Source organism: Castanea sativa, chromosome 3 (assembly GCF_040712315.1).
Source record: "Castanea sativa cultivar Marrone di Chiusa Pesio chromosome 3, ASM4071231v1".
Lineage (NCBI taxonomy): Eukaryota > Viridiplantae > Streptophyta > Magnoliopsida > Fagales > Fagaceae > Castanea > Castanea sativa.
In genome coordinates this window covers 18,373,046-18,445,134 of record NC_134015.1, presented here as the reverse complement: position 1 = coordinate 18,445,134, position 72,089 = coordinate 18,373,046, and the positions used below count along the sequence as shown (strand labels likewise).

The window sequence follows — 72,089 nt, the reverse complement described above, 5'->3', positions numbered from 1 at the left end:
AGTTTCTTTGATGATGGGTTTGGGTTTTGTGTTTGAGAGAGGAAAAGAGGTTTGAGATCAAAGAAGAGTTAGAAATAGACAGAAGAGACATAGAAGAGAGAGTAAAAGGGAAAAATTTGCTGGATAGTACCTTTTTAGGAAAATTTTAGGTGAATAGCATGTGGCTGAAGTTATTTAGTTATGTAGACTGTTTCTGGAACTCGAGTTTGTTAAACTCGAGTGCCAACTCAAAATCGAGTTTATCAAACTCAAGGTCCAATGAGTATAGGTTTGACGTGGAATTTAAAAAAAAAAAAAAAAAACCATGTGGAACTTGAGTTTAGCAAACTTGAGTTCTAGGTCGACAAAAAAATTTACTCACCTGGAAATCGAGTTTACTAAACTCGAGTTCTTGGTTGGTAATTTAAAAAAAAAAATGGAACTCGAGTTCCAATTAATTACAAGACCTACCCCATCTGTCTTAGTTTTCATAACTATCACATAACTCACACACACAACTCACAGATCACATTTGCTCTCACCTGTCCCAACTCTCCCACGCCCAAACTTTCTTTGTTTACTTCACACCCAGCACTTTCATTGATCATTTTACAAAATTAAAAGCTTCCTTCTTCTTCAATTTGTAGGTAAATATCTAAACATTTTTCAAATGTTTTTTTAATTAGACCTGGTTAATATAAGTTTTCATTTGGTAGATATATATATACACATACCACTTTTATAGTGTTTATGAGTAATGTGTTATTTGTTCTTTGTAGTTTCTTTTTTTTTGGTATTTGTAATTGGTTGTTATTTGCTCTTTGTAATGGATTGTTATTTGCAATGTGTGTAGACACCGCATTTTGTACACCTTACAACTCGGGCCCCTGTTCCCCAATGATGCTCGAACTCTAAGGCCCAAGGCCAGTTCAGAGCCTAATCAGATATTAAATTGACGTGAGGAGTGTTAAAATAGAAAATATAACCTTTTAAAAAGGAAAAAAAAAACCTATTTTTGAAAATAAAATGACCAAAGTGGCCCTTGGCCTATGTACGTGGGTCGTGGCCTAAGTACGCAAGCCAACGCATGCGTACGCAGGCATATTCTCACGCATGCTGCTAGGGTTTCAGAAGTATAAGAAAGACAAGTTTTCTACAATAATAATTGAGGTTTGAAACGAATCCCACATCATCTAGGAGCCGTTCCAAACCCCATTTTTTCAACTATAAAAGCCTTACATGGTACATTTTCAAAACACAGAAATTCCACAGGAAAAAACCTAAGATTTACTAGAAAATAGTGAATCGAAATGAAGTTTTTCATAAAACATCCTCAAGTCAATTTTATTTGATTGAAACCTTTTCTGGCCCCAATCCTTTTAATTTAATGTTGGTAATTACTCTCTTATTAGTTTATGAATAGATTTGACCGAGGGGAACGGTCAAAATCAAGCTTGGAAAGCTTTTGTTTAAGGTATTGAGTCTAGCCCTTTTTTTTTCTTCTTCCTTTTCTACTTTTCTTTTGTGTTTTAATCCCTTTTTCTTGCTTAGTTTATGTTTGTACATGTTTGTTTAGTTTAGCCCTTTAGTTCTTTTCATATTTTGTGTACGATAGGTTGCTAGTTTGTTGTTTTAAAGTTATGCTATGTTTCTATGTTTTTAGGTTTTTTGGGTAAGGATCTACGTACGCATGATTTAGCCTACGCACATAGGCTTGATTCTGTGTACGAAAACTTGTTCTAGCATGTGTGATGCCATTACCCAAAAACCTTAATTTTTTGTTTGTTTTGTTTCCGCACTCACATGTTTGTTCTATAAGCCCCATGAGTTCCTGCTCACCTTTTAACATGTTTGTTTGTCTTTAACAAGCTTAGATTAGGGTTTCAAGAAGATAAGTAAGAGAGATATCTTTTAGGGCAAATCACAACTTGCTTACTTGTGGTTTAGCTAAAATTTAAGTTGCGATAAAAGTGTTCTGATGGATAGTTTTTGATCTTATTTAATCTTGTATTTTTATGTTTATTGTGTTTTTTGAGAAGAGAGAGACAAAAGTGGAGGAAAATTACATATTTAGCTATATTTTTAACAGAGGTGGGTTATTGAAATTGAACTGAGCTAACCTTAGGTGGGTAGAGTGTCAAATTTCAAACCACAGGTAGGCAACTTAAATTTCGACCAAACCACGTGTAGGTAAATTGTAATTTGCCATATTTTTTAAATATTTGGTTTAATTACCACTATTCTTCAATTTTCAAAATGCAAAATTACTAATTAAATTTTTGTATTTAGATTTTGCTAACATCTTTTTTTTTTAATTGATAATAGTTAATATCTACTCTTCTTGCTTTCTTTGATATACAAAATCACTAGTCATCTTGATTGATGATGATGACGATTTGACACGCTTAAGTTATAACTATTTTGGGAAGGGGGGGGGGGGGAGGAGGAGTGAAATAAGGGTTACAATTTGGTTTCAGTAGGTTAATGTTTAGTATGAATGAGTTTGTGACAAAACAGGTCATTTAGTTAATTCTGTGCTAATTTGCTTAACAAAAAATGACCCATATCATATAAGGAATTTAATTTTATCTAATATGAGTATGAATTCTAAATATAAAACTGAGTAATTTTAAAATAATTTTAATGTTTATATTGATAAACTTTTCATTGAAACTCTAAAATCCATAACCTTTGTATCTAAAACAAAGAGAGAGAAAAAAAAAAAACTTTATGTTCATTTTTCTTTTCATATATTGCGTATTTCTCAATTTGGGTGGAACTTTGTTGGGTTGAAATTATAATATATATTTTTATAGTATTAGTACTTTAATTGACGTTATTATGAAATATAATTTTTGTAGAATTTATTTGTTTGTAATTATTATAATTTATGTGGCTAACAATAACTAGTATATTGAGAATCCACAGTTGACCCAAAAATATTGTGATTAAGGCTTCTTGTTGTTATTATTGTTTTTATAATTATTATGTATTTTTTTGGTAGGCATAATTATTATAATTTTATGTACCTATAAATGATAAGGACTTGGTTTAGATCCAGTGCATTTAGTGCACTAGATCCAATCAGATGGTGACACGTATCTAAAAGTGGACAAATGTTATTATTTCAACGGTTCTAGTGCTAACATGAATTGCCAATTCCTTGGGGTTTTTTATCTTGGGGTTTTTATTTTGGAGGTGAGGGACAAAGGTAAACCAATCAATTAATACTTCTTTTAAAAAAAGTAAAATTATTGAAACCAATTATTATATTAAGATTTTGAAGCCTTTTTGTAATGGGGTCTTAGGCTCTGCCTTGTAGATGGTCTTGACCAGATAATAAAGTTAGGTTCTATAAACCATGGTTATACCAAGTAGTTATCTTCTAGAGGTTTTGAGTGTAACACAACATACCTTTGTGGTTAATGTGGTATGGTTTTTAATATAAATACAAAAATAATATAGACACATGTCATCACATTAGCAACTCACGTGCTCTTTTTCATGAATTAATCCCGCGTGAGGAACAATTGCCACCCCTCACATGACTTGCACATGTTTTTACTTAGTCACATTCGTGCATATTACTTCTTATGGTTTGAGACAACTATCCTAACTTAGTTTCCAATACGATGACACCACTTACCTTTCTCTTAGTGCTTTCATTTTGCTAATTGTTACTGCGCTAGTGACATAAAATATTAAAATAACTATTAAAATATAGCTAAATAAATAGTGGCTAATGAAGCACAATTTCACCTTGTCAGTATGATGGACAACCTGGAGCTCATCAGTATATATCTCGTCAGTACGATGGACGACCTAGAGTTTGTCAGTATGTACCTTATCAGTACGATGGACGACCTGGAGATTATGTACCAAAGAAAACACTAAGCAGATAATGACACCGGTTTGGGGCCTGCCAAGGACCCTCCAATGCTTAAGTTAGCTTAAACTCTATAGAAATCTGTAATTTGTAGAGTAATTTATGTGTGTGTACAACATACCTCACTTACTTGTCTCTCCTGACTTTATATAGCCTTTGTGTGAGTAAATGCTTAGTCTACTGGCCTTTCTAACATTGTACCACAGTTGGAAGATTTATGGCCTAATAATGACTATTTATCCTCAGTCCTTTAACGTCTGTAACGGCTATTAAATGCGCATAATTGGATGGTAGTAACGGCTCTATGCTCATTTATCATTTGGATATTAAAAGCTGTTTGGAACTAATGTGTTTACACTCGTCTATACTTTTACTTGTCATTAACATGGACGGTTTGCAATATGGACGAGCATTTTATCGATATCCATTAGTTATGGTTGAGCTGGAGGCTTAAATGCTCATTTAATAGCCATCCCCATTCAATGTTCTGTAACGGCTGTGTAATGGTCAGCTTAAGATGGTTGTAACAGCTGTGAGCTGGTGGCTAGAAAGGCTGTATGTCCGTTACACTTGTGCCATTTAAATGAGGAATTTATATCTGAACATTAATGTGTGCTTACGATCGTTCTTAGTAATGACGATCATCCTTAGTAATGACGATCATCGTTAGTAATGACGATTGTCGTTAGTAATGACGATTGTCTTTAGTAATGACGGTCACTTTATGGACAATCATTTTACACTACTCATCAGTTGCCCCCCTTATTCCTTTGTCGTCCTTTGTTTGGACGAGCATAGGAATATGAAAGGTTTTTGGCGGTTCAATCTCCCCTTTATGTCCCAAGATTCTCATCCCATCACATTTTATGCAAGGCGACTTTCTCGTCAAGTGATTGACACGTGCCTTCTCTTCATTGGTTGCGCGTGTGAAGTTTTCTTGAGCTTCCCGTGCGCCTTGATTTTTGTTTTCCTTTTTAGAAAAACTGCTCATCGGTTTTTGATCATGCGAATTTAATCATATGACTTACTCTCGCTTTGAGAATTTGATAGTCATTATGATCATGCTCATCGGTTTTTAACCATGCCAATTTAATCGTATAACCTACTCTCGCTTTGAGAATTTGATTGTCATTATGATCATGCTCGTCGGTTTTTAACCATGCGTATTTAATCATATGACTTACTCTCGCTTGGAGAATTTGATCGTCATTATGATCATGCTCGTCGGTTTTTAACCATGCCAATTTAATTTTATGACTTACTCTCCATTTGAGAATTTGATCGTCATTATGATTGTACTCGCCGGTTTTCAACCATGCAAATTTAATCATATGACTGACTCTCACTTTGAGAATTTGATCGTCACTATAATTGTGCTCATCGGTTTTTAACCATGCGTTAATCATATGACTTACTCTTGCTTTGAGAATTTAATCGTCATTATGATTGTGTCCATGCAAATTTAATCATATGACTTACTCTCGCTTTGAGAATTTGATCGTCATTATGATTGTGTTCGTTGGTTTTTAACCATGCAAAGTTAATCATATGACTTACTCTTGCTTTGAGAATTTGATTGTTATTATGATTGTACTCGTCAATTTTTAACCATACGAAGTTAATCATATGACTTACTTTCGCTTTGAGAATTTGATCATCATTATGATTGTACTCATCCAAATTGAACCTTATGTGATGATTTTACTCTTATCGAGATTTTTATCGTCTACTTGGTTTTACTCATTGGACTTTCAATGACGGGCTTTCTTTTCAATTTTTTTTTTCTTTTGTATGGTAAATAATACTTTCGGATCTTTCAAGAGAACGGCATTTATTCATGTGGGGAAAAAATCCCCCTTATTCATTCCTGCTTAGAAAACAGTTTGATGAAAGAAAATTGAAAACATCATCTAACTAGCGATAATACCTCTTAAAGTGCTCTACATTCCATGGATGAGGTAACTGTTTGTCGTTGAGTGATTAGAGGTAACAAGTTCCTCTTTTGGAGTATTTAACGATCTTGTATGAGCCTGCATATTTTCGTTGTCATTCTTTTGACTTGGAGAATGATCCTTCTTCTCCTTTTTTTTGTGTGTTGGAGCTCATCAATTTCTTCCATCTTTCGCTTGCCATCTATTCCATTTGCAGTTAATGCATCCTCTTCGTTCATGTACTTTTGGGCTTTAAATAGGAGGTCCGTCATTGTAGTTGGCAAAGTCTTCCCTAGAGAGAAGACGAGATCAGGATTGTTCAACCCTGCTTGGAAGGTCGTCATTATTACCTGATCATTTTCCTCATCAATTTCTAACACTGCATTGTTAAAGCGTTTTACATATTCTCTCAAGGTTTCCCCATCCTGTTGCTTCATAGTTAGTAGGTATGAGGTGGGCCTCTTATGGCGTTGGCCCCCAATAAAATGGCGGACAAAAGAGTCGCTCAGTTGCTCAAAGTTCGCGATAGATGCCGCAGGCAGCTTGCTAAACCACACCCTTGCTGCTCCTCTGAGGGATGCTGGGAATAGGGGTGGCAAAATTAGACACGACCCGCGAACCCGACACGACACGACACGAAATTAGCAGGTTATGGGTTGAGGTTTAATGGGTTCGTGTCATATTCGGGTTGACACGACGAACCCGTTTGATAAACGGGTTGGGTTAGGGTTCAACCTATAGAACCCGTTTGACCTGTTTGACCCGTTTAATTAAATGAAAATTTACCAATATATCATTCAAACTATAAGTATATAAACTTATTAGTTGTTGTAGTTTATTTTCTTTGATGTATTGTGATTGATTATTTATGATATTGAGATATGACTTAGTTTTGAATGATTATTTGTAATATAATTACTCATTAGTTCTGAATTTTATATTTAAAATATTTATTTGCTTGTTTTTTCATAAATGTTTTTCTTCATTTTGATAAAATTAGATAAACAGGTCGACACAACTGACCCGTTTAATAAATGGGTTGTGTTAGGGTTGAGGAATCTTGACCCGTTTAATAAACATGTCGGGTTTAGTGTTGACCATATAATCGGATACGTATGAGTTAACACGACACGAACCCGACATGCGAAAACAAATTGCCACCCCTAGCTGGGAATGATCTGCAAATTACCTCGTCTAGGGTCTGTTGGAGGTTTAATATTGTCATGAATGCTCCTATGTGATCTAGGGGATCCTTAGTGCCATCGTAAACCTCCAACTGTGGGAGACAAAATTTGGGAGGCAAGGGGCACTCCAAAATGCTGGCAGTGAAGGGTGAGTCTGTCCTTTTGATCATGCCATCAAGATTTATTGTTGTCTTTCCCTTCATGGCATTTTTGACTTCGTCTAGCTCTTTCCTCATGTTTTTCTTCTTCTGAACGTTGCCATGAGTCGACCGTGAAGTGTGCTTAGAAGTTTCTCTTCTGCTATTTCCTGGACTATGGGCTTCGTTGTCATTGTCATTGCGATTGCGCCGTGATTATGATATATTTGTGCCGTTTGAATACGCTCTCTGCTTCAAGTCTTCATTTTGTTTCTTAAATTCTTGCACATTGGTTGTTAGTGCTTGGATTTGTTGAGCCATCACTACTGGATTTGGCGGCGTAGTTGTGATCAAGGTTGTTAAAATCGGGATCCTACATAGGATCGTGAGAGGTAGGTAGGATCGTGGATCGTAGGATCGGATCGGATCGTGGATCGTAAGATCCTACCTATTTTCAGATTTTAAGCAAAAAACCTATTGATAGTGACTTTGTATGTTATATAATCACTTAAAATATGAATCCATCTATTAAAAAAAATTGCATCATAAAATGTAATTTGCACGCACTACATCGTTCTTATGTCATTCTAACGAAACAAAATATATTTAACTTTTGACATAATGTATCTAAAAAGTTCGGTACATGTTTAATTAGCAACTAAGTACCAAATATTATCTACACATATGGAAAATGTTTTCCAACTTCTAAGTTCAAAATCCAAAATAAGTTAGGCTAGTTAGCATATAAAAACTAGCAAACTACAAATTTACAATATGTAATCCAAAAGAGAATTCTCAATCTAAGGTAAACTAGCTAATTACAAATATGAAATCCAAAAGAGAATTCTCATTCTAAGATTCTTCTATTCTAATCACTGTCATTGTCATATCCCATTTCATCATCTATATCCTTCCTAGTATCAACATCCAAAATGTTAAACTTAAGTACTATAGGTTTTTTGGAGATTTTATGTTGACATAAGGGTAAATTTGGGACTTCAATTCATTATTGGGCTTCTAATAGCTTGTTGGGCTTGTGGGTTTAGGTGGATTATCTTAACCAAATGGATCCCACTTAAAAAAAAAAATCAAGCCAAATGGTAGGATCGGTAGGATCCCATACGATCCTACGATCCTATACGATCCTACCATTTTTGTGATCTCACTACGATTTTAAACTTTTTGGTGAGGTAGGATTGTAAAATCGTGCGATTTTACGCTCCGGATCGCGATTTTGACAACCATGGTTGTGGTAGAGTTTATCAGTTCTAAGGAACTTAATCAGTAGAGAATTCAATGGCTTATTGATTGATAGCTTGCCATTCCCACAGACGACACTAGATTGATGAAGCACAATTTCACCTTGTTAGTATGTTCCTTGTCAGTATGATGGACAACCTAGAGCTCATCAGTATGATGGCCGACTTGGTGTTCGTCATTATGTACCTCGTCAGTACGATGGACAATCGGGAGATCTTGTACCAAAGAAAGCACTAAGCAGATAATGACACCGATTTGGGGCCTGCCAAGGACTCTCCAATACTTAAGTTAGCTTAAACTCTTTAGAAATCTGTAATCTATAGAGTAATTTGTGTGTGTGTACAACATGCCTCACTTACTTGTCTCTCCTGGCTTTATATAGCCTTTGTGTGAGTAAATGCTCAGTCTGTTGGCCTCTCTAACATTCTACCGTAGTTGGAAGATTTATGGCCTAATAATGACTATTTATCCTTAGTCCTTTAACGTCTACAACGGCCATTAAATGCGCATAATTGAACGCCAGTAACGGCTCTGTGCTCATTTATCATTTGGACATTAAATGTTGTCTGGAACTAATGTGTTTACGGTCCTCCATACTTTTACTCGTCATTAACATGGACGGTTTGCAATATGGACGAGTGTTTTATCGATATCCATCAATTATAGTTGAGCTGGAGGCGTAAATGCTCATTTAATAGCCATCCTCATTCAATGTTTTGTAACAGTTGTGTAATGGTCAACTTGAGATGGTTGTAATAGCTGTGAGATGGTGGCTAGAAATGCTGTACGTCCGTTACACTTGTGCCATTTAAGTGAGGAATTTATATCTGAGCATTAATGTGTGCTTACGATCGTCCTTAGTAATGACAGTCATCCTTAGTAATGACGGTCATCCTTAGTAATGATGGTCATTTTATGGACGATCATTTTACACTACTCGTCAGTGGCTATGATATTTTTCACCTATAGTAACTATAATACTTATGTAAATTAAATATTTGGCCTAATAGGCAGGGTTGATTTTTGTTGAAGAAGCTATTGAGGCACTTCTCAGGTGTTATGCGTGAGGAAAGGGTTGGACTACTTGAAAGGAAATTCTTATTACATATTTCTATTACACACTTCGTACACACTCCCCTTTATTGTTATTTTGAAAAATGACAAATAATAGTTTCATGATATATTTGATATGGTAATAAAACTAGATAACATTTATTTCATTTCATTAAAAAAATTAAAACACATTAAACTTATCACATAAAAAATAAAATAAAATTTAGTCTTCTATTTTTGTTTTCCTTTCTTGAGAATCAATTTTTAGCTTTCTTTGATTTTTTTTTGGCTGAAAGTCTTCTATGAAATTTGATTTACCACATTATCAGTTCAACAAGTGTTTTATGCATTGGTAGTGGAATAGTTTAATCAGAAGTTGTCCTTCATCTTGAAAAAGAAAAAAGAAGGGTAAAAATAAAGTATTGGAGTAATGCCAAATAGGTCTAAGACTTTTCAAAATTAATAAACTTGGTCCCTAAGTACAATTTGGTTGCTAAATGGCGCTAGAGACGTTACTCATTCTCTGAATCTATCCTCTCTCAAATCACCACTATAACTACCGAAAATTAGTCGGCGAGACCCACAGCCACCACACCACAATCCATATATGCTATGATTCACGCCACAAGTTTGAACCCGAATCTCACTAAATAAAAAAATAAAAACCCACCACAACCCATATTGTTACGACCCAAATCCATGGAACATGAATTTAGATGTATGATTAACTTGCTGAACTTATATGACTCAATAAATATAATTAATGCAAAATAAATTAAAACTCCAAAGAAAGAATACTCTTAAAAAAAACCTCTTACAAAAATCTAAACTCCACAAATTGGAAATAATCTCCACTATATAAAACATGAATTGCAAAATAGAGGTAACTAAAATTCTATAAGTCTTCAAGTAATACTGAAGTCGCCTACAATTTCCATGCTCTACCTTGTATCTTACAAAGCGATCCAAAGGTTCTATATTCCCAACTACACTTTAATATGAAAAACAGTAATTGATGGGGTGAGCCACACATTTAGTAAGTAATTATACAAAATACACAACGGAATATAGTCAATCAAAGCATGAGTTTGATTTCACAATTTCACTCAAAATATCAAATATAGTTTTCCAAACATATAAAGAACCACTTAATACATATATAATCAAATCTTAAAGTCTTTTGAAAACACATACAGATAATTGATCAGAGCACAGTGTCACATATACATATCACATATTCTCACATATAATCCTGTGAGCAGATACCAACATCTAACCCTTGCTGGTGAGGGATCAACACATATTCTCACATACAATCCTGTGAGCGGATACCAACATCTAACCCCTGTTGGTGAGGGATCAACACATATTCTCACATATAATTCTGTGAGCGGATTTACACATATCTGATCAATTCTAAAAACACTTATTTTTATTCACATATCACAAAACAAAGTTTATACAAAGTAGAATAATTTTCTTAATATTACAGTTATTCCAACAATAAAGGCATATCGAATATCACAATGTCGAATTGAAACATAAATCAAAGGATGCTTGACTTTCTTAGAGAATGTGTAGGAACTGAGGAGTTTATACAAGTATTTTACAATTCTTGAGTAAATCTAAGAATTCAATTTGCTAAAAGAACATTTTAAATACCATTTGGAGAATAGGAATATGACTTTGAAATCACTTGGTTTTACACAAATTTAAAGAACAATAACCTTTTTAGAAAACTTACATTGAAGCTCAATTATTTTCTGAAAAGAGTTTAGTTTCTTTTAAATGAGATTCGAACATTCAAAACATTATTAAAAATTCAAAGTTTCTTTTTTAAAAAAAATTCAAAAGTTGAAGTTTCTATTTTAATGATGTAAAAATGCTTTCGATAAACTTTAGAAAACGTAAGCTTAAAAATATAACTTTTGAAAACCTTTGACATCTAAGAACCTAAATGACAAAACTTGTGCATATTATGCATAATTACTTATAGCACTTGGATCACTCTGAAAGTGCAATTGAAACACCCTCCAAGAGTCTCAATACACCCTTAAATAGGCCCTATAATCAACCATGAGAATTACTTAATATCTCCCACATAATATATGGCTTATTGAATTATACAAACTGACTCACTAAGATTATATTTGGCTGAACTAATACACTTTTAACACTAAAATAAAGTTTCTCTAACCAATAATGTTTCCTTGCATTTATCAAAACTTAGAGGCAGCAGCTAATACTTTAAGATTTAAGTTAATATGCATAACCCCAAAAGTTAAAGCCACCTAATATATATAACCACAATTGAAAAGGTGAAAACCTCAAGACTAAAGATTTGATCCATGACTTGTTCATGGATATACACGATGGCCAAATCTAAAATTTAGTCTATATGTAAACCAATGAAAACGTAAAGCTATATAAATGAATTGAGTTTCATGATCCATGGCTTTGTTCTAAAATACTCATAGTGGCTACCTACGATTTAATATACATATAACCAAAAGGAGAAGTAAAGCCATATACATAACCTTTTTCACTATACGGCTTGTATTAGAATGCACACAGTGGCTTTGTTCTTAAATGTAATCCGTGGCTTTATAATCCCAAAGTAAAAAAAAAATGTTAAGCCAACCTAATCTGTATAACCACCTGGAAACGTAAAAGCCATGTTTTCCTTGAATTAGGATTTGCAATCTAGGAATTAATATGTATATAACCCAATGAAGAATGTAAAATCATCTACACGAATTAAGATTTTTAGTGTAAACAATCCCCTTTTAAACAATTTACCCATCACTACCGATTCCATGATAAGGTTCTAACTTTTTAATTCTTTGATTCTAACAAATGAGAAATCATACCTGGAATTCTTTGGTTGCCTCTTTAATTAACTCCAAGGAAAAATACACCTAGCCTCCTTAGTGATGAATCCCTTTCTATGAAAAACCCTAATTTATCTTTTCCTCTACCTTATATTTTAACACATCAGAGATGTGGGCTTGGTGGGGTAGTGGGCCGGAGTTTAAAACCCACTTAAACTTATCTCTTTAGTCTCCAAGAGGCCCATAAAACATCTTCCTCTTTTACTTATTTATTTATTATTTTAACTACCGCACTAAATTGTATGCGCTAAAACTTTAATCTTCTCACCTATTTTGTAATACCCAAAATTGTCTACTCCCATCTTACTATGCACACATATATAGTACCTCAACTCTATATTAATAATGAAGATGATGGTGATGATCATAAAATTAAATCGGGGTATTACACATATAGACCCACTTGTAGAGACCCCAACCACCACTTCACCACTATCGTTACAATCCCTACCACCACCACAAACCAGCCATCGCAGACCCACCCAAATAAAAAAACCCATGGTTAAACAACAAGAATACACAAAGTTCACAAACCCACACCCCACCTCAAAAATTTCAACCATCCCCACCTCTTCTAAAATCCAAACCTATCATCAATGAGATCTACAGAGAAAACCACCACCATTTCAAAAAAAAAAAAGAAAAAGAAAAAAGAAACCAACCCTTTCAGAAATACCAAATCTAATCTAGCAACCAAACCCAACAAATACCCCAAACCAAATTCAATAACAGTAGTGGAGAAACCAATATTCACCGCTGATCACGGTGGTTGTGAGAGTTTCTTTGATGATGGGTTTGGGTTTTGTGTTTGAGAGAGGAAAAGAGGTTTGAGATCAAAGAAGAGTAAAAAATAGACAGAAGAGACATAGAAGAGAGAGTAAAAGGGAAAAATTTGCTGGATAGTACCTTTTTAAGAAAATTTTAGGTGAATAGCATGCAGCTGAAATTATTTAGTTATGTAGACTGTTTTTGGAACTCGAGTTTGTTAAACTCGAGTGCCAACTCAAAATCGAGTTTATCAAACTCAAGGTCCAATGAGAATAGGTCTGACGTGGAATTTAAAAAAAAAAAAAAACCATGTGGAACTCGAGTTTAGCAAACTTGAGTTCTAGGTCGACAAAAAAATTTACCCACCTAGAAATCGAGTTTACTAAACTCGAGTTCTTGGTTGGTAATTTTTTTTTTTTTTAAAATGGAACTCGAGTTCCAATTAATTACAAGACCTACCCCATCTGTCTTAGTTTTCATAACTATCACATAACTCACACACACAACTCACAGATCACATTTGCTCTCACCTGTCCCAACTCTCCCACGCCCAAACTTTCTTTGTTTACTTCACACCCAGCATCTTTCATTGATCATTTTACAAAATTAAAAGCTTCCTTCTTCTTCAATTTGTTGGTAAATATCTAAACATTTTTCAAATGTTTTTTTTATTGGACCTGGTTAATATAAGTTTACATTTGGTAGATATATATATATATACACATACCACTTTTATAGTGTTTATGAGTAATGTGTTATTTGTTCTTTGTAGTTTCTTTTTTTTTTTGGTATTTGTAATTGGTTGTTATTTGTTCTTTGTAATGGATTGTTATTTGCAATGTGTGTAGACACCGCATTTTGTACACCTTACAACTCGGGCCCCCGTTCCCCAATGATGCTCGAACTCTAAGGCCCAATGCCAGTTTAGAGCCTAATCAGATATTAAATTGACGTGAGGAGTGTTAAAATAGAAAATATAACCTTTTAAAAAGGGAAAAAAAAATCTATTTTTGAAAATAAAATGACCAAAGTGGCCCTTGGCCTGTGTACGTGGGTTGTGGCCTAAGTACGCAAGCCAATGCATGCGTACGCAGGCATATTCTCACGCATGCTGCTAGGGTTTCATAAATATAAGAAAGACAAGTTTTCTACAATAATGATTGAGGTTTGAAACGAATCCCACATCATCTGGGAGCCGTTCCAAACCCCATTTTTTCAACTATAAAAAGTCTTACATGGTACATTTTCAAAACACAAAAATGCCACAAGAAAAAACCTAAGATTTACTAGAAAATAGTGAATCGAAATAAAGTTTTTCATAAAACATCCTCAAGTCAATTTTATTTGATTGGGACATTTTCTAGCCCCAATCCTTTTAATTTAACATTGCTAATCACTCTCTTATTAGTTTATGAATAGATTTGACCAAGGGAATATTCAAAATCAAGCTTGGAAAGCTTTTGTTTAAGGTATTGAGACTAGCCCTTTTTTTTTCCTTCCTTTTCTATTTTTCTTTTGTGTTTTAATCCCGTTTTCTTGCTTAGTTTATGTTTGTACATGTTTGTTTAGTTTAACCCTTTAGTTCTTTTCATATTTTGTGTACAATAGGTTGCTAGTTTGTTGTTTTAAAGTTATGCTATGTTTCTATGTTTTTAGGTTTTTCGGGTAAGGATTTGCGTACGCATGATTTAGCCTAGCACATAGGCTTGATTCTGTGCACGAAAACTTATTCTAGCATGTGTGATGTCATTACCCAAAAACCCTAATTTTTTGTTTGTTTTGTTTCTGCACTCACATGTTTGTTCTATAAGCCCCATGAGTTCTTGCTCACCTTTTAACATGTTTGTTTGTCTTTAACAAGCTTAGATTAGGGTTTTATGTTTGTTTCTTGCTTTGATGTCATGAACATGCATTTACATGCCCATTTATGATGCCATAGGTGTTGGGATGTTGTAAGGTAAGTAAGTTAAGTCATGCATTCACACAAACATGCATTTTGTTTGTTTAAATCCTCCTTTGACATATGTGTGTCGTCTTGTCTATAATATGATTTCCTTGCTATGATGATATGTTTGTTGCCGTACTTAGGTGACTGCTTTGTTTTATACATGATAGGGTTTCATATGCTAGGGTTTCTTTTGTGTTTGGCTCTCTTGCTTTAGGTTGATAAGTATATTGTTTTGGGATAAAGATGCCATGTTGTATGTTTAGATGTATGCTAGTGTGTGTGTGAGTATAGATGCAAGTGTTGAACATGCTTTTAATAAAGGTTAAGACATAAGACATAAAGGTGGGAGGCCAACCTTAGGATTGGGCAATATTGGGTGCCTAACACCTTCCTAAGAACGTATCTAAACTCCAAACTCATACTTTGGCAGTAAGATCAATGGTTTTTCCTCGAAAGGACGTTATATTCATGGTTCCTAAACCATATAACTATGTGGCGACTCCAAAGACCCCTTGTGTCCACAATGTGTAATGGGTTGTTATTTGTAATGTGCATGAGTAACATGTTGTTATTATTTGCAATGTTTTGTTATTTGTAATGGGTTGTTATTTGTAAGGTGTAACGAGTTTTAATTTTTAAAGGTTAGTGACCATATAAAATTTTCTTGAGTATAAAAATTCGTATATTTATATTTGCTTGAAGATAGTATTTTATATTTGCTTGGTTAGTCATACAATGTTAACTTTAATAAAAATTTGCTTGGAAATTTCAAAAATATTATCTCTAATGTTATATTTTGTGGACCATGCAATGTTATTTTTACTTGGCGGACCATACAATTTTATATTTTATATTTTCTTGGAGATAATAAAATTTCAATTGTTTATAATTGTTTGGTGTATTATACAATGTTAACTTTATATTTGCTTAGAGACAATATTTTATAGTTCATATAAGATAAAAGTGATATATTTGTCACTAACTTTTAGCAAACTTATTTGACTTTGAATAGGCTTGTAATGAGTTCAATTGATTTATATCTATATTATGGTAGGGAGCCTCATAGCGATATGACTCATGGTGCAACGACCCAAGGAAAAGCGCTAGCCACATCTACGCTATACCTCAAATGGACTAGTCATAATTGAGGCTCCTTACAGTTGTTAATAAAGCACAGTTTAACCCAGTAAATATCTGATGTGGGACTCATTACACATCCACACACATCACACAATCAATCAAATTGGGGCATCACAATCTCCCCCACTTAAATCCCTAACGTCCTCGTCAGAGCCCACTTTGTGGGATAGTGTCTCCGAGCCCAAACAGGGTTACTGGGCTGGCTTTGATACCATATGTAACGACTCAAGGAAAAGCGCTAGTCACATTTGCATTATACCTCAAAAGGACTAGTCATAATTAAGGCTCCTTGCACTTGTTAATAAAGCTCAGTTTAACCCAGTAAATACCCGATGTGAGACTCATTACACACCCACACACATCACACAATCAATCAAATTGGGGCATCATAATCTCCTCCACTTAAATCCCTAACGTACTCGTTAGGGCCCACTTTGTGGGGTAATGTCTCTGAGCCCACACAAGGTTACCGGGGGAAGCGTGGTGGGCCCATAACCCATAGGTCCCAGGATTGAAACCTGGCTCTCACCACTTTCACGATTCAAATCCATGGAACATGAATTTAGATGCATGACTAACCTACTGAACTTATATAACTTAATAAACATAATTGATCCAAAATGAATTTTAAACTCCAAAGAAACAAGTACTCTTAAAAAACCTCTTACAAAAATCTAAACTCCACAAATCAAAAATAATCTCCACTATATAAAACATGAGTTACAAAATAAGGTAACTGAAATTCTATAAGTCTTCAAGAAATACTGAAGTCGCCTACCACTTCCACGCTCTGCCTCGCACCTTACAAAGTGATCCAAATGTTCTATATTCCCAACTACACTTTAATCTGAAAATAGTAGTTGATGGGATGAGCCACACATCTAGTAAGTAATTATACAGAATACACAACGGAATAGAGTCAAGCAAAGCACGAGTATTTTCATTTTTCACAAACTCATTCAATGATATCAAAAATAATTATTCCTCCAAACATATATTAAATCACTTAATACATATGTAATCACATCTTAAAATCATTTGCAATCACATACATATGATTGATCAGAGCACAGTGTCATATATACACATCACATATTCTCACATACAATCATGTGTGTGGATTTACACATATATCTGATTAATTCTAAAAACACTCATTTTGAGTCACATATCACAAAAAATAAAGTTTATACAACATAAAATAATTTTCTCAATATTAACAATTATTCCAACAATAAAAGCATATCAAATATCACAATATCAAATTGAAACATAAATCAAAAGATGCTTGACTCTCCTAGGGAAGGAATATAAACTAAAGAGTTTATATAAATATTTTTAAAATTCTTGAGTAAGTTTGAAAATCTAATTTACTAAAAGAAACGTCTTAAAAACCATTTGAAAAACAAGAATATGACTTCGAAATCACTAGGTTTGAAACAATTTTAAGAACAAGAATCTTTTTAGAAAACTTACTTTGAAACTCAATTATTTTTGGAAAATAGTTTAGTTTAGAAATCATCTTTGAAATGGGATTTGGACATTCAAAACGTTATTTAAAATTCAAAATTTCTCTTTAAAACATTATTTTAAAAAAAATCAAAGTTTCTCTTTCAATGATGTAAAAATGTTTTTTGATAAACTTTTAAAAATGTAAGCTTAAAAAGAATATAATTTTTGAAAAATCTTTAACTTCTAAGAACCTAAGAAAAAAACTTGTGCATATTATGCATAATTACTTACTGCACTTGAATCACTCTGAAAGTCCAGCTAAAACACCCTCCAAATAGTCTCAAAATACTCTTAAATAGGACCCATAATCAATCGTGAAAATTACTTAATATCCTCCACAAAATATAAATCTTATTGAATTATACAAATTGACTCACTAAAAGCTCTATAATCGTAACTTTGTTCTAAAATTCACACCATGGGTAAACCTAGGATTTAATATATATATCATATTTAAGCAGTCTGAGATGCAATTAGAATTGGATAAAAGAAGCAAGTTTGTCATTATCTTTTTAAAGAATTGTAGACGTGTTGATTTCTAATGGTTCATTGTGGTAGGGAATAGTCAAAGTTTAGGCAAAGACTACCAAAGCATTAATCATCCATCAGAGAACTTGGACTTTGACAAAAATGTAATTTCATGTACATTGACTCACTAAAATCATGTGGGGTCAGTTGCAATTTCTCTAGCAATTCATAATAAACCCTACAACATAGATCAATAGCCCTAAAAGTTCCTATCCACCTTAAAGCCCTTATAGTCCTACAAAACAATGCAGCCTTATTCATGCTTTGAATAATTTCGGCTGTTCTTTTAGACTCCAAACGGTGGTATTCTAGGATTCAAGAATAATTGAAATAGTGTAAAAATAGTAATCTAAGAAATTACCAATTCACAATCTACACATCACTAAAGTTTTCCATGATCAAATTTTAACAAACTCATACCTAGAATAATTGATTGCCTCTTCAATTGTATTTGTGCTAAACTCCAAGGAAAAACCTCTTAGCCTCTTTGATAAAACCCTTTCTATGAAAACCCTGATTATCTCTTCCTCTACCCTGTAGTTTGTATTAGAGATGTGGGCTTAGTGGGTAGTGGGCTGCAGTTATAAATAAAAGAAAACCTATGACTCATCAATTATATTTTAAAGAAAACTCTTAAATAAAATTATGTGGGGTGTTACACATGGAGTGATGAATGAAGGGCCTAGTAAAAAGTTAGAGATTATTTATCTAAAAAAACAACGGGAGGTAAATTTGAAGAAGTTCAAAAATAAAATTATGAAAGAGTTGGATTTGGGCCATCGGTTTCATGACATAAAAATTATCTTTACGCCTATTGAAATAAAAGGACACAAGTAGGTTAAGATTATGTTTGATAAGAAAAATTTTACGCCATAGTTAAAAGTTGCTGAGTTGTATATAAGTGTGGAGTTGGCGGTGAAGATGTGCAACAAACAACTTTGGAGGGTGGTCGAGGGGAAGAATTACAATTATTACTTGCGAATGGTCATCCAAAACTTACCCCATGCACCACAGTTAGGGGTTATACACTATCATGTCATGAGACACCAACTCCGATGGAGGTTTTTGGATCTAGTTATCAACATGAATATATTCAATCTCTAAGGGTGGAAGACAAAGTCGATGTTGATCATGGTAGAGATGAGTATGAAGAGATGATTGGGAGAGATGACTTCCATGAGTATGTTGATCACTATGAAGATGTTGATATGGTTCATAATGATACTAAGGATGATGATGATGACATGCTATGGAGTTTCATGATAATGATGATGTAGACAATGATACAGGTGTGCAACATGTTACAAATACAGTCCCTACCTATAACGCTCATGGTCTGTCATTCCATGCAAACACTTGGGATAATATAGTTAATACTTCAAATGTTGAGATACTATTTTCACCGAGTTGGGTGCGGGGAATGAATTTTAGCAAAAGGGTGATTTTCCCTAATAAAGAGGCAATGAGGCAGGCATTAATAGTTTATTCTATTGACAACAAGAGTTATATAACTGAGTGGTCCAACTAACAAAGACTGTGTGTGAAGTGCTTGAATGATTCATGTGCATGGAAAGTCCGAGCATGGTACACAAGTGTCTTACCGGTCGATCAATGGGGACACACTAGGTACTATTATATTCAAGTATGAGTTATGGGCTTTCGCTTATTCTATTGCTGGATTCGCACATTGTAGGCCAGTAATTAGTATTGATGGAACTCATCTTTATGGAAAATATAAAGGAAAGTCATTGTTTGCAATGGCTATGCTAACAATGAGATTTTTCTACTTTCCTTTGCGGTTGTGGATGATGAGAAGGGGGCTCGTTGGGGATGATTTTTATCTTGCCTAAGGACCATGATACAGGATGTGGTACCCGATTTCGACATTTGCATAATATTTGACCGACAAATAGCTATCATATCATCCATTGCACAATGGCCCCGTGATTATGTACCGGTATATTATTGATATTGCACTAGACATGTGGCTAGCAACTTCAACACTTAATTTAAGGACCTATTTTTACAGTCTCTGACCTTGAAAGTAGGATACACTACTCAAGTTCGCAAACTTGATAAAATATTGGACTGCTTTAAGGAAGCTGAACTCAAATTCAGTAAGAATCCCAATACAGAGTGTGAGAGACTGGCAAATTAGGCCCTCTAAAAAAAAAAGAGATTTGAGTGCTTTAAAGGGCACCTCTCTTTTTGGGTAAGTGGTGTGGAGTCGCCACTTATTTTTTTATACAAAAAAATAAGAAAAAATTAATACAACTTTACATGATCTAAATGCTTCATTGTTAATGATTAAATAAAAATAAATACAAGCTTGATAGATTGATTCTTACAAAGCTTTGAGTCATAGTTACAATCTACAAAAAAAAAAAAAAAAAAATACATGGTTTTATGTCCTAGTTACAATCTACCCAAAAATAAAAAGAAAGACAAAGCATAGGTCTACCTATCTAAAAGAAACTAAGTTTGGAGGCTAGGTTACAGAATGGGAAAGTGTTAGGCATCCATTCCGCCCAGACAGAGTCCGGTCTTCTAGACTCTAATGACCAATATACCCTTTTTGCATGATATGAATGGTATGTTGAACATACATAACACACTTGACTAAAACTAACTCACATAAATCTATTTTATGAATGCATCATCATTTTTAGGAAAAAAAAAATTAAATATGTTTTTGTAATAAAAAAAAAATTGATTTGATTTGTTAAAAAGATACCAGATCTGTTTTTGTGTAAAATAAAAAGTTTTGTAAAGAAAATCAGATCTGTTTTTATTATAAAGAAAGAACAAGGTTTTTGTAAAAATATCAGATATGTTTTGAAGCAAAGTTAATAAAAAAATATTTTTATTAAGAGAATTAGATCTGTTTTGTGAATAAAAAAAAAATCTAGATTTGTAGAGAGAGAAAAAAAATCGGATTTGTTTTTTATGAACAAAATAAGAAAAAGACCCCTTTTTTTAGAAGAGGAACTACACTCATGAAAATAGATCTATGCTACATGCATCAAACAAAAACCATCTAAACTTTTGATTTCCTCTTTTAAATTCCAAAAATCTACTATTTTGTTACAAAGAAAAGTTTCTTAAAAAAAATCAGATCTTTATTTAATGAAAATACAGATAAGTTTTTGAGAGTTAAAAAATTAAATCTGTATTTAATGAAAATACAGATCAATTTTTATGTGTTAAACAAATCAGAGCTGTATTTAATGAAAATACATATAAGTTTTTGATATGTAAAAAAAATTAGATCTGTATTTAAGGAAAATACAAATCCCTTTTTGTTTGTTAAAAACAATTAGATTTGAAAAACTCAGACCAGTTTTAGTTTTAAAAATGGATTTGTTGATTAGTAGATTTTGGGACTCAAAGGAGAAATCATAACAATAAAAGAATTATCTGAAGACATATTTAAAGAAAAGTTTAAACAACCATGGCAATAACATTAGAAATCAGAAATAATAAAAAACATTCTAAATCTATTCATGTATCATCAAGTAGAATCAATAAAAAGGAACATAAAAGAAAAACTACCTCTTGCATGGACGAGCTCTTCTTAGTGAAGGAATATTTTAGGGTTTAAAGAAATTTACTTAGTTCTCTTTGAAACCTAAAATATTTTTTTTATAGAAAAGAAATTCCTAAGGCCAGAGCCTCCAGATCGTCTTTAATGTAAGAGGAAAAAGAAGAATAAAAGAACCAGAAAGAGGGGAGTCAGAGAGCGTGAAAAAGTGTGTTGAATTCTGAGAGACATCATTTATTTATAGAAGCTGGGATGCTTAAAAAATAAGCTAAATGATTAGAATATGAACTGGGACGCATCCTTATCTCTAAAAAATCGAAAATGATGAGTTTTATCTCAATCCAAGTGCCCTTGGGCCGGGGCCCACGTTTGAGTATTATTCCATTTTGTACTCTTTTTTTGAGGTTTATTGAGCTGGGACTTGCACTTAGATTCGTTTTAAATCCATATTCTAAAAAGTAAACTCCTTTTCCGATGATTTATGTATTTACAGCAATGATTATCTTGTAGATAAGCATTCCTAAAAGTCTTGATTATCCACAATTTTATTGTTATTTGATAATCCTCTTAATTCCCATGCAAGCAAATTTATTTTTGATACTAATTAACAACCAATCACAAAATTACTTAATTAATTTTAATTGTCTAGCCTATCAGAATTAATTTAAATTAATCATATGCGGTTGGTTCCACCTAAACAAAATGCATGTAGATCGTGCAAACTTAATTATGCGATATCTTTCAATCTGAAGGTCCGGTTTGGAAATTGGGCATACCATTGCGACTGTTAGAATCTCAAGATCATTTTTACGATATTTAACAAATGAATTAATGCATGTAATGTAATCATGAATTTTGGGTATATAAATGGTCACTCTAGCCATCTTCCTTAATTAAATCATGAGTGCAAAATCAAGTGTCTACACAGAGAAAAAGAAGCCCTACTCATACAGAGAAAAAAAGAAAGAAAAGAAAAGTAGCAACACTACACAAACATATAAAGACTAAGATGCAACTTTTAACTATCAAAATATAAAACACACTACCAATAAAACCGCTAAAGAGAAGCAACAACTGCTAATCACTAAGAGCAGCACTAATTGCAAACAGGTTACTCAATACAATCTAACCAAACATATTATTCCTTCAAAGGCTATAAAACACAAAACTCATGATGACATTCTTTGTCTTGGACTTTGAAGCTGAGCAGCTTCTCACACAAAACTATGAAATTTAACAACCATAGTACTTAACTACTAAGATTTATCCTAGCATGGGGAGGCAAAGAAGTCAAATGAGAAGATCACATATCAAGTCTAAAAGGAATTTAGGATATGTTGGTGCAAACACAATAATAATGGAAATAAAATAAAGAGAAATTGAATAATACTTCTGAATATTATTAATTTGAAGATAAGAAATACACAACACTATTTGGACTGAGGCATGTCACTTGCTCTTTTTAAGGAGATTCAAGCCCTTGGTTGACTAAACTTTGTAACTGGTGCAGACCTTCTTTGGCTTGTTTCTTCCTGGATACAACAGCCCAACAATGTTGTATGACTAGTCCAACTTCTGCACAAAGTATTCAAGCCCAAAACTCCACCAGAAAGAACACCCTTCTTTGCCAAGAACCTCTCTATTTTTTAGTGTATTTTAAGCCCAAAGCTCCACCAGAAAGTACACCCTTCTTTGACAAGAATGTCTTTGTCGGACTGTGAGCTGCCATTCCACCTTAAAACCAATTGGTGTTGAAGAAGATATACTCAAATCTTTTATAGTATTCGACGTTACGCCATGCGAGTCTGTTTAGAGTGGTTATAGGGAGTCAAATTGTGGTGCTCCTAATAATTCCTCCCTCACAATGACACTCCCATGACTCAAACTCATGAACTTGGCTCTAATACCATTTGTTGGACCATGAGGTATGCCATTCCACCTCAAAACCAATTGGTGATGAGGAAGACACACTCAAATCTTTTATGGCATTCGATATCACGCCATGTGGGTCTGTTTTTAGAGTGGTTGTAGGGAGTTAAAATGTGGTCCCCTCATCACTCTATATATTTTAGTCTATAAGAATGCTTGTAATTGCTGGATTTTTTGGTGTGTAACGTTTTAATATTGCAATTACTTGGACGGGTCTGAATGAGTTTATTTATAGGCTCAATGGGCCTTGTGAAATTATTACCCAAATTAATATGATTAATTAGTTCCATAATTATGATGTAGTGGGTATTACAAGATCAATTGCAGGACATAAATTTGATGGGTTGGTGTTACATAATTAATGAATAAGATAAAGAGTTTATGAATAAATAAATCGGCCCAACAGTTAATCTATTAAGTGGGCGAATGACTCTTAATTTTCCATAATAAAAAAACCATTTACTCACCAATGAATTTGAATATTATTTCTGAATGTATCTAGCCAAATATTTGCTTTAATACATATCAGCTCATTAATCACCATAATTAAAAAGAATAAAAGAATCTCTCTCATTTTCAATGTGGGTTAAACATTCCACTAACTTTTTATCTTTCACATTAACTCCCACATCTTTATATTTATGTTGTCATATAAATTCATTTTAATTAAATAATATTAAAATGCTCCAACAAGATACATAACCAATTTGGGAGGGAAAGGAAAGATGGTGGAAGTAAATATACAGACCAATAATTTCAGAATGCGGGATGCATGAGGAAACATATTATAAACATGTGACTGATGTGAACTGATAGGCGTATTCTTGTAAACAATGCTACTTTAGATGCAAAATGATATCCTACTCCTTGTTGGTTTCCATGGACATGGACACAGGTTTAAACCAAATAGATTCACAATGGAGCAAAATGTTAAAATCTCGGGCGCCAAACAAAATAGCAAAACAATGTAAAATTTAATTTCACAGTTGTAAAGAAAATAAAATTAAATCTTCTATGGGTCATCCATGTTAGGTTTCTTCTATCACTTCACAAAAAAGTTAACAAATTATCCCCTCGTCTTGCCCAATCATACTCTTACTGTCTTACCAACAATAATTGGACTACTGGCTTTATTTATTTTTGAGATGTAACCATATTGATAAATAAAATCACCAAATAGTATTATGTGAAAATTTTTACCTGGCCTCTAGGGTTCCAAAGTAACTCAAATCGATGATTCATTTGTTCCGTCAAAACACTACGATCAATGGGTCTAGGTTCTACTGTCATGTTGCAAAAAGTTTTTATGTCATATAAAATAGAGGAGCATTATGGGACCAATTAAAGAAATCAAAGAGAGGAAAAAGAGAAGACACAAGATTTAATTTGAACCATACAATATAAAATATCAACAAAAATCCTTTAAATTTAGAACATTCAATAATCAAAGTAATAACCGAAAAGAATGCATATGGCTAACATTGCATAATCTTTTAAGGATCCATAGCCGACCAAAAAAAAAAAGGGACTAAAAAGCTTGGTTGTTGTTGTCAAAATAATCAAAGTCATCTAAACACTCAAGACTTTATACTACCCAAATATTAATTTTCCACACTCAAAAACCACAAATCTTCACATTCATCTAATAGAATAGCGTATTCAAATATCTAGTCCATAACTCATCTACTCAATTATCCTAAACAAACTTAAAGAAATTCCTCAAAAAACCTAAACAAATTTAAACAAATTATTCAAAACCCAAAATATATTTACAACAAAATCCTAACAAAATCACAAACAAGTACGGTAAAAAAGATCGAGCTTGCCTTGTTTTCTGATGGAGTGTTGCCACTTGTCATCGTAGTTGAGAGGCCATCGTCCGTTGAGCAAGAAGTAAGGGATGACATGGTGGCGGAGCAAATAAAAGAGACGAAGAGAGGAGGCATTGAGAGAGACGAGAGATTAAGGGAGACGAGGGACTAAGGAAGACAAGTCAGAGTGAAGGAGGAGAGCGAGAGTGAGAAACAATGATACTGTGTGAGTGAGAAACAATGATACTGTGTGAGAGAGAGAGAGAGAGAGAGAGAGAGAGAGAGAGAGAAGGACACTCTTGTGTGGCTTGGGAAGAATACAAGATGTAGGTTTATTGGCCTGGAACTCGAGTTCCCTGTGGTTTTCAATTTTTATTTTTATTTTTAAAATCCGCATCAAACAACTAAACCAATTAAAACTCGAGTTTGCTAAACTCGATTTTGTGTTGGGACTCGAGTTTGACAAACTCGAGTTCCAAAAACAGTCTACTTAACTAAATAATTTCAGTTGCATACTTTTCACCTAAAATTTTCTTAAAAAGTTATTATTGAGCAAATTTTGCCAAGTAAAAGAATTTGTAATGTCACTAACACCGTTTAGAATCAATTTAAAGACTAAGTTGGTACTTGGTGGTATTATCCCAAATTTTAGTAAAATCTTAGGGATAGTTACTGGTATATTTTACCCAAAAATAGAGGAAAAGCGAAATTGTGAGTTTAAATTGCGATTTCAGGTTTGGAACCGCTAGATTGGAAGTTGGGTCACCATCTATCTATCTATCTCTCTGTAGTTTTCAAAACCTCACCTCAGTCCTCACACTTTCTCCCTGTTGTTTCTTAAACCCTTCCCTAAATCTCTCTCTCTGATCAAAACCTTGAAATGGATACTACTCTTATACTCATTAACTTCCCATAGTCTCTCTCTCTCTCTCTCATGGACGCCATTCTCTTCTCACTTCCACCAACCAATCCTTTCACCTCCCAATGCCCACCTCCATATGAAACCCCTTCTTTTTCTTCACTCACCAGTAAACGCCGCATTAGAATCCAAAGACCTCCCACCAAATCCTTCACAAAACCCACAACTTTCTTCCATTTTGCCACCCATTTCAGTTCCATTTCCTTCCCAGAAGCTTCCAGGGGCTCTAAATTCAAAAACCCAGATGCAAATTCAGCTACAGAAGCCTCTAGCAGCTCAAATTCCCAGTGCCCAGAAGATGAATCAGTGCTAGAAGTTTGTAGCAGCTCAAATTTCCAATACCCAGATAAGAAAAATGTGAATTTGATTGTAAATTATGTGAATTTTGATAAAAGTGTACTACAATGCATTGCAAAGCCTATAGTGTACTCGTTGTTTTGTATTTTGATTGGTTTCTTTCCATTTCGGGGATTAAGAGTGTGTGCAATTGCTGCTCCGGTGGCTACTGAAGTTAGGATAGATAAAAAACAGAATGTGAAAGAGGGATTGAGTTCAGTGAGTTCGAAGGGGCACGAGTACTCAGAGTACACTCAGAGGTTGCTAGAGACTGCGTCAGTGCTATTGAGGAGTATAGAGGAGGTTAGGAGGGGGAATGGGGAGATAAAGGAAGTGGAGGCGGCATGGGAGGCGGTGAAGTTGAAGAAAGAGGAGTTACAAAAGGGGACAATGAGTGAGCTATATGCGGAGTTGAGGGAGTTGAGAAGAGAGAAACAGGGGTTCGAAAAGCGGGGGGATCAGATTGTGGATGAGGTGGTGAAGGCCAAGAATGAGCATGAGAGATTGGTGAGGAAGGCGGAGAAGGAGAAGAAGAAGGAGAGGGTGGGGGTGGAGAGGTTGGAAGAGAGTTTGAGGGGATTGGAAGAGGAGTATAATGTGGTTTGGGAGAGGATTGGGGATATTGAGGATCAAATGGCAAGGAAGGAGACAGTGGCTATGAGTTTTGGGGTGAGAGAGCTTTGTTTTATTGAGAGGGAATGCGAGCAGTTGGTGGGGAGGTTTACGCGAGAAATGAGGCAAAAGGGTACTGACAGGTAAAACTAGAAGACAATTTTTAGTATGAATGAATGTAATTCGGTCTGAGTATTCAAGAATGTAAAGTGGATTTTCTTAAAAAGGTTCAAGAAAGTATTTTTTAGTATACTTGCTAATCTTATGAAGTAAACTGGCCGTGGGATTATAATGTGTTGTCTCTTGTAATGGTGTGTTTTCAAGCTCTAGTTATATGACACAATATGAATGCATTGGCCAGAATAGGGTTGTGCAAGTTGCATTTTAACTGTGGCCAGAATCAAGGCTAATTAGTGAAAACTTCGATAATGTAATTTTTGGCATATAATCTCTCATTGGTGCTGTAAAATTTCATTGGTAATGTAGAGTTAGATTATTAGATTTGCAAATGGAAGCCAGTATGAGAACTTGCCAAAAAAAGAAAAAAGAAAAAAGAGAGAAGAAGGTCAGTATTTGCTTTGATTATCCACTTTTGGGCTTTTTTTTTTATGGTACTTCTGTAAGTTTTTGTCATCCAATTGTATTTCTAAGCTATGGTATAGGCCACAAATTGGTTGTTGAAATTTTGTCAAAAAGGAGAAACCAGACAATTGGCTGATGGTATTTAGTAGTTCTCTACTTACTATTATTAATTTTTTACTTTTTCTTTGGAGAGGGAATCTCTTCTGCTTAAACTAATTATGCGCATTAGTTTTTGTTAATTTTGGAGGGATTAAAATATTTATTGGTGTGATATGATGTTGAAAGTAACTATTCTTTATCACAATTGAGTCAGGAGTTTTGCATTCTACTTACTATGATTAGCTCCTGCCTGATGCTTCTCAAATTTTTATTATTTAGTTGATGTTGGTAGTGTTGATGAAATTTATCTTCAAAATTTGGGATTCATCTCTTTATTTTAGCATTGGGTGCTATGTGGTTGCAGTTTGCCAAAAAGGCCACTTTCCAAACTTTCTAAGTCTGATATTCAGAGAGATTTAGAAAGCACACAGAGAAAACATTTGGAGCAAATGATTCTGCCTAGAATCTTGGAGCGCGAAGATCTTGGGCCTTTCATTGATCAAGAGTCAGTGGAATTTGCGCAACGTATAAAACAAGGTCTTGCAGATTCAAGGAAGCTACAAAGAAATCTGGAAGCTCGTATAAGGAAAAATATGAAGAAGTTTGGTGATGAAAAGCGTTTTGTTGTAAACACACCAGAAGAGGAAGTGGTGAAGGGTTTTCCAGAAGTTGAGTTGAAGTGGATGTTTGGAGATAAGGAAGTAGTGGTTCCCAAGGCTGTTGGCCTCCATTTATACCATGGTTGGAAGAAGTGGCGTGAAGAGGCCAAGGCAGACTTAAAAAGAAATTTGTTAGAAAATGTTGACTTTGGTAAACAGTATGTGGCACAAAGACAGGTATCTTTTCACTTTGAATTTGCAGTAGTGAATCAGGAGGAAGCACATGCTTTTGTTTATTCTGATTCTGTTTTTTCATCCTTTACTGGAAATGGGAGGTTGTTGATGTTATAAATAGCAGTGGATCTTTTTATTTCATATTACATTCTCTTTCCTGCAGGATTGTCTAACAAGTATTTTGGAACAAGAAATTAAGTTAACATTTCCTCACATAACTCACACCTCTAATCAAAAGCCTTGCTCAGATTTTATAAATTTAAGCATTCAACCTCCCTCATTGGATTGCTTTAACTTGTCAATAATGGATTTTGTTCTCATATCTGCTATTAAATTCTTTCATTACTTCAAGATGCTCCCTTTCATTAAATTTTCTTTTTGGTATTTGTCATATCACCCTGATATCAAAACGAAACCTCGTATAGTTTTATATTTATTTATTTTTATTGGGGTTCTAAAACATAGGGGGTGTGTTTGATCAAATATTTGATTGTCTCTTAGTCTTGAGGATCTCCGTTGAGCATATAAAATTGATGTGAACTAGACTTAACCTTTTAACTGTTTTCTTCGCATTTAATAAACACCCTATATATTATATTCTCAGATACAGTTGAACATTTGATGGGAAGTAATGTTCTTTCAAGTGACATATTTGTGATATGTGAGTTCTTGCAATTCTTTTGAAGTATTTATTGTTATTCACCATTTTGCAAATGTTCATTAGGAACGTATTCTGCTGGACCGAGATAGAGTGATGTCAAAGACCTGGTATGATGAAGAGAAAAATAGGTGGGAAATGGATCCGGTAGCTGTTCCATATGCTGTGTCCAAGAAACTAGTGGAACATGCCCGGATTAGGCATGATTGGGCAGCTATGTATATTGCACTAAAAGGAGATGACAAGGAATATTACCTTGACATTAAGGTTTAACATGTGTATTCTCTGTTTTATTTTTCTCTCAGTTATATCTGTATGCTTTTAATATTTGCATCCTCATTCCAGGAATTTGAAGTGCTATTCGAGGAATTTGGAGGGTTTGATGGGCTATATATGAAAATGCTTGCCTGTGGTATTCCAACTACTGTTCATCTGATGTGGATCCCTTTTTCAGAGCTGGACTTCCGTCAACAGTTTCTCTTGACTCTAAGGCTGTCTCATCAATGCTTGAATGGGTTGTGGAAGACTAGAATTGTATCATATGCAAGGGACCGGGTTTTTGAGGAAATTAGAAATTTAAATGATGACATAATGATGATGGTTGTGTTTCCTATTGTGGATTTTATAATCCCTTACCCGGTATTAATTTTTTTGACTGACGACACTTAGTTTCTAGTCTTATTGTTCTTGTTGTTATTGCTATTGTTATTATTATGTCCCTTAATTCTTGTTCTGTTTCAGGTAAGGATGCAGTTGGGGATGGCATGGCCAGAGGAAATAGATCAAGCCGTTGGCTCAACATGGTACTTGAAATGGCAGTCTGAGGCAGAAAGGAATTTCAAATCCCGAAAAAGAGATGACACCCAATGGTTTCTATGGTTTTTGATTAGAAGCTTTATATATGGATATGTTTTGTTTCATATTATCCAGTTTATGAATAGAAAAATTCCACCACTTCTTGGTTATGGGCCTTGGCGTGAAAACCCAAATTTGCGGAAGCTGCAGAGAGTGGTATTGTCTTCGTCCTTTTCAATTATTAACCTTATATCTAATTCTTATTTTAGAATTGTAGTGTTGCATGAGCTGTAAGTATGTTGTGATAGCTGTAGGATTGATACCAATTTGCTGTAATTTGGTGCTAGTGGGAACATATTCATAGAAACAAGAAATTAAAAAATCCACACAAGACACAAAGGTCAATGTTGTTCAACCAACTTGATGCGGTGACGAGAACTAGGTCTAGTCTTGAAAAGGGCTAAGGAGAGATAAATAGAATTGAAATTGTAACAATCAAATACTTCCTTTGTCCCAAATTGTTAGTCCTTTATTTCATTTTGGGATGTAAATGTAGTACTCTTTGAGAAGTCAATAAATAAATTTTCTAACTTACCTTTTACTTGTTTGAAAAAGTCAATTATCCTCTTTCACAAGAGTTTAAATTGAGGAGGATTATTTTGGAAAATTGTTCATTTTTATTTAAAAGAGAATGCATTAAATGATTTTCCCTATAAAAGTTGAATTTTCTAAATAGGACCAACAATGTGGGACAAAGGCAGTATCATTTTCTAGGGAGGCTCAAAGAGCTCAAGAATTATTCAAATATGAAGTTTCATGAAATTGATAAGAAAATATTGCCTACATGAACTCAAAGAGGCTTCTTTTTATAATTTATTTTTTTTATAATTTTTTATAATTGCTGTTAGTAACTTTAAAATCCTAGCCCTTCATCTTAGATGCTCCTGCATCAATTCCTCAAGGTTGGGAAAATTCGGCTCTGACAAAAAGTTTGGTTGTTTCAGCATTCGACTCAGGAACGTTTTCTCTTTAGTTGGCTTACCCAACCACTTTAGCGAGTATCTCTCATATTGGTTGCCACTTCTTGACATAACCTCTTTGCCATCAACTTTATCTTCAATAACATCTCACTAAACTTTAGTTAGTTGTTCCCTTTAACGAATATAAACCAAAGACATTAATGATTGAGATGATTTGCAAATAAACATTTGAGTTAATCTTCTTCAACACCTTACGTGGCCCAAACTTCCTTGACTTGAGCTTGTGTTAAGTCCTTTTAGGAAACCCTTCACGTGATGCACTAGTACCATATCACTGATGCAACAGTCTAATGCAATGCATTGAAGATGTTGACATGGCATGGTGATGTTGCATGTGGGAGTGACATGGCACAAGGTAAGCCAAGCCTAAGGGCTACAATTCACATGTCTCTTGTGGTTGTTGTGGCTAGGTCCGCATGTCCTAAGCTTGTTGAAGTATTTGAAAAAGGGAGGGAAAATTAATTAGAGGCACATGCACATGCACATGCACATGCACATGCTAGGGCTCGCAGTCGCCTTTTAGAGTCTTCATATGGGATCCCATTGGTTACTGTCTTTGGAGAACTTGTACTGCTCCTGACAAATTTTCAATAATATGCCTCATCTCATCCGTCTCTATCTAATGACCCCTAGGCCCCCTACTCCCACGACCCCTACAATGGCCAACCATAGCTTAAAGTTGCAGCCTTTGACTCAAATCTAAATTTTGTTGCTTAGATCTAGGATCTTATGATACCACTTGATGTGGTGAAGAGAACTTAGGTCTAGTCTAGAAGAAGGGTTGAGAAGAAATTCTAGCAACAAACAAGATTAAAGAAAATAAAAAGATAAGGGTAAAAGTAAAACTTAATTATGGTTTCTAAGGTGTAGTACATTAGGTTCCCCAATTAAATTCAAACACATAGTTGTATTAAATTTAATTGTCCTTGGAAAAGATAAAACTATTTGTGCTTTATTAGTCAATGCAAACATGTGTTTGAATTTTTAATTAAAGAACCTAATGCACTGTACTAAAGGAATTGTATCTAAGTTTTTCCCAAAAGATAATAGGATTGAAGTTGGAACAATCGAATATCAATTTTGAGGCTCAAATCACTCAAGAAATAATAATAAATAAAACAATAACATAGAGAAGTAAAAGACTAGTCTTATAATAACTACGGGCAAGATGAAATAATTTATTGTACCTTCTTTGCTTTGGGCTCAGATGCTCTTGCCTCACAACTTCATGCCTATCCACAGACAACACCAACTAAAATCCATTATTAGCTATACAAATTCTAACTACATGACCAACTCTCACAAACCGTACTCACATACTCTCAAATAAAACTAACAAACATAAACTAACCTAAATCCCATTACTCTCATGACAGACTCTCAATACCAACTTACAGAATTGCCTCTCAAAAACCTGATAGAGCCAATATATTTAGTGGTGCTCTCTTTGTCAAACAATGGACAGACTTTCAACTCACATATGTGGCTATCTTTAAAACCCAAAAGAATGCTCAAACTACTCTTCAAAGGAACCTGCTCCATGTTCTTCTAAGAGTCTTCTCATCTCCTTGTATTGGGGGACCACTTGGGCCAAAGCACCATACACATAAGAATAATGCCTATATCTAAGACTTAAACTATTTTTGTCTGATGGACGAGGAATATCTTATTTAACAATGGATAGATTTCCTACCACACCAAGAACACTCAAACAGGTAACCAAGTTTTCCACCAGTAGGATCCTATCTCTCCTTGTCAATATTATCTTCATGATAATTAATATGTTTTGGGAGAGTTTTTTGTGGCTATGATATTTGTCATTTCTCTTGGGCTGACTTTTCTCATGAAAGTTCTGTGCTGTGGTTTTGCAACATGTTGCCCCATGTTGAAGTCCACAATTAAACCCAATAAATATCTATTTTTTATTTTGGTAAAATGACTCATGTAATGCCTCATCTTATAATCACATTTTGAAATTGTCTCACATTTTTCACCTTAATGGTTGACTGCAAACTCAACATTTCTTTTTGTCAAATTTGCTTATACGATTTTTTATATATCATACCATGGAAATGTCATCTTGCCAGACTTTCTTAAAATCCCAAAGATAATTTGTGTTAAGTTAATATCATCCCAAGTGCTCTATGTGATATATAATGTGTATTGGGCACAATGTTGATTGGAGCCTTGAAGAAATCTTTTCTATCACAGAACGAGATAGCTTGGTAGCTGCTATCTTAGTTTGACTTAAGTTTGCCTGCTGAAAGGATATTTTTGGATATGGTTGACACTTAGATGGCCATTGGAGGATTAATTTTTCCAGGACAGCCGACTCTTTACTAAGCTAAAAGTAATAATATGTACTTTATGGTTAGATTTTCTGCATTGTAGTGCATCTTTCCCTTTTCAGGACCTTTAGGTGCAGTTGACTAAATTTAAGTCATCATTTCTGTTTTATCTTGCAGAAAACCTATCTAAAGTATAGGGTGAAGGGAATCAAAGATAAGAAAAAAGCTGGCTTTGATCCCATAAGGACTGCTTTTGATGGAATGAAGGTTCACACTTTACACTAAAAAGCTTCTGTTAAGATCAGAAGAATTTTTAAAATAGAAATCTTCTCATCCATAGATTGTTTGCAGAGGGTGAAGAATCCACCAATACCATTGAAGGACTTTGCTAGTGTTGAGTCCATGAAAGAGGAAATCAATGAAGTTGTAGCATTTCTACAAAATCCTAGAGCATTCCAAGAAATGGGTGCCCGTGCACCTCGGGTATGTTATTATGCAAATAATGTGTGTGTGTGTGGGTGTGAGCATGTGCGTGTTTTGTATGTTCTTCATTATAACTCTTTTTTATTAAAAAAAAAAAGGTTTACTAAGATGGGTTTGAACTTGTGAACTTACTTATAGGGGAGGGACGCCATTTGGTATGTATCAGCAATCCTTTTATCATTATCCTTGTTTAATAAATTTTTTCTTACTTATAAAAAAAAAACGTTTCTTTAACTTCTATGTATAACAAAACCATAGTTATATTTTTTAATAGACATTTCTGTTACTTAAGTTCTAAATACCAAATATATAACAACAGGAGATTGTGCTAATAATTGCACACTATGTGCTCACAGTTGACTAGGTATCATGCATGCATTTTATTTTTTTTAAAATTTTTTTGTTGTATGCTATGATATTTTCAAGGGATATTTTTCACTGCTTTTCAAATGTTCCATTGTTCCTCTAATTACTAATTTTTTACCTATAAAAAAAAAAAAAAAAGTTCCATTGTTCCTCAAAGTTCCATAGAACCCAAACTTTTTCTTTTTCCTATAGATACAATGGGGAGGTAGAATTTGAACAGAAGTCTTTGTTGGAGGTTTCTAGTTGAGCTACACGGCTATTTGCATCCATAGCACCAAAAATTGTTTAACAGAAAGGTTTGAACACCTTGATTCTATGGCAAGGTTGAGATTGTGGGGGTCCTTTGGAGATCCCTTAGCTACTTAGTTGTGTCAGAGTTTGTAAATGTTTTTCTCTAGATCTTTTATTTTTTGAAATTTTAAATTATTGTCTTTTTTTGGGGTTCTGAAATGCTTTTGTTTTGCATTTAATTTAAGCCATATGCCCTAAATGATGTGAGCATGTTTGTTGGTGCTGTAAGCTGAGATTTAGTTTTGGACAAGTTTCAAAGGCAGATATACATGTGAGATATGGGATGACCAGCTTCTCAGGCGGTTCATACTTATGTTGCAGGGAGTTCTTATTGTAGGTGAGAGGGGAACAGGAAAGACATCTCTAGCATTGGCTATAGCTGCAGAAGCTAAGGTGCCTGTCGTTAAAGTTGAAGCCCAACAGTTGGAGGCTGGACTCTGGGTTGGCCAAAGTGCATCGAATGTTAGGGAACTGTTTCAAACAGCTCGGGATTTGGTTGTCTTTCTTAAACTTTCATGTTAACTTCATTCTTTCCTTTTAGATTATACAAGTAGGAATTAAACTTCATATGACATGCATGCATTTTGCTGGCTTTTCTTTTCTCCCTCCCTGCCTCTCTCCAGAATAAGTTATTATAAACAATTGTAATATCTGCACGATCTTGTGTGAGTTAAGGCAACAATCTGGGCTCAAAACCGTTGTGTGGTTTGTAGACATAGTGTTTGGGTCTAATCATGGTAGATAAATTTTCAAATGCTTTAGTTAAGTCAGTCAAATTGAATTTAATACCCCCCCCCCCGCGCAAAGGTGTGGGATCAATTTCTATGAAACTTAACTTTGAATTTTACTTTTGTTAAATATACAGCTTTCCAATTTTCTATATTTCTAGAAATGTAAAAATTACAAGAAGCTGAAAGTAATGTGAATCATAATTTTCTGTCTTTTTTAAGACAAGATCTAAATTTGCATTTTGTGATGGTAAGTTTTCTAATTACGGGGGTTTCATTTTTATTTATAAGATGTATCTTATTATCAAATGATTTTTAGGTATCATTTTTGTTTTGGATCTTTTTTGAAATTATTTTTTCTATGTAGCTTTTTTGTTGAACTTATTTTCAATTTATTCAATTCATGAAACGTGAAGTTGAAATGAAGAACCTTGGTCCACATAGGATGCAAAATTTTGGAATGAAGCCTTTGTTTATTTTTATTTTTTGATTGGTAAGTTACACACGCACTTAGTTGGGCTTGAACCCATAACCTCACCCTCTACCTTGTAATTAGAAAGGGAGGAGGTGCTAGTTGAGCTAAAGCTCATTGGCAAGCCTTTGTTTATTTTTGAAAATTGGAGAATGAATCTCTTAAGCAACTTTGTTGTTGCTATTGTTATTTTTTGTAGGCAGATATTTTACTTATTTGAATGAGATTGAACACATGACTTCACCCTTTTTGGTCTGAAGACTATTAGCTTATTAGTAGTTGTGTTATTATGTGGTCATGTAATTTGCTTTATTTCATTGATAAACAATTAAGTAAATATGTTATATTATTATTTTGGCCTTATCAATGCGTTGAGGCAATTGGCCTTTATCATCTTGCTCTTAATGACATTAAAGAAAGAATCAGAAATTCTTCAAATTTAGGCTTGGTTGTGGGTTTTATGTACATGTTGGGTCTGTCCACTTACGAACTTAAGCTTTTGGGTTGAATTCTCTAACATGTAGTAGAGCGTGGTCTGTATTTTTTTTGGTCTCTTCATGCTTGGCCCATTTGCATCTGTTGCTGGCTTTGTTGTTGGTTGTGAGATTGGTTATAGGTTTATGTACTAGTTGGGTCTTTCTGCCTACTAGCTTAAGCTTTTGGGTTCCTTAGAGAATATTTACTATGTACACTAAATGGTGTTCAAATTATAGTTTTCCTTCTTCTTCTTGTTTGTTTGTTTGTAATTTATTTATTTGTTTTATTTATTTTTAGTTTGGGAGCTTAATTTGACTTCTTAGATTTTTTTATCCTTGAATGAAACAAATCAGTTTTCCATTTCTTATTATCTAACTTTTTCTAGTTGCATAATCTTACTTCTAGGCACCTGTTATCATATTTGTGGAGGATTTCGACCTCTTTGCTGGTGTACGTGGGCAGTTCATTCACACTAAAAATCAGGACCATGAGTCTTTCATTAATCAACTTCTTGTGGAACTCGATGGGTATTGTCTTCTTTTTCTGTTCATTGGTAACAATCCTCCTCCCTCCCCCCCCCCCACCCCACCCCCAAAAATAATGGTATGTCTTACTGTAAGATTTCTAAAATGGCCTATCTGTTTTCCCTGTTTTGTTTTTTTGGTTCCAGGATTTATTCTAAACCTTATCCATAAGGACTTCCTATCTGCTTCTTGTTAAAACCTATGTTTAAAATTGAAAGCTCGAATTTGTGTTAAAAACACAAGAGCTGTTTAGACCCCAAATTAAAAGATTATGGCTCGGTTGATTTTATTCTAACTTAAACTAAATGCGGAATAGAATAAATGCAAGCGAACAAATAATAAAACTATTCTAAGTCATATTCATCAAATCACAGCAGTAAAATGAAAGCTAAAAGAGTAGGGAAGAGAAATGCAAACACAAGATAACACGCCGATGTGTTATCTAAGAGGAAATCGAAGAATTCAGCGAAAAACCTCTCCGCCGCCCTCCAAGCGGTAAATCGATTCACTAGACAATAAGTTGGGGTACACGAATAGCAAGAGACCCTCCAAGTCTAATCTACCCAGTGCATCTAAGCCCTTCAACAAGGCTTCTCGGAACCGTGTCTTGTTTAGCTTTCTGAATCCCGCAATGCGCCCGATTGCATCCGCCAAAGTTTGGCTTTTTCCAATGCTTCCTAGTAGCACCAAAACCTCACTTGACACTCAGAATAGGTGTGGTAAGTGTTTGAGCTATTAACCTCTCAAGGATATAGATATGGAGAGGTAGGAGTATGAGGAAAACCACAAAGGATTGTGTAGATGATTGTGGGTATACAATCTCTAACTCTCAAGTGTGTTTGCTAGGGTTTTCTCTCTGAAAAATACTCCTTACAATATGTGGGTAATGTGACTATATATAATGTGGGTGAAGACATGGTGGAGCAGATAAGCCAAAATAACAAAACAAAATGTTTCACGGGTATATCGCGGGAAGGCCTTCCCCGCGAGCTATTCACGAAAACCAGTTGTCACTAGATTGTCACGATTCTTCACGTTTCAGTTATGTGCTCTTAACGTGGCTTACTTTACTAGAAGTTTACTCGCGAGATACCTGCGAAAACCACTCCTTCAATGCAAGCTTGAGTCTTCACACTCTCTCTCACACACAACCCATACAAAGAAATCCCATATAAAATACAGGGTAAACATGGTTGAACAAAATTACAATCAACTTTGGCACGAAATTAAAGCCAACACAAAATAGTTGTAAATAACAACTTTACAAAAATTTCACAGAGTAGGCTATAATTGCTTCATACATCTTCATGTTGAGGAAAATACATAGTTGGTGGCTGCTTCAATTTTGCATGTTGCCATATGTCATTGTCATATTAGTTACTATACAAGAATGAACTAAATGAGTATTTGGAAATTAGAATTTCGTTTAGCCATATGATTTGTGTTCCCTTGCCTCTAAAAGTGAACACTAAGGGTATGTTTGGTAACTGTTTTTTCCTCTTATTTTCTGTTTTCAAAAACAAATTTCTAGTTTTGAAATTAAAAAACTTGTTTGGCAACCCAAAACGGACAAAACAAAAACAATTCTCAAAACTCAGTTTGTGAAGGAAACTGAAAACATGCAAAATGCTGTTTTCAGTTTCTAATTTCCAAGTCAATAAAAATACGTATTTAATTTAATGAATCTAACTCATTTAATGAGTTATCGTTAGAGTTCAAATCTTAATAACAACATATTTTAGTATTTTTTGTTTTTTTTCTTCAAAAAATTATTTTTTTAATTTCAACTAACCAAACATGTTTTTTACCAAACACAACCTAAATCTTTTGGCCTTGAACATAGTTCATATTTTTGCAATATAGTTTGATAATAAACTTGAAACTTTTGTATCAGTAGTAATGGAGCAGTCTGCATCTTGTACATTCCCAGTTTATATCATGAAATGTTGCAGGTTTGAGAAACAAGATGGGGTTGTTTTGATGGCTACTACGAGAAATCTCAAGCAAATTGATGAGGCCTTACAGCGACCTGGTAGGATGGATAGAGTATTTCATCTTCAAAGGCCAACTCAAGCAGAGAGGGAAAAGATATTACACAATGCTGCAAAAGAAACCATGGATAATGACCTAATTGATTTTGTAGACTGGATAAAGGTGATTGCCTAATCAGTTTCACAGGTTATTTACATTAGCATTCATGTTGTCATTGAGATCAGTGAAATTGTGTCAATTGATCAAGTTGGTTAAGATGGTAATGTCTGTTTCCTTGTTCAACTCTGCTACATATTGTCATAACACATATCTGCAAAGTTATTTAGCTGTCAACTGTTATCGCCTATATGTTGTTCCTTTATGTTTTGGTACATTAAATGAATAACTCTTTAGACACTGTACTTTTTGAATCCTTGGTTTAATCCTGGCAATTATTCTTTTAGATACTGTAATTTATCAACCCTTGGTTAATCATGAGATTTTTTTGTTTCCTCTAGGAGTTTATTTATTACAAGAGGCGTTTGTAATTCATTTACAAAGTGTCGCATAGTTTTCTTTTGCCATCCATGGTCAATAACTATTCCTCTTGGATAGCAGATCATTACAATCTTGACCTGCAGTGTCTACTATACTATTCCTCCTTATTTATTTATATATTTATTTTTTTGATTGAAAAGTTCTCTAGTTATTTTCTCTTGATACATCAAGATTCTCTGCCTTCAGGTTGCTGAGAAGACTGCACTTTTGCGGCCCATAGAACTAAAACTTGTTCCTGTGGCCTTGGAAGGTAGTGCTTTTAGGAGCAAATTTCTTGATACGGATGAGCTAATGAGCTACTGTAGTTGGTTTGCGGTAAGAAATTGCTGATGCTTTTTATCTGTTGCCATGTATGCATGTTAATCATTTGGATCAATCTAGGGGTTTTGAGGTTTCACATGATTAATGGAGTGTTTAGTTCTTCTCTTATCTTGTTTAATGCTACTCAAATGATGCTTTTATCTGTTGCCATGCTTGCATGCTAATCATTTGGATGATTCTAGGGGTTTTGAGGTTTCACATGATTAATGGAGTGTTTAGTTCTTCTCTTATGTTGTTTAATGCTACTCAAATGAGGCTTGGGAAACGGATCATGGGTTAAAATCTGTTTTTTCACAATTGAATTATACTTCTTGTAAGCAATTTATTTTTCCTTTCAAAACTAAAATTATTTATTTTGTATGCTGTGTGGAATAATTTTCCTGATTTGTAGCTCCTTTGTTTGGACTGTAGCCCCTTATGCTATTATGACTGATATGGAGGTACAGTAACAATTGCACCTTTGATGGATGGAGGTATAAATTTTTGACATCAAGACAAAGCTCTGCTACAAAACTACAAGAATGAAGAATTACAATTGGAAAGAATGTACAAGATGTGTACATAAATAATAAATTGACAACCCATTGCTAACAAGATGTTTACAAAAAGCTCTGCCACAAAATTACAAGAATAAAGAATTACAATCAGAAAGAATAGGAATCAATGAAATCTACAACAGAACTCTATATAATTTCTGCTAACCAAATGGGACCACTGGAAACACTGATTTCAGCTAAAAAAAATGCTGGGGTTGATCATGACAGCAACCACTTCATGTCAAAGTTCCAAAGGTTAGGACTTTATCCAATCTTCCTTCCTAGGACCCTGCTTTAGTGGGACCAAAATTTGGTAATGGACTTTCTGGCTGAGGGAGGACATTGTGGGGAGTGTTTGCTTTCACTGGATCAAGAGCAGTATTATCTGCTAGCTGGTGGGGAAATCCTTTTATGTTTGTTTTCTGATAAAAAAGAGAGAGGAAAGATTACATCTCGCTTGATGTTACTGAGGACATTGACCAAAAGGCTTAACAACAAGGGAGGCAAAGGGTCCCATTTCGTAGACCTGTCAATGGCCTTTGTCACTATATGTAGATTTATAGCTTTGGGTCAATAAGTTAAGCAATTTCCTAATGCTCTCACTGGCAAATATTACATAAGTGAAGCTGGCAAATTTGAAAATCCAGCCTAAATAAATGAGCTTGGCTGACTGAAAGTAAATCTATATATAATTGAAATGGAATAAACTTAGGCTTTGGACCTGGCCAGTTTTCAGTAAGAAGTTGTGCAAGCTAAAAGCTTTGCCTGCTTTAGCACAATGATGGGGCTTTATGAAAATTATGTCTCACCTTAGTTACAATTTGTATTTATGCTTCTTTAAGTATTCTATAATTTTTATCTTTGCTTGAAACTCCAACAAGTAAGTATGGCAAACAAGCATGTGAGAGGTTTATGGGGTATCTGAAGTTAAATCAGATTCTGATCAGGAATCATACAGTCAGACTACTTTATCAATACACTGTCATGCACAATGATTGGAAAAAAAAAAAAACCAAGGAACATAATGCATGAATTTTATCATTTTTGTAGATTATTATTATTTTTAATTTAATTTTTTTATTATAAATAACGTAAGAAATTTTATTAAGAATTAAAAGCCAACCAAGTACACTGGAAATGTACTACAGTGGCAAAAATCAAGAACCCAGATATTTTTAATTTAATTTGAGCTTTGCAATATGAAATATGTTATTTAGTCAACCTGAACTAAGCTGCCTTTCAATTGTGATAGATGTACAACTGATGTCAATGACAATATTATCCGATGGTCCGTACAACTAATTAGATCCTCCTCTTTGTTATCAGCTGCTCTGTTAGCTATGATTGTTTACATTGATCCGGCCTGACTTAATATCAATTACAAACGTAACTTTTTCATGTCAATTGTTGCATGCTTGCTTCAGCTCTTTCTTATAAATTTTTTTGCATACACATTTAAATAGGTATATGTCATATATTGTTTAATTTTCTTTTTCTCTTTCTTTGGGGAAGTTTGTTTAAACTTGCTTAATGCATGTGTCTAATGCATATTCAGATATTCTTCTTTTCTTTTTCTTTCAATTACTCTTTACCAAATGAAGCATAACTTTTATTGTCTTTGCAGACTTTTAGTGACAATGTCCCTAAATGGGTGCGGGAAACCAAAATAGTGAAGAAATTAAGCAAATTGCTGGTGAATCATCTTGGACTGACATTGACTAAAGAAGATCTGCAGAATGTGGTTGATCTAATGGAACCATATGGTCAGATAACCAATGGAATTGAACTTCTAAACCCTCCTATTGATGTAAGGGACTATCTAGTACATCAATTTTAAATAACTGCATTGCTCATGTCATCTTTATCTGTGACGGTTAAGGTTTCTTCTTCTATTTCTGAACTATTATGCCAGTCTGAATTCCTCTTATGTAAAATTTTCTAAATCTTATTGCTAATTACTTTTTTTTTCCTTTCACATAATTACTGAGATAATTGTCTTGTTTTTTTTAATCAGCTTCTTTTTCTATTCCTGATATTTACAATTATGCTAGCCTGAATTTCTCTTATGTAAATTTTTGAATCTTCTTTCATATTATTACTGAGAAAATTCTCTTGTTTTTCCACCAGTTCATTGCAAATTATGTAGTTTAAGTCATTGTAATCATCCTTCTTCCTGTTTCCATTGCATTTATCTATTTATTAAGTTATTTTCCTCTCTCTCTCTCTTTCTGTCTCTCTAAGTTATGGTTTGTTCAGCCCTTGATTTTATATTTGGTATGACCTGTTTTTGGGCAAGGAAGGTGGCTGGGTTTCCACAAATTAACAAAGACAAAAAGTATGACTAAAACGGAGTACATGAAATGTGAGTTTAGTAAAAATAGAAACTTGGGACTAAGGTTTTGTTGTTGTTGAACAAAGACAAAAAGTGGCAAAGGCTGTGTTATTGCTAAACCTGAACTGATTGAAGAATAGTGCTATGCGTGGGAACCTTTTAATTAATTAATTATTGTGTAATCTATTAATATTCAATTTTATTTAATTGATAGTGTTTTCCCTTGCAAACCATGTTTTATCAGTAGCGTATATCTCTCAAAGATTGACAAATTTTATTGTTTCTTGAATTTCCTAATAAATTCTAGGACAAATGTTTTTCTAATCCCATCTGTGGACTTAAGGACAGTAAAATTTGAGATTGTGGTTTTCAACATCCTAAAGTGGAAAACAATAATTTTGGCTTTGGAATGCCTAATCAGGCATTTAATGTTTCAGTAATATATTGGTTACCTTGTGTTGAATCAAAATGTTGAGTTATTTTTATGCACTATGAAGTTTTTAAAATGACCCTTCTTCAGAGATAGTATGTCTTTCCAATATGTGCATGCTCTCAATGATAGAGGAGATAGGTTCCTCCTGTTGTTTTAGAAGTGTGCACTGTACTCATTGTTATTTAATGATTGGCCAGTGGACAAGGGAGACCAAGTTCCCACATGCTGTTTGGGCTGCTGGTCGTGGTCTTATTGCTCTTCTCTTACCAAACTTTGATGTCGTAGATAATCTATGGCTTGAGCCATTGTCTTGGCAGGTTAGTCATTTTCTTATCTTCTTGTGATTTTGTGTCTACAACATATTCAATATATAATAATTCTCCAATTTCTATGCCTCCTAGGGATTTTATCCCTCTTGTAATGGCCTGATATCCAGGCATGGCAGTTACATGCAGTATTTAGATGCCTGCTAGTTATTTTTAATATGCTGTTTTCCCTTATTTTACTTCTCCATCTGTCTCTAGTTGTGTGTTGTGTGAAATGGAAAAAAAAAAAAAAAAATCTAAGAATACTCAGTAGTGCATTGGGATATTATATTTAGTATTGATTTTCCAAAAGTGCCCTTATATAAGTTAAATTGTTTTCTTGATGCAATATTTTTTATTTTTTTATAATTTTTTTAAAGGTAAGAATAATTTTATTGAAAAAGGAATACTTAATGTATAAAAAACACAAAGAAGTCTAAAGAATTACAATATAAAAGGAATTATCTACAAGAAGGTGGTGACTATGAATAATTCAATGGAATCACTGTGTCAAACACCATGCATGTGGCCGCTTATATAATGGACTAGTAAAAGTTGCTAGCAATTGATTGCCCATGCCTTCCTAATCTTTGAAAAGTGTGTCGATTTCTTTTCCTTCATAAGGTCCACATCAAACATAAAGGAGCAAGATTCCAAATATCTGATAAATGCTTGCCAACCCAATTCCTCCATCCATGCAAAACATTGGGGACTGTTTTGGTAAGACCCACTGAATTACAAAGGATCTGAAAAACAAAACTGGTCACTCTAAAATTTATCAAAAGTTGGTCCATTGTTTCCCCACTACATCAACATATTCAACACTAACTCACAATATAATATCCTCTCTTGATATGGTTCTCAGAAGTGAGTATCCTCCCCAAACCACTGTCCAAACAAAAAAAGGGACCCTCTGTGGAGCCTTAACAACCCCCCCCCCTCCCCAACATGGCTTTCCAAGGGAAAAGAACAGGAGATGAACCCCTGAATACATTATAAAAAGATTGAACATTGAAATCTCACCCTTTAAACTTCCATCTCCTCTGATTTTTCCCCCTCTAATAGGGATACGGGAGTCTATCAGTTTGAGAAATGCAGCCACCACCTCTAACTCCCAATCGTTAACATTCCGCAAGAAACTCACATCCCAGTTCCTCCTCTCCCCCTCTGCCGGTCTATCTAACAATGACTCCACCAAAGCTTCACTATCTGTGGCATTTTCAAACAATACAGGAACACCATCCTCAAAGGCTGATCTCCACACCAACAGTCATGCCAGAAATGAATTCTATTGCCAGAGCCAACATCGAAATGGATGTATCGTAAAAATACTATCCCCTCTCATTTTAATCTCCTTCCACAAGTTACAGTAGGGTTTATGCTTCTATGAACAAACATTTGTATCTTGTGCTTTAAGATTTAGTTTTGTCTATAACTTTTGAATGTCATGGGGGGTTCCACATTTTTCTTCATTGAATCCAAAACTTTTGAGTTTTCCGTTGAGGAGGGGGGTTCTTTTTTCTCTTTACGGATTTTTGAGAGAGGTCATTCTTCAATGCGCTCTGTTTTTCTGGGGAAGGAAAGTGCAAACCTTTTCTTGCTCCACTTGGAGGATTTACTTTCAAAGAAATCACCTGATCAATATGCAAGAACGTTTAGAGAGGGTAACATGGTGTTCATCCTTCAACTGGGGTCAAACGCACATGGTAAGTTTTTAATGGTATCTGAAATTCTGCATGGTCGACGGAAAGGTACTATTGTGATACCTGAAGGAAGGGTGGGATGTGGCTGGCACTATTTTAGCATAAACCTGAGGAAGATTTTGAAACCAGCCTCACTCTTCAGACAGGGATCTTCGCAGAGAAATCAGGGTGCCATAGCGGTGGAGGCGGCGGTGGTGGGTGACAGCCATCATCTCCAAGGCGGTGCGAAAAAAATAGGGAAACCAAACACTGGAGTTCCCAATACAGATGTCTCATCTTCCTATGCGTCGGTGGTGGTGGGGCATCGGAAAAATACCACCGCGAGAGGGTTGAAGGGAAGAAGAAATCTGCCTTGGGAGGGGTGAAGATTTTGTCAGAGAGCAGTCGCAATTTCAGCAAGAAAAGGGTCCTAGGACAGAGGGAGCAGGTTGGAGAGAAGCTTGTGTCAGATCCAAGCTGCGCTTACCGTGTTTCATGCAAGGCAAGTACCCTTGGTCAGAAGGAGCTTCTCGGGGCGAAGGACATGTCTAAGGGAAAGGAAACTGAAACTGATGGGATGAAATCAGAAATTTCCTTGGACCTCTTTATGCGCTTGGAACGTGGGCTTGATGGGAAATGGGCTATTGTGTGGTCTGAGGTAAATGAAGTGGGCCCAACTTTAAAACCCTCAAAGCCCACTACTCTTAATTTTATTCCCTCCAGCCCCATCGTTCCAGCCAAGCCCAAGAGAATGGAGGCCACGCCAAACCCCGGTAAAGTTAAACTCGGCCCCATCGCCGAGCTCTAATCTTGAAGCCCACGCTGCGGGAGCCGGAGTTCGGGGTGCCGATGGAGGGCCAGGGAGTGGGACAAGTGGGCTCGAGCTCTTGGGATGAAGAGGTGAGGTCGGTGTCTGCTCGCGGTGATGACCCAGTGACCGGAATCGATGGAGATGCTTCTTGCAGCGCCGATAAAGATAGTATCAACGCCGGCAAGGCTCCGGCTGGGTTTTCGAGCCCCGACACCGAGATGCATCATCGGCTTGGGTGTTGGGACTTGGGTGACACCGGGATTTTGATGGTTGGCTCGGATTTGGCAAGGAAGGGGCCGGGGATGTATAACGGATTGGTTCCTAGTTTAGACTTGGGTAAAGTATTGGAGGTTGAGTTCGGGAAGGAGATGCTCGGGCGAAGTGGTGGATTCGGTTGGGGCTACTCGGTCGAATGCGGGTTTTTTTTCTTCCTCGGGAGTCCGGTGGGGTGGTGGACGGTGGTTGTGGCAGTGGAGAGAATGAGAATTGTGTGTTGGAATGTGAACCTCTCGTCTCATTGGGTTCCTAACGATCTCAATGTGGGTTCATTGATTCTGGATTACGTAGAGGGAACACGGATGATCGAGGCTGGTCCCCCTCGGATTGGGTATCCAAGTTGATGAGAAAATTCGTAAAATGGTGGGCTTTCCTATTGTGAGACATGAAGCTCAATGTTTGGCCCTTTTTCGTATCCTGGAACAGAGTGTCTCAAGGTGAAGGACGAAGAGGTGTCTAAGAGACCCGCTATTTCGGGGACACGAGGCCTCGGGGAGCTTAAGGGGCTGATTTCTTATGTCAATTATGAGGGTGCCAGCTAGGAGTAAGTGCGTAGATGCTTTGACGGACTCGGGGGCTGCTAGTAGTTTTTAAATGACACTACGACTACTTTCTTGGAACGTGAGGGGCTTAATAATCCGGAAGAGAGAGGTGTGTAAGAACCTTCTAAAAGAGTGGAAGTGCGATTTTGTGTGTATTCAAGAAACGAAAGTATCGTCTATTGATGGGGCATTTGTTCGGAGTTTATGGGGTAGTCCGTACAACGATTGCTGTTTTGGATGCTTGTGCGGTCTTCGGGTGGGGTCTTGCCGATTTGGGATAAGAGGGTTGTTGAGAAGTTGGATGTTATAGTGGGTCGGTTTTCGTCGGTGTATTATTGAGAGGTGTGGTGGATGATTTTGTTTGGGCTTGTACGTGTGTGTATGGCCCTAATGACAATGGTCAACGGCCTAATTTGTGGGGGGAGTTGTCTCGTGTGCGAGCCGGAGGTGGCCCGTGGCATGGTGTCTTGTAGGTGATTTTAATATTATCGGATACCCAAGTGAGAGACTTGGTTGTGAGACTTTCTCTCGCTATGCTCACATTTTCTGATTTCATAGAGAATAATTCTTTAGTTGATTTACCTTTAGAGGGGGCTTCCTTCACTTGGTTTAGAGATTCCGGTCTTCCCTCTATGTCAAGAATTGACAGGGGCTTTGGTTTCTCTTGATTGGGAGGAGCATTTTGAGAATGTATCCCAACGGGTGCTTCCTCGAGTTCTTTCGACCCGCCGCCTCTTTTGTTAGAAGCCGGTGTTGTTCGGCGTGGTCGCAGTGCCTTTAAATTTGAGAACATGTGGTTAAAGGATGAGGGTTTTGTGGATAGAGTTAAGCAATGGTGGGATGGCTACGTTTTCGAGGGTTCTCCAAGTTTCATCTTGGCCCAAAATTGAAGGCTCTAAAAGCAGACCTAAAAAAGTGGAACGGGGAGGAATTTGGTGATTTGGCGTTTAGAAAGAAGAATAAGCTAAGCGGCGATGGGGTTAGATGTGAGAGAGGAGCTAGTGGGTCTCTCAAATGAGGATCGAGTCGGCGCATTCAACTCGAAAGGAGACATAGAGCATGCGGCTTCTCGAGGAGACATCTTGGAGGCAAAAGTCTAGAGCCTTATTTGTGAAAGAGGGAGATAATAATACTCGGTTTTTTCATAGATTAGCAAACTCCCATAGAAATGCTAATCAGATTAAAAGGATGGAGGTGAATGGTATTCTTTATGAGGATGAGCACGATGTACGCTCTCAAATAGTCCATTTTTACCAAGAGTTGTATAAGGAAACTGAGGTGGGGCGTCCTTCTATGGATGGGTTAGAGTTTGCTAGTATTGAAGAGGATGATCGGGTGTTATTAGAGAAGGAGTTTTCGAAGGAGGAAGTCTTTCAGGTATTAAAGGAGATGGAGGGGGATAAAGCCCCTGGTCCTGATGGCTTCACCATGGCCTTTTTTCAGAAATGTTGGAGTGTCGTGGAAAGGGATGTAATGGACTTTTTTGAAGATTTCTATAGCCATTCTTCGTTTGAACGGTCTTTGAATGCTTCGTTTCTCACTTTAATTCCTAAGAAGTGTAGTGCCGTTAATATTAAAGACTTTTGCCCCATTAGTTTGGTGGGTAGTGTTTACAAGCTGTTATCCAAGGTGTTGGCTAATAGGATGCGGAGGGTTTTGGATAATCTCATCTGCGAGACTCGACGATTCGTTTGTTGGCGGAAGGCGCATTCTCGGATTCGGTGCTTGTTGCAAATGAATGCTTGGATAGTAGGTTGAAGAGCGAGTTCCCGGTGTAGTTTGCAGCCGGATATTGAGAAAGCTTATGATCATGTGAACTGGGAGGCCTGTTTTATTTGTTAGGCCGGATGGGTTTTGGGGTGAAATGGAGGGGTGGATCAAGGCTTGCGTTTCGTACGTCCGTTTCTGTCCTAGTAAATGGGTCCCCCGAAGGTTTTTTGGTAGCTCCCGTGGGTTGAGACAAGGGGATCCCCTATCCCCGCTATTGTTTCTTTTGATAATGGAGGTATTAAGTAGACTTTTGAAGAAGACAGAGAGTGTAATCTTATTCGGGGATTTCGGGTGGGAGGTTGTGAACTCGTTGGGGGTGAGTATTTCTCATCTTTTATTTGCGGATGACACCATCATTTTTTGTGAGGCCTCAAGGGAGCTACATGTCCTATTAGGATGGTGTTGTCTTGTTTTCGGGCGTTTACGGGTTTGAAGATCAATGTTGGGAAAAGCGAGATTGTCCCGTTGGAGAGGTGAATAATCTAGATGCTTTGGCTAATGTGCTTCGGTGTAGAGTAGGCGGTTTGCCTATGAAATATTTGGGGATGCCTTTGGGATCTTCTTTTAAGTCTCCCTTGATCCGGAATCCTATTTTGGAAAAGATGGAGAAGAGACTCTGCGGGTGGAAGCGTCTCTATTTATCTAAGGGTGGTAGGCTCATGTTACTTAAGAGTACTCTCTCAAGTCTCCCGACATACTTTCTATCTCTCTTTACTATTCCTAAAGCAAGGTGGCGACTAGATTGGAAAGTATTCGCAGGAATTTCCTTTGGGGGTCTTCGAGGGGGTTTTAAATATCCTTTGGTGGCTTGGGATAAGGTGTGTTTACCCGTTGAGATGGGTGGATTGGGGTTAAGAAAGGTGGTGTCGTTTAATCAAGCTTTATTAGGGAAGTGGTTTGTGGAGATATGGCCATGAAGATACCCACTTGTGGCGTCGGGTTATCTCTTCAAAATATGGCGAGGATCAAAGGGGGTGGAGGACTAGAGACCGCGGAGGTCCCATGGGTGCGGCCTTTGGAGAAGCATTAACGAAGGATGGGAGGACTTTTCTAAGCATCTTTCTTTTGTAGTGGGGCAAGGAACTCGTATCCGTTTTTGGCATGATAGGTGGATTGGTGACGATACCCTAAAAGTTCTCTATCCTGAGCTTTATGTGTGGTCATCGGTCATGGATGCCTCGTATCTACGAGGTTTTGTGGATTCCGGAAAGGGGTACTTGTTAGAGTTTGGAATTTAACGTTTTATAGAGCGTTTGAAGATTGGGAGTTGGCTGCTTCGTTTTCTCTTCTCCGGCTTATCCAATCCCGCATTCCTCAGGGGAGTAGGAGAGATACCCTTTACTGGCGGCTTAAAGGGGATGGTATGTTTGACACTCGGTCTTACTACCTCGCGATCCGAGGTGCTTCGAATTCTTGGCTTCCTTGGAAGGGGTTTGGAAACCGAAGATCCCCAAGCGCGTGGCTTTCTTTCGTGGTCTCGTCGCTCATGGTCGGATCCTCACCTTGGACAACCTTATGCTTAAGGGTCGGCCCTTGGTTAATAGGTGTTGCTTGTGCTGCAAGGATGGGGAGTCGGTTAACCATCTTCTTCTGCATTGTCCTGTTACCCATTCTCTTTGGTCTTGTATGCTTCAGACCTTTGGGATTCTTTGGGTTATGCCAGGGTCGGTGGCGGAGTTGATTCCTTGTTGGCATCAGTGGCATGGAAAGGATAAGTCAGACATATGGAATTTGGTTCCAGGGTGCTTAATGTGGATTGTGTGGTTGGAACGAAATCGTCGTTCCTTTGAAGACAAAGAGAAGTCCTTGGTTGAGTTGAATCTTTTGTGCCAGCGTAGTCTCTTAGAGTGGTCTCGTTGTTGGGGACTTTCTAATTGCTCGTCTCTCGCTGAGTTTTTGCCCTCCCTTAACTTTTATTCCTAGTAGTTTTTTCTTATTGTTCATCATCATGAACTCCTTGTATGACGTTATTTCCTTTATTTATAAAAGCTTCCAGATTACTTATCAAAAAAAAACAAAGCACAACCATGGGTGCCTTGCAAAGGTTTCATAAACCATTCACCTCACTCCTCCCCAAACTGTGACTCAATTTGTATCTTTTTGAATTAAGAATGGTGCAGGAAAGTGAAAACTGTAATGCTTTGACATTTTAAAAATAGACACTCTTTTAAAGAAATTTGTGTACCACCAAAGGAAGGAAACAGATGGAAACTGCAACTCAATTTGGGACAGAGGAAGTATCACTCTTGCTATTTTCTGTTATATTTCTCTAGACAACTTAAATGATATATTTCTTGTTAAATAATTTTGAATTTTTGGTAATATGATTATGCTATCAGATTGTTAAGGTATTACTCGTCCCTCCCAAATTGTTAGTTCTTTATTCCTCTTTATTCCACTTTGGGATGTCCCAAAATGTAGTAATCTTTGAAAAGAGTCGATCAATAAAAGACGTGTCTGTGCATTAGATGGGGACTGACCTGCACTTATAACTTGCTTATGTACAATAACAACATGCGATTGGAAAAGACAAAATGTCATCCCATTGGAAGTAAATAGAGCCCAACAAGGAAGGTATAATCTTATTAACTTTTATATCCTGGAAGCAATTTTACATGATGTGTCAAAAATGGATCCTTAACAACAAGTGAACTGCACCCAAGAAAATGTATGAGCATGCAGTATACTAAGATATGTCTATAAAATGATCATATTTGCTTTGAAGTTCAAATAATCCCCTTATCTGAACTGAGGCTTGCCAGTGATATGTCTTTGTCTGTGGTTATTTACCCAATTTTTTTCTCCCAACTATGTTTTGATATTTAGGATAGTTGCAGCCATTTGTCTCTGGAAACGGTGAAAAAATGTTATCATTTTGTTTGAGTCATATGCCATTGATCAAATTGTTTGGGGAACTCCATTGAGTGGAGCACTGATTAACTCTTATGCTTCCTACAGGGAATTGGATGCACAAAGATCACTAAGGCGAGAAATGAAGGCTCTATGAATGGGAATTCAGAATCAAGATCATACCTTGAAAAGAAGCTTGTATTTTGCTTTGGTTCATATATTGCAGCCCAAATGATACTTCCTTTTGGGGAAGAAAATTTTCTTTCTTCTGAAGAATTAAAGCAGGCACAAGAGGTTGTTTCATGAAATGCATTATGCTTCTGTGATATTTCAAAGTTGATTTTATTATGAATGAGAAAAACCTATTGAACTTAATTTTGAGCATCATAGGGATTATTTGTTTATTTTTTCTATCTTTGGGGTGCAACAGATAGCCACACGTATGGTGATTCAATATGGATGGGGTCCTGATGATAGTCCGGCAATTTACCATCATAGTAATGCGGTATTCTCCTTTCTTCAAATCCAAAAGTAAATTATTACAAAATAACTAGTTCCATTGTTCTTGGATCATTGTGAAAGTGAAATGCATATTAGTAGAGCACCTCCAAGAGTGAGTTGTGGTCTAGACACCTTGATGGTGATGATGGTTGCTCTAGCAACATATAAAAAAGTGGTAAATGCTGTGTTGTAGAAATGGCCAAAATTGATTATAAATTATGATGGACCTGGATGTGACTTCTTATGGAGAATGTGTTGAGGAGCAGTGGCAATGACTGGTGGTGACACTCATCGTAGGTTTTGATAGTGGGTGATATATCCATTTTCATAATAAACATCATAGTGCTCACTCATTACGCAATTCTATGTTATTGATGTATTTTAGAACAATATGACGATGATGCTAGTCTGGGCTTGCAAGGGATAATGTTTACTTGTTGCTCTTGACTATTTTGAAAAACTCTTGTTTCAATTGTCTTTATTCTTTTTCAAGGGGCTTATGAGCTTCTTGTTATAGTGATTGAATGTTCATATTTTACTGGCATAGGTTACAGCTTTAAGCATGGGGAACAACCATGAGTATGAGATGGCAGCCAAAGTTGAGAAGGCAAGTATATGTTATAATTGTGCATATTTACTTCATCTTCTACAATGCAACTCTTAGGCTCTTACTCCTAACCCATAATCAGCATCTTCTTCCTTTTAATTTGTTGTCCCACAATATGTGTCCTATATTGAAAAATTTAATTATAAATTTTCAGTTTCCCTTTTTATCCCTCAATTTAAAATGTATTTCCTTACTGGAAATGTCAAAAACCCACAGTTTGAGGTTAATTTTGAGAGTATTGGGAAATGGCAAGACTTAGGTACAGTACTTAGGTGCTGTTCCTTGGGTTCCTCTTTTAAAATTCTGTCATGTGGATTTTTTTTTCATGGGATAGAAGTGTATTTATTAGTTAAGTAGCTACATGACTGAATCTTAAGAGGGGAACTTAAGGAATAGCACCTAAGGTACTGTGCATAAGTTTTTTCCATTGAAAAATATATGTGTAAAGTATTAAATGCTTCTCCCTAGAATTTGTGTTCTTCTTTTTCAATGAAGATATTCATTATGGGACAGAGGGGGAGTATGTGATACGCCAAACACCAATAAAAGAGCTATTTGGAATAAGATTGATTGATAACCTTTGGTAAATGTTTGTTATGTTGTAGATGTATGATCTAGCATATTGTAAAGCAAAAGAAATGCTTCAAAGAAATCGTCAAGTTCTTGAAAAGATTGTTGAGGAATTGCTTCAGTTTGAAATCTTGACTAGAAAGGTAAAGAGTCATTATTTGAATTGTTTAAATTTATCATGCATATTCTAACATGTCCCTTAATATAACTGTTGTACTTGTTGAATTTCCAGAAGTCAATTATTTTCAGTCTCTGTTTAAATATTTCTGAAGGACTTTGAGACGTAATATGTTGGTGCATGTGTGTGTGCATGACTGCATGTTACTTCCAGAAGTAGTAGAAAATAAAAAAAGTCAGCATGTCAGATGGAGCTGATTTGGAGTCTACCTTGACTATTTTCATTTTGGATTCTAAAGGGTCTTCTGATAAAAGAATGATGAATAATCTATATAGTTCATGAGTTTCTTACAAAGTATTGTCTAGGTTTTGTTTTGGGACTTAAATAGGCTCAACTTTGGTGTGAATTCAAGAATATCAGAGTTTGAATTCAAGTTCTATATATCCCAAAAATGCTTCCTTTTAAGACCGAATACAATTATATATTTGATTTCCAGATATGACAATGACCTTGGGCTCAAATAGTACTTCCTCCTCCCACAAGAATGTGTTGTGGGTTAGGTCATGGGCTCAAAATTCATTGGGTGTATAATTTACCGGTAAAAAAGTTTTAGATTTTTTCTGAATTCAAGTCTTAATACCAACTATATTGGATGTGTGTATGGTATAGTTATACGGAAGTGCTATGTATAAATCCCATTGCTTCTTGCACTCTCTTCTATGTAAAAAATTGGCAATTTTCCCCTGCAACTAGCATCGCTGCACATATAAAGCTGGTGCATAATGTATTTAATTGGATTTGGTTAGGTCAAATCTGAGGGTTTTTTAAAAATTCAATTCAATTACAATCAAGTTTCATTGATTTCAAATCTGGATCTGATTGGCCTTCGATTTGGTTTATCACCCCCCCCCCCCTTCCCACAAAAAGAAAAACTGCAAAAAGGGGAAAAAAAAAATAGAATTAGAATCACGATATAGTTTGATGAAAACCTGGTTATTGTTGGTTTAACTCTGGAAATATCGATGATATTTTAGTGTTGTCGATATATTGATTTACTCTCCATTTATCAGGATTTGGAAAGAATGGTTGAAGACTATGGTGGGATACAGGAGAAAGAACCATTTTTTCTATCAAAATCTTATGATATTGAGGTACGTTTGAACCAATAATTCATTTTTTTTTTGGTAACTACTAATAATTCATTATGTTCTCATATAATACAATTTTACTCATTAGGATTTATTATTAAAGCATTTAGTCATATAAGGTTAAAATGCTTTGGTTGTCCTAGTCGGTTGCACTTTTGGCAGTGTTCTTGATGGAGTGCGTTCATATTATGCCCTTGCTTTGAGCAGAAAATGGTAAAAAAAATAGAGTTCATTGACTGTCCCCTTATATAGGCATATCTCAAAAATCCATGGACTTGAATCAGGTTCTCTGTGGTGCTCAGCTAACAAACCAAGTAGTGAATTTTACAATTATATTAACAGGCTTGCACCTTGATATTGACATTGTGACCCCTTTATAATTATGGGATAATTTGGCTGAGAATAATCACTAATTTCCAAGACAGTTAAAAGGGAATTGGAAACCAAACAATATAATATCTAAAAGTTGAAGCGTAATATTTATTAACATTTTGGTTCACTTTGGACCATTCAGTCCACTTGGGTCCATTTATTTTAGTTAACTATGGTCCACTTCGGTCTAATGTGGTTGTCTTTGGTCCATTTTGGGCCTTAAATTGATTCTTTTTTTAGGTTGCGTTTCCAGTTTTGGGCTTAAAGTTCATTTTTTTCTTAAATTTTGGGTTGAAAAGTATGAAATTTTCATCTATTTGGGCCAAACTTTTAGTTTTTAATTAAAAAATACAAACAAAATAGACCTTAGAAATTAGAGATATGAGCTCTCAAAAAGAAATAAAAATGATAAATATTCACAAGATTACCTTAAAATTCAAGCTTTAATAATATAGGCATTATACTTTTATTTTTGGAAATGTTCAAATTAGTCAACCGATTATGGTATATTTTAAAAAAGTTCTTAAAATAACATCTTCTTCATGTATACAAAATAATATCATAATTTTCATTCATATATATATATATATATATATATATAAAATGTAAAATACATTATATGTTCCATTACATAAAACTTATAAAAATAGATTTAAAAAAAAAAAAAAAATAGCACATACACTATTTTACCCACAAATTATTCTTTATATTCTTATAAAATAATTATATTACATTTTCCCACGCATCATGTGGGTTTGCGACTAGTTTTGATAAAATATAAGACGATTTATATTTTGGACAAGTGATGCATCGTTGTTTAGAAAAAAGCAACGTCATCTTTCTATAATCATCAATATAAATGATTTTGTTTTCTACACGACTTATGTGTCAATAACTTTTAAGTCTCTGAACAATAGATAAAAAATTTATCCTATATTACAAATGGCAGCCCTTGCCTTAACTATGAACCCTTACCCTGATTATAGTCAGAGTTGATCCTAGGTCCCTGGCACAAACCCATAGAGGCTTAACTAGCAAGCTGAGTATATTCCTATTGTCTATGTATACTTTATGTAAAAGTTGATATAAATTGGGAACTGTATTACAGGTTACTTGTTTTTTTGTGTTTCATGCATAAGGTTTTGCATTTAAGTTGATCAGTAATTTTTTTTTGTCAAATTATATACTTGTCATATGGATCTTTAATCTTTGAATTGGCCTTTCTCTCTCTCTCTCATGCACACTTTTTGCCTCCACCTCTTTCCAGCCATTCTCTAGAAGCTTTCTTGATGGTGGTAATACAACCGGGACTGCTCTTTTAAGTGCACCAACATCAGACTAAGTTCAATAAAATATGTGGTTCTGAAGCTGACATCTACTATAGATTCAAAGGTGATCCCTAGTTTTTGCTTATGCAGCATTGATGGATTTTTTTAATGGTGCAATATATCCCTTTTTAGCATAGGAGATAATGATGTAAACTAGTTGTACATAAAGTAATTTTGGGTTGAGAAGAGGTGCCATTTTTCCTTCTTAACCATTGTTTATTGTTTTAATAATGGGTTGAAAGTCCTTCCTGCTCTCTTTTCTCAACAGTGTTATTTAGATTATTGTTCATAGCATTAACCATTTTAAAAGCATATCTTGTTCTGCTTGTAATGATGTTTAGGAGTACCTAATTATACACACACACACGTATGTTGATTGGTAATTTTCACACCCACCATCGAGTGGGTTTGAAATCTATGAATCACTTTCAACCTGTCTGTTTATGCACTTAGAACTATAAATTGCCTAGTCCTTGAGGATCATATCGTAGATACTGTAATAAAATAATAATCTAGGCTATTAAATATAATTTTTATTGTCATGAAAAGAGTTGTGACCTGTTATGAACAGTTGTCATGTTTGGATTGGTTAATTAATTAATTTTTTCTTCCTAAAGCTATCTATTTTTCACAATACAATCAACACTTTGCCACGAAAGAGAAGGGAATACTAATATGATTTAGGACAGCAAAGCTGGGAGAAAAAGAAATTATGAAAGCACAGGGAAAAACTCAGTAACATCAATTTGGTTTCTGGTTTCGAATATATGGGTATGTGTAAAACATATCATGGTCGATTTCTAATAGCTAAAGCCTCCAAAAAATTAAGGGTAACAATAAAAAAGGAACTATAAATAATTTGTTTACTATGATGTCTGCAATTAACATGATATTGGATTGACTCGACATGGATACTCTTTTTGTGAAATAGAGGAACTATAAAGGCAATATCTCAATTTCTCAAGCAATTGATATCATAAATAAAATAAAATTAAACATTATTGATTTGACATTAAATAATTATACATGAATTCTTGGCTCCTGTAATTGAACACATGATATTGAATTTAGCCGGAATGGAAAAGGAGTTAAAAAAAGAGAGGAAAGGATTAAAGCTCGAGAAGACTATTTACTCATTAAACAGCCTGCAGAAATTGTTCCTACAAAAGGGCTATTATAGGTGAAGTACTAAAGATTGGCTTCTCTTTTCTACCATTGTTTACCCCATTATGGCAAATGCTTTTCCTTCTTGGTTTTGCCTCCCCAAGCATTGTTATGATGTCCCTCATAGATGGTCTATCCCTGGGGAGCTTTGCTGTGCAAAGAAGTGCTATTTGAAGGACAAGAAGCATTTCTTCTTGAACATGTTTGCATTCTCCAGCTATGCTTGGGTCCAGTGCTTCATCTAAGGGTCTGTTTTTTCTAATCTTCCTTCGAAACCATTCGACAATATCGACTGATTCCCCAAATGAAGGATCTAATGGCATTTTCCCAGTCAGAAGCTCCAAAAGTACAACGCCAAAACTATATATGTCAGTCTTCTCACTGACCTTCAGAGTGTATCCATATTCTGTCATTAAAGAAAAGAAAGAACAATATTATTCACGACGTTATTAGCAGATTTTCAAATGCATTACAAATTTCTAGTAGTATACTTTTGGAATGTTATTCTGGCATTGTGGAATTTAATGTGCACAAAGGTGTTGATTTTCTTGTTCTACCAACAGAATTCCCAGAAAGGGAAAAATGTCATCAAGCTTTAGTTGATCTAATAATTCCTATCTTCCTCAACTAACTAGTTTAACAAAGTAGTGGTCAGTGCAACTGAAACTAGTCATTAGTGTGAGAGATATAGTTTGGTTACTAACCAGGTGCAATATATCCATATGATCCAGCCACCATAGAAACTGTCTCATTCTTATGAACCATCATCCTTGCCAACCCAAAATCTGCTATCCGAGCATCAAGATTGGCATCAAGCAGTATGTTGTTGGACTTAATATCCCGGTGGATTATAGGCGGGTGGCAGTCGTGGTGGAGGTAATGCAATCCGTGTGCCACACCGACAGCTATATTGTACCGTGAAACCCAGTCCACCAACAACCTTCCAGCTTGTTCACCGTGGAGTGCTGTCCCCAGGTTCCCATTTGGCATGTACTCATATGCGATCATTATGTCAGTTTCATTGTGAATATACCCTAAAAGCCTGACAATGTTCCGATGCCGAAGCCTCCCTAAGAGATTCACCTCTCCCAATAGATCATCACCATTTTCAATGTCTGATCCTGATCTCCATAGCTTCTTAACAGCCACAACTACATGTGGCCGATGGATTTCTGCCTTGTAGACCACACCAGTTCCCCCCATGCCGATGATATTTGATTCCTTGATGCAAGCTAGTATGTCACTGCTGGTGAAACTGACCCTTTGGAATGCTACTAGTCTCCAAGGCCAGAGCTCATTGCTCTGCTTGAACAGGTCTACAAAGAAGCTGTTACATAGGTACCATCGTCTATATAGCCATCTTCCAGTGAAGAATGCAATGCCAAGAAAGAAAATTGTTGAAATTCCAATAATAAATCCAATAATGATGTGCTTGATATGCATTTTCTGCAGCTGCCCTTTTGGTGCAGCATAATTTTGAGAACATGGTGGAAGTATGCCACCACAAAGACCAGCATTGCCCATAAGATCATTGGGATTTATGGCCATTAACATACCATTTGAGGGGACTGGACCCTCAAGCTTATTGAAAGACAGGTTGACCATTTCCAGGGCTGGTGAGCTTCCAAAATTTTCTGGTATCCGACCAATCAGAGAATTGTTGGATAGATCAAGAATGGCTAATGTGGGCATTGTTGAAATTGCTTTTGGGATTTCTCCAGTGAGCTGGTTGTTTCTGAGGTTTAGATTCACCAGTTTTTCACATGAAGCAATACTCTCCGGAATTTTTCCAGAAATATGGTTCTTTGAAAGATCAAGCAAAGAAAGTGATGAACAATCTTGGAACTGGTCTGGGATGTTCCCATCCAGATTGTTGTTGGAAGCGATGAAACTTTGTAGATTAGGAATGGAAAGAATGGTGTAAGGAAGAGATGATTCAAGATGGTTTGAAGACATATCAATGAAAGAAAGTGATGTAGACAAGGCAATATCTTCTGGGATTTGGCCAGTGAGATTGTTGTTTGCCAGTTCCAGTCGTTGAAGTATTGGGATATATCCTAAACCAACTGGAATGGTCCCGGAAATGTGATTATTTTGCATCCGGACACGGACTAGTGACTTGCATGTGGAGAGACCAATAGGGATGGGACCCGAAAAGGAATTGTTGAAGAGAATGAGTTTAGTGAGATTGCCTGAATCACATAAACCTGGTGGAATCTCACCCGACAATGAATTTGACGACACATCTAGCCATTGCAAGGGGGACTTTCGTCCAAGATTTATTGGTAAAGGTCCTGTCAAAACATTCTTCCATAGCTCAAGTACCTCTAATGTAGTCAACTCACCGAGCTTGCTTGGAATTGGACCAGTCAGTTTATTGCACATTAGATTTAAGAGCTGCAAGTTCTTCAATTCTGCTAGCTCGGCTGGAATCTCTCCTGAAATCTGATTATCGGAGAGATCCAGAAACACCAGCGATGTAATGTTACCAAATTCTGGTGGAATCTTTCCTGTGAAGTTGTTTTTGTACAAATAAATTGTAGTAAGTTGTTTAAGCTTACCCAATTCAGGTGGAATCTGGCCACTGAGACTGCCAACTGCCAAGTCAAGATACTGGAGTTTGGTAAGGTTGCCTAGCTCTGCTGGGATTTCGCCTTCAAAATCGTTGTACCCAAGAATTATGGTCTCCAAGGAAGAAAGTTTCCCAAGTTCTGGTGGAATTTTTCCAGTGAAGTTATTCCCTGAAAGGCCAAGGAACTTCAGTTTTTTCAAATTCATGAAAGATGCAGGGATTGACCCTTCCAGGAAGCTCCCTCTCAAATCGAGTATCTCAAGTGATGTTGCATTTCCAAGATCCTCTGGAAGGAGACCTGAGAAATTATTGCTTGATGCATTTACTGACGTCAGTCCTGAGGCACTTCCAAGACCTGTAGGGAAGCTGCCAACGAAATTATTCTGACTTACATCAATGCTCTTCAATGAAGTAAGATTGGGTAGTGATTTTGGCAAGGATGAGGCAAATCCATTACAGCAAATGTTGAGGGAAGAAAGACTATGGAGGCCTTGAATGTTGTCTGATACACTGCCACTGAGATTCGTGTTGGAGAGATCAAGCTTCTCCACAAGGCCTCTGGAGTTGCACCAGACACCAGTCCAGTTACAATGGGATGAACCATTCTCTACTGCTTTGCTTGGCATCTGCCAATCCTTCAGGTAATCTAAAGGATCAATAAGACTAGATTTTATTGATATCAATGTTGACAATTCATCATTTAGCAAAGTTTGAGCACCCTCAGAAAAAACAAGTGAGAGGCCAATGTAACAGTAAAAGAACAGCAAGTGGGTTTGCATTTTGTTCTGTTGGTTCCTGTTAGTTCTATTGCATTTTCTGACTTTGTGGAACAAAGGAGCTAGAGGGTGGCAAGAGGGAGTTATATGAATTTGAGAGAGAGAAAAATAGAGTTTAGGTATTGATAATTAATAACAAATGAGGATTAGATTATTGTGAATACGTGGGTTATTGGGATCTGTACCAGCTAATGATCTGCACTTAATGACTGTAAAGCTTTGGACTTATTGGATATCTCCTAGACATTAAAACATGGAGAGAATGTGTTTACACTGACTACTGATAATTGTACTCATGTTCTTCCTATAATTTGATCTTGGTCAACCCAAATAGGTTATAAACTAATAATATTACCTGTGTCTCATTTTTTTATTACTTTGATTCCTTAATTTTTAAGGGAAAATGAACTTGCATCCCTGCATTTATTATCTTTTTTTTATTGGAAATTCATTATCAAGATTGAATTGTGTAACTTTCCTACCTTATTTCTATTTAAAAAGGTACTGTAAGTTTGGAACTATAGGCCGCAGCACAATGGCTTGCTTCGTTTTTTCCCTAACTTGTCTCTTAAAACTTTCATTCTACATAAATCATAATACAACAAACCATATAGTCCACCATAAAATAAATCCTCTGACATCCTTTTCTTCTAGATTTGGCTGCCTCTCAGTTCACTTTCTCCTAGACTTGTAGTTAAAGCATCATTAGATGCTGTATTCGGTCATTCTTATCGTTGCCACTTAATACTAAAAAGGACATAACTACTGAGCATTTCTTTTCTTTTTATCCTTTTCATTTAAAAAAAAAAATATACTATAGAATTTGAAAATTATGATGACTACTTTATAATGATTGTCATTTTCCACTAAGTCAAATACTAATAAGTTTGTTTTTTATGCGGATAGAATTTGAATTTAGGTATTTTATTTGGCAACAAATTTTTTTATTTTTATTATCAGCTAATTGAAATCCTGCATTTTTTTTAATCAATAAAGCTAATTGGAATCCACTAGCACCATAGTTATTGATTATCACTTTTGCCATTACCTCATGCCTTTTAATGCTTATATTGGGCTCATGGTCATTCAATTTTGAGTTTATATTTATCAAGTTAATTGTTTCCTCAAACCTCAAAAATAATTAAGTGGGCTTTAGAGAATCTCATCATGTTACAAGGTGGAAAAAGATTATATAAACAAACAGACAAGTTAGAGCTTTCTCATGAAATAGAGAAACACATATAATGGGTCCCATGGGGTGGAAATGTTTTGAGACAATCATTGTCCGTGGCCACCAACCGCCATTCCCTGACTCCAATAAAACAATTGAAGCCCATTCCTAAGTCTCCACATGCACAACTCTGGCTCTATGCAATTATTTAACATTTAAAAATGCAAAGAATATTAATATATGATATGAAAGCTAGTATTACAAAACTTTTGCAATTAAAGGGTAATAATTCTATCCATTTAACATGGTGAAGAGCTGGAAGCCATGTGGAAGGGCAGCTTCCTAGGGAAAGAACTCAAATTCCTCATCATTGGTCATTTTGCCTTGAGGAAAGTGGTGCTTACATACATATTTTCTCTTATATTTTTTGTACCCATTTGAGAATCCACGAGCAATAACAAGATTAGGTGCCCCACATGGCTTTATGCCAAAGCCTCCACAACCAATGACTATTTCATCATTATAGAGTGCTTGGGGAATCAAATGGTGGGTAGCATATGATTTCAATGGTGGTGCTGGTGGTTTGGCTCCTCCTGCATTATCTTCGATTGCGATATATTGAATTACCCATATAAGCATTTGCCAAGCATAAAGGATAAAGAAATGGAAAAGAGTAAATGTCACTAAATTTGAGTGGTGCTATTGTTAAATAATGTATAAATCATGCCATGTTTCGGGACAATTATGTATGTGATATCTTTTTTTTTGAATTTTAACAATATGTTACAGTGAAGTCCACAACTTTACAACTTTTCTTTCACAAAATATTATGGGTTGAGCCTGCCCAAATATAGTTTGAGGTATAAGACAATAAATTTAAGTGAGATATTTTATTTTTATATATTAATTAAATAAATTTATTTAATGTTAATTAACCCAAAGTTAATTTGATGAATTGAATACAAAACTAGATAAATTATCTAACCAAACCAAGGTTAATTTCATGTAGAGAATCAAATATTATAGTTTGAGCATAAAATCTAATAAAAATAATTGAATATTTATTTTTTAAAAAAGTTTACTTTATCTTGCATATATTGCAATGCATGGTTAAGTTGTAATTTAATTTCCAATTTTCATTCTTGTGTTAAGAGAGAGAGAGAAATTTTTTGGTATGTGGCTATAAGAGAAATTGAGCGACTAATGTTGACAATCTACTGTATAGGATAATGATTTACAAAAATTAAAGTTTCAAGCTATTTTGATACATTTACAACATTTTTTTTTCCAAACAATTTAAGGTTTCAATTGGGTTGGGAAACATTTTTACTTATATAAAAAAATATGATGGAAACCTTATCAAGAGTTTAAAAAAATAGTGTATAACAAATTTTTATTTTTATTTTTCGTTTTTTAAAGAACAATTAGTATGATAAAATTTGGGTCTCTTTATACTGTGGGGTGGGGCCTTTTTAGGGCATTTTGTAATGGGGTCTTAGGCGTAGTCTTGGGCTGACCTTGATTAGGGGTGTGTCTAGGTGAGGTGGAGTTGGTTTGGAGTATTTTTTTAAACCCGAACATAACTTTCTTGGATTGAGAAATCTCTAGTTCAACCCAAGCAATAAGAACTCTTGTGTACCTGATTTGGGCCATGTTGCAAGGTCCAATAAAAACACAAAAGGTTTTCATTCAAGTATTTAAGCCTATTATTCGATTCATATAATCGGGCTTAATATTCTGATTTCATCCAAACTAAGTCTAGACTCTGGAGTACTAACCTGACACCTGATCAATTCATGTCTGGAAAATCTCTGTTACTTATCGGGTATCAGAGTGATTTATCGAGTGAGGCAGGTTCATAATTTCAATCAAAGAGGAGTTTGGCCATGTTGAATGTAAACCAGCAAATGCAATGCAAGCAAACAAAAGTATATGAAAAACAAATGAAAATCAAGAACTTGTGTCATTCGAAAGAGAGAATGATTACAAGGAACTCCTGAGTAGTCTCGAGTATTTAGCCAATGAAAAAGTTAAGAGAGTTTTGATGATCAAAATCTATTAAAACTGAGTGGAAACAGTTATAATGATCCCAATTAAAGCTACGCCTACTCCTAGAATAGGATAAAGAATAGTTGCTTGATAATTGAGCAGTGGATCCTTTTTCGATTCATGCATGCCTACTCCTGTGGGAATGATTGCTTCACTCAGGCCTAGACATTTGGTGTAAAATATTATACTCCTTTTGTTCTCAGACCTAGCTAGATAGTTATACTGAATAGTACTGACAAACTCTCTAAACCATGATGTGGGGCTCTAGTCTCCCCTTCTTTCTCTAAGGTTTTATGTTCTATGGATAAAGAGTGTTTGAAATAATTTTGGGTAAGTTGGGAAAGGTTTTTTACATCTAATTTTCATGGATTTGGGTTAGCCATTCAGAAAATTTTAGTTGGAGGTCACACTACTAGTGGTTGAAGCCCTGGTAATTCTCTCTAGCTCTCTCGAGTCGAGTCCTTGTTATTGTTGTTGTATAAGAACTGAGAACTCTTCCATTTTAGAGCTATTTCAGCTTACATTTATCAACCAAGGTGATAAGATAAGAGTGAAAATCAGGAAAAAATTGGGTTAAATGTTGAATTCAAGCCAGAAACATGGAAGAGTACTGATTGGAGCAAACTTACCGATTGCATACTATTTTTTTTGGTTCGAGTGTTAGCACTCTAACCTTTGGGCCTCTTTTTCTATTTTATAGGATAGGATTTTGTTTGACTTTCTGAATAATTTTGGGATTATGAGCTTTAAACCTGATTTTTTTTCTTTAATGATCTCATTATTTTAAGGAATAATTATTAATTAAGGTTTTTAAATTTTAATTAATTTTATACATGTAGAAGATAATTAACTAATATACAAAAAAAAAATCCTATATATTCTTTCCCATTTTTGTTTATAAAAACTTAATCTAATAAGATTTTGACACATAATTAATTAAAATTGATTATTTTTAAAAATTAATCATAATTAATCACTCATAATCACATGTGGTTATCCTAATTTCAAGAATGCTTTATGTCCATTAAAACTAAACTTGATTTCTTGATTCGGTGGTTATCCTAATCAATCATAATTAATGACATTTTTTATCCTCATGTTGTGAAATTATGCTTATACATTTAGTTTTAGTTTGAATGGCAGTTGCAAAATCGGGTGTCCACAAGTCCATCATTTGATGATATTTGGACATAATTTATTTCAAAAAAAAAAAATGCATGTCTCATTTTTTTTATATATATTTTTTATGAACCAAAAATTTTATTGAGAGAAAGAAAACAAACTACAAGGCCATACTGGACTCCTCCAAAATAATGGAAGAGAAACAAGCAAGGCTATTACCAATATCAAATAGGCCGAAAAAATTACAAGCTAGAGACCATTTTGCTAAAGAGTGGGCTACAACATTACACAACCTAGGTGCCCACTTCACAAAAAATTTATTAGAAACAGTCAACATATTCGTCAAATTAGAGCATAAGGACCTGATCCTCCAAGGGTGGGGTGGGGGGGGGGGGGGGGCAGCCAAATCATTGAGAAGTTGCACACAAGATTGGCAGTTCGACTTCACTATGATGCACTCATTACTCATGGCAGGAGCTAAAGAGAGGGCCCATTTAATGGCCTCATCTTCCGCCTAGAGAGGGAGGATGGTGTTCACTTTCATAGTACCGGCAAATACCAACTACCCTTTCTGGTCTCTCGCCATTGCGGCTATAGAAGATAAGCGGGGCCCCACAGCAGCATCAACATTAATTTTAAATGACAAACGTGGGGTAGGGATCCAAGTCTGGGCAAAGGAAGGAACCAACTGTCTTGTGGTAGAAGCATTGGAGATTTTGTGCTCAGAGTAGACACAGTAAATTTTAGTAGAAACCCCATCAATATTTAGAGCGCTGTCTCCAAATAGAGCCTGATTTCTATGCTTCCAAACCATGTCACAAAGGATTGCTCCATACAACAAAAAGTCTTCTTTCTGATCCAAACAATGATTATCCATAAAAGGGGGAGACAAGAGGAAGCTGGCAAAATCTAATGCGGACCCAAATGCAAATGAATATATTCTCACACCCTAATGCCTTCGGAACCATAAGGATTTAGCAATAGGGTAGACAGTAAATAGATGAAGGGATGTTTCCAGAGCTGAATTACACAAATGACAGCTCCCATCCACATTCTCATTGAACATACTGATTACCTTTTTAGTAGGCAAAACATTGGCAGCAATTCTCCATATATGCATCTTAAGGCTCTCATGAATTTCGGATTTCCAAATTTGACCCCTAATGTTAGGGACATATTTATGTAATTGGCTAATCCTTTGACAAAATGCACTTTACTTGTAATTGAGAAGATTTAGGATGGGATTAAGGCTTCAAGAAACATATTGTTCAGGTCAAGTGTCAAAGCCATGAAGGTCTGACCAAGAAACAAGTGAAGAAGAGTTGTTCATTAAAACTCGACAGAAACCTTGACAGAATCCTTTCTATCGAGATTTAATGTTGAAGCTCGACAGAAGCTTGACACAAGCTATATCTGTTGAGAATTACGAAATCAGACTTTTCAGATCTGATTACACACGTATGCTTATGTATTTGTGTAGGGTTTCTTTCCTTACAACCTTAGATATATAAAGCTTATTTTAAAGGCTATCGCATACAGTACGTATGCAAAGTGGATGCGAAGAGAATACAAGCAAATTGTGACCTAGTTCATTATTCTCTCTGTAGAAGCTCCTGCATCTTTACGCCAAGGGTTTTGTGACCAAGGAGTTTCTTGATCTTCATTGTTGATGAACTGATGAACTTTGCAACAAAAAATCTTCTTCAAGTTGGTGAGTTAGTCATGTACTGGGATCCGTGCATCATTGGTTAGTCACGTACTGGGATTCGTGCATTGAACATAGAGATTGCCACTACAATACAAGTCCAATTGGGTATTGGGGTAAGGTTTCAACTGTAGGTTGGTATTTTGGGATAGGCCAAAGGGTTTGGTAAGATTCCTTATACTTGTAACCACTTGTGATTGATAATAGTATATTCTCGAGAGTGGTGACCTTAAATTCACTCGGTGGGGTTTTGCCTCGGTGGTTTTCCTTATTTGTAAACAAATCACCTGTGTCAAATTTAATTTTCACTACATTTAGTTATTTGATGATTTGTTTGTGCTACCACGCTATTGCATATAATTTGATTAATTAATTAACTTGGGTAATTAATTAATTTGCAAGGGGTCGATTCATTTTAACCTAACAAGTGGTATCAGAGAGGGCATACTTTGATTAGGTTTTAATCTTTGCTGTGTGATCTATTGACCTGTCATGGATAGAGGATTGTCTCTTATTATACCTCATTTATTTGATAATACTAACTATGCATACTGGAAAGTACGCATGAGAGTTTTCTTGCAGTCTTTAGACGAGAAAGTGTGGCAAGTTATGGAGATTGGCTGGACTAAGCCAAAGGAAGCGCCGACTGATTGGGATGATGCAAAGATTAAAGCGGCAAACTTCAACAGCAGAGTATTGAACACCATATTCAGTGCGGTCACGAATGAGGAGTTTAAGAAAATATCCTCGATTGAAACTGCAAAGGAAGCATGAACCATTCTCCAAACAACCTATGAAGGAACTAAAACCGTTAAAGATTCCAAGCTTTAAAGGCTTACAACAATCTTTGTGGAGATTAAGATGGAGGAGGATGGGTCATTTGATGAGTTCTATGCCAAACTCAAGGATATAGTCAACCCATCATTTAATCTTGGGGAAACTATTTCTGAACACAAGGTTGTGAGAAAGGTGCTCAGATCTCTCCTTGAGAGTGTTCATGCCAAGATAACAGTGATTGAAGAATCGAAGGACATTGACTCAATTCCTTTGACAAAGCTGATTGGCAACTTGCAAACCTATGAATTGGGTTTGACTAGACTTGGGAAAGGAACCAAAAGTATGAGTATGACACTGAAGGCCAAAAGTAATGAGACTAATGAGTCTTCAGATGATGAAGATTCCAAGATGAAGTTCTACATCACTAGGCAGTTTAAGAAGTTCATAAAGAATACCAATGCGAAAGGTTTTGACAAGGACCATAAGCAATCCACTTCTTCTCAATTCAAAAGTCAAGACAGAGGGAAGAAGGACGTTAAGGATGACAGTCAGTATACTATTCTTTTTTGGACCAAATTGTTTCGGATGTTAAGGTTTTTGACACATGAAACAAGGATGTCCAACATATCTCAAGTCAATTGGGAAAAGCAAGGCTCTTATTGCTACCTTGAGTGATATCGAGCTTGAGATTGAGTCAAATGACAATGATGACTTTCACGGCCACAATGGATCCTACTAAGGGGATCATAGAAGCAATGGATGAAGAAGAGGACTTGGTGGAATCCAAATTTGAGAAAATGAATGATCAATATGACATCTATACAACCTATGCTAAGTTGTACAAGGTTTCCAAGAAACATGAGAAACTGTATAGGCTGGCCACCAAGAAGCTGAGTGATGTGAAACTAGATCGAGAGGAGCTCTCTACCAAGGTTGATGAAGCTAATCAAACCATTGGAGTACTACGATTTGAGAATAATTTCTTGACTAAAAGGACCAAGAAGTTTGAAGCGGTGTTGTTTCAAGTTAAAGCTCTATTGGAGAGGACTTCTAGTGCAAAGCTTGACGAGATGCTAAGTTTTCAGAAAGTTGCTTCTGACAAATCTGGTTTGAGGTATGATTTCTCTTTTCCTAATATTGCCTCCTTTAGTACAACTGTGTTTGTCTCACCTGTTGATAATGTTAATTCTGAGAACAATGAATCTAAAACTAAAATAGCTAATGAGAACTTTGACAAGGGCAAATCTATTCTAGGAGCACCCCCTAAGGTTAAAAAGAAAGAGACTAGAAACCCTAGGAATAAGAAGGATAATGATAAAAAGTCTTAACAAAAGAAGCCACATTTCTGTCATCATTGTGGAGCTTCGGGACACACTCGTCCAAATTGCTATAAGTGGTTAGCCACTCAACAGAGCAATAGTATGTTATCATCTGGTGGTCAAGGTCAGATTCCACCATCTTTGGGTCTTCTTGGAGATCTTCTCAAGGCCCTGATGTTCCTTTTAAATTTGAACGGTTTCAATTCTTCCCCCTCACCTCCAGAACAAAGGTTCAACTCTAGGAAAGGATCTTCTTCCAACTCCAAAGTGTGGAAGGAAAAAGGCTCCAAGTGATTAAGTCACTTTCTCTCTCTCTCTTTCTCTCTCTCTTGCATTACTTGTTTGTTTTGCTTTCTTATTTTTAAGTCAGTCTAGTTTTATGCTTTGTTTGTTTAATATGTTTTTGTTTGTTTGTTTTCAGTTTTGTTTTATATAAAAATTAAAAAAATTGAAAAATAAGAAAAATACAAAAACAGTGTGTGTTTGTGTATATTGGTACTTGTGTATCCTGGATGGCCATTGAAACAAAATTTTCTAAACTTTGTATCTCTTGTAGCTTAAATGAGCACTTTAATGCACAGTTAAGCAAGTGAGCTTTGTGGCTTGTGTTTGTGATGAGTACGTTTAAGATTAATCTTTTATATACTTAATACTCATATTACTTTTTTTGATGGAAAGGACTAAAAAATCTTAAGAGAAAAGTATAAATAACCATCTTACCACTAAAGCCTGCCAATCATATATAATATATGTGTGCTTCGGCATAATAAAATTGTGATGTTTTGACTTACATAATTGGGTATTTCTCTTCTCTCTTATATGCCCATTCATGATATGTTCAAAAACAAAATATGCAAAGAATATAAAAGCAAAAAGAATCAAAATGCTTTTAAATATAGTTGCAAGTGTGTTTCTAGGAGATGTGAGAGTAATATGATGTACCTTGAAGGTGATAGTCCCCATAAAACAATTATGATTGTGTGTGAGTGTATTATATCATCTCATATCTCAAATCGTCATAATATGAGAAACTTGTGCACACTTGCTATGTTTTCACACATAACATGCAAAAATTCTTTACTATTTTTGATACACGTGCAGGCACAATGTGATTTGGCCATCACAGGAGACACATGTGTTGATATATGGTCACTAAATTGTCTTAACTTGTTTTTGAAATATAAAATTGGTTAGACTTGTTTAGTGTGTGTGTGTGTGTGTTTTTAGATCTATAGATGCTATGCTTATATGTTGAGAGATGTTTTGAGAGCTTAATATGTTGTTTGGATCTTTGTTTGAGTAGTGTGCTTGTTGCATTCATCTTTATGTGTTTTTCTTTCCTTGAAAAACTCATTTTCTTCAAGCTCGACAGCTTCTTGACAGATCCTCAACAAATTCCATTTCTATCAAGCTTTCTTTCTTCAGCCTCGATAAAATCTCGACAGATCTTCGATCCATCGAGATTTCTGGGTTTCTTCTTGATAGTATCTCGATCCATCGAGCCAAATTTCTGAGCATTCTGTTTAACCAATAGATTCTCGATAGCTTCTCGATCCATTGGGATATTTTTTGCCGTCGACAGATCCTCGATAGCACCTCGACAGATTCAATTCTGTCGAGATTTAGTGCTTGACAGATCTCAATAGCTACCTCGATCAATCGAGCTGCGATTTCTATTTAAAGGATAAGCGCGATTTCAGATTCATTTTTTCTCACTTCTCTCTCGACCCATATCTCTTTCCCTCACTCAAATCCTTCAACCCACGTGTTCTTCGGCCTAGATCTTGCTCCAAACACTTGGTAAGTGTTCTAATCCTCCTTCTTTTCATGCATTTAATGCATTTAGACCTAGGTTTTGGGGTTTTTCAAAATTTTGGGTTGGGCTTTGTGAAATTGTTGTTATTTGTTCATTGCAACTTCTATACATTATAACAATGTTTCATGCATTTTAGAATTGTGTGCTTGAATAAACTTGTGAGTGCTATTAGGTTTGAATTGGGTTTTACCCATAATGCTTTTACTTTATACACGTCACATGTTCATGCATATGTTCTCTCTTTTCTCTCCTATTCTGCGTTGTGTTGTGTTTCTTTATGTTCTCTCTCTTTCTCCCTCAGATAGACTGTGTCATGGCACCCAAGGCTCACAAATCTACTCCGGCTCAGAATGCTCGTCAAGGTTTCGGGTCATCTTCTTCTTTGGATACCATTCCTCTTCATGTTCTGTTCTGTGATGAGAAGGCCCAGAGGGACTTCTTTGAGAACTTCCAGAAACATGGCGTTCATCCGGAACGCCAAGTTATTCTATTGGACTTTTTCTACACTTTGCTACCCGGTGTCATTCAGACTCGGGGATAGGAATCTCTCTATGAGAAACCCTTACTGTGTCCTATCGTATTTATTCAGGAGTTCTACTCTAACATACACGACATCGATACCTCTGTGCTTCAGTTTGTCACCACATTTTGAGGACACCTATCCTAATTACTTTGGATCTTATATTCGAGGTATTACATGTTCATAGGATAGTGTATCTTGACTACCCTGACTGTGATCGTCTACGGACTGTGTCTAGAGACGAGCTTCTTTCTCACTTTTGTGAGACTCCTTCTATATGGGGTGGTAAGCTAAACACTCCATGCTCGGGTTTTGCCAAGGGCCTGAGATTCCTTAACATGGTGATGACTTTCACTCTCAAACCATTGTCTTATTATAACTCCATCACTGAGCCTCGTGCTTGTTTTCTTCTTGCCTTGATGGAGGATCTTTCTATAGACTTTCTCTTTCACTTCATCACATCTATTCTCAATGTGTATTTGGACACTGCTACCCGTGATAAGCTTATATTTCCTTCAGCTATCACGCGGATCTTACAGCACCTTCACATTCCCATTCCTATCTCTCTTTTCTTCACCACCATGGGTGCCATCAGCGCTGGTTCTGTCCAGTGGAGCGAGGCCCAGTTTCGACTGAAGCGGCCACGAGTGGAGACGACTGATCCTGCAGCTTCTGCTGTTCCACCTTCTTCCTCGGCTCCTTCTACATCCACGGTTGGTGAAGTGACCCTCGAGGCCATCATGGCATAGCTTCAGCGGGTGGAGGCTGACTTTGGTGGTCATCTTGAATATCTCACCGATGAGATGTGTTAGATGAACACCCAAGTTTGTCGCATTGCCTGCTGATAGGCTTGCGTGGCTGGCTTTGTACTTTCTCCCTCTCCTTCTCCGGAGGCCTCACATGATAAGGGTGATGATGATGATGAGGATGATGCTAGTTCTTTCGGTGATGATGACCTCTCAATGACTTGCCCTTTGTCATTCGTGGCAAAAAATGAGAGTAATTTTGGGTTTGAGAGTAGTCTTGTACTTAGGGGAGAGTTAATATATGACATTTTTGTTAGGGG

General features: G+C 35.7%; 2 protein-coding genes across 2 annotated transcripts; one reads left to right on the top strand and one right to left on the bottom strand.

Annotated features, from left to right (window-relative positions):
* Nucleotides 1-26,245: 26,245 nt before the first annotated feature.
* LOC142628192 (putative inactive ATP-dependent zinc metalloprotease FTSHI 5, chloroplastic) lies at nucleotides 26,246-56,307 on the top strand. The gene is made up of 19 exons (XM_075802233.1): nucleotides 26,246-27,508; nucleotides 28,411-28,882; nucleotides 29,604-29,804; nucleotides 29,883-30,176; nucleotides 30,279-30,548; nucleotides 33,838-33,927; nucleotides 34,012-34,143; nucleotides 35,122-35,295; nucleotides 36,883-37,004; nucleotides 38,954-39,155; nucleotides 39,717-39,845; nucleotides 42,012-42,194; nucleotides 43,350-43,469; nucleotides 51,497-51,682; nucleotides 51,819-51,893; nucleotides 52,437-52,496; nucleotides 53,102-53,209; nucleotides 54,255-54,335; nucleotides 55,972-56,307. The coding sequence occupies exons 1-19, from the start codon at nucleotides 26,433-26,435 to the stop codon at nucleotides 56,044-56,046; spliced, it is 4,050 nt and encodes a 1,349-aa protein (XP_075658348.1). The 5' UTR covers nucleotides 26,246-26,432; the 3' UTR covers nucleotides 56,047-56,307.
* Nucleotides 56,308-57,192: 885 nt separating this feature from the next.
* On the bottom strand, nucleotides 57,193-60,781 carry LOC142629867 (uncharacterized). The gene is made up of 2 exons (XM_075803912.1): nucleotides 57,901-60,781; nucleotides 57,193-57,602 (listed from the first exon to the last, which is right to left on the bottom strand). Exons 1-2 carry the CDS (start codon nucleotides 60,545-60,547, stop codon nucleotides 57,193-57,195), a joined length of 3,057 nt encoding a protein of 1,018 aa, XP_075660027.1. The 5' UTR covers nucleotides 60,548-60,781.
* Between the last annotated feature and the right edge of the window lie 11,308 nt (nucleotides 60,782-72,089).

Excerpts from the sequence above, each read along its gene's own strand:
- LOC142628192 (XM_075802233.1), top strand. The coding sequence starts at position 26,433 with ATGGACGCCATTCTCTTCTCACTTCCACCAACCAATCCTTTCACCTCC. Across the intron at positions 29,805-29,882 it reads AATATTACCTTGACATTAAG|GAATTTGAAGTGCTATTCGA; the intron begins GTTTAACATGTG and ends TCCTCATTCCAG. Across the intron at positions 30,549-33,837 it reads TGCGGAAGCTGCAGAGAGTG|AAAACCTATCTAAAGTATAG; the intron begins GTATTGTCTTCG and ends TTTATCTTGCAG.
- LOC142629867 (XM_075803912.1), bottom strand. The coding sequence starts at position 60,547 with ATGCAAACCCACTTGCTGTTCTTTTACTGTTACATTGGCCTCTCACTT. Across the intron at positions 57,603-57,900 it reads ATATGGATATATTGCACCTG|AATATGGATACACTCTGAAG; the intron begins GTTAGTAACCAA and ends CTTTAATGACAG.